Source organism: Arachis hypogaea, chromosome 15, assembly GCF_003086295.3.
Source record: "Arachis hypogaea cultivar Tifrunner chromosome 15, arahy.Tifrunner.gnm2.J5K5, whole genome shotgun sequence".
Lineage (NCBI taxonomy): Eukaryota > Viridiplantae > Streptophyta > Magnoliopsida > Fabales > Fabaceae > Arachis > Arachis hypogaea.
The window spans coordinates 70,469,812-70,539,641 of record NC_092050.1 but is presented as its reverse complement, the minus strand read 5'-3'; the positions used below and the strand labels follow the sequence as shown (position 1 = coordinate 70,539,641).

At 39.1% G+C, this 69,830-nt stretch overlaps 1 non-coding gene across 1 annotated transcript; it reads right to left on the bottom strand.

Moving 5' to 3' along the window:
* Window positions 1-26,568: 26,568 nt before the first annotated feature.
* On the bottom strand, window positions 26,569-26,676 carry LOC112752317 (small nucleolar RNA R71). The gene has a single exon (XR_003176760.1). It is a non-coding gene; the product is annotated as a small nucleolar RNA R71 (small nucleolar RNA).
* Window positions 26,677-69,830: the final 43,154 nt, after the last annotated feature.

Genomic DNA, 69,830 nt, shown 5'->3' with positions numbered 1-69,830 from the left:
GTCCTTTATGTTTCTATTTTCTTAAAAATTTTTAAAATTTGTTCTTGGTGTTCATCTTGATCTTCAAAGTGTTCTTGGTGTTCATCTTGACATTCAAAGTTTTCTTAATTGTTTTCTTTGTTTTGATCTAAAAATTCTAAGTTTGGTGTCATTTTATTGTTTTTCTCTTTCCTCATTAAATTCAAAAAAAATATCTTTTCTCTTTATTTTAAGTTAATTTTCGAAATTTACATAATAATTTCAGATTTTTATTTTAAAATTTCTATTTTATCTTAGTTTTAAAAATTTTAAAATTCAAATTTTTTTCAAAAAAATCATATCTTTTTCAAAATCTTATCTTATCTTATTTCAAATTTCAAATTTCAACTTCCAAAATTCAAAATTCAAATTTCAAAATTCAAATTTCAAATTTTAAAATTCAAAATTTAATTTTCAAATTTAAAAATAAAATCTTTTCAAAATTTAAATCTTTTTTAAATCCTTATCTTATATTGTTGACTTTTTCAAAAATTCAAAATTCAATTTTCAAATTTCAAATTTCAAATTTCAAATTTCAAATTTCAAAATTTAATTTTCAAATTTAAAATTTAAATTTCAAAACTTTTTAATTTAAATTCCTTATCTTCTCTTACCTAGCTTATCTTATCTTTTCTAATCTCAAATCTTAAAATTAAATCTTTTTCATATCTTTTCTTTTTTTATTTTATTTTATTTTCTTACAAGTATCTTTAATTTTAAGACATATCTTTCCTAACCAATTTCTCTCTCTTCTTTTTTTCGAAAATCCTCATCCACATCTTTTTCAAATCTTTTTAATTAATAAATTTAGTTTTCAATATTCTTTTATTTCTTTTTCTTCTAATTTTCAAAATTATAGTCAATTTTTCATTTATTTTATTTTATTTTAATTTTGGTTTTCAAAAAAAATATATTTTATTTGCAATCCGCATCATCTCCCTTTCTCCATCATGGACCTAAGTGAAAATGAACAGTCCAGAAGGACTCTGGGGTCATATACTAACCCCATTACTGCTGCATATGGGAGTAGCATATGTATACCTCCCATCAAAGCAAGCAGTTTTGAGCTAAATCCTCAGCTCATTGTCATGGTGCAGCAAAATTGCCAGTATTCCGATCTTTCACAGGAAGAACCTACTGAGTTTCTGGCGCAGTTCTTGCAAATTGCTGACACAGTGCGTGACAAGGAGATAGATCAGGACGTATACAGGCTGTTGCTGTTTTCGTTTGCTGTAAAAGATCAAGCTAAGATGTGGTTAAATAACCAACCCACAGCAAGCATAAGAACATGGAAACAGTTATCAGACAAATTCCTGAATCAATATTTTCTTCCAAAAAGGATGACACAGCTGGTGCACGAATTGTAAATCACACTTTTCACAACTCGTACCACTAACCAGCAAGTGCACTGGGTCGTCCAAGTAATACCTTACGTGAGTAAGGGTCGAATCCCACGGAGATTGTTGGCTTAAAGCAATCTATGGTTATCTTGTAATTCTTAGTCAGGATATCAATTATAATTATTAGTTTGGATTGCGAAAAATAAAAGAGCATGAATTAAATACTTGTTATGCAGTAATGGAGAATATGTTAGAGTTTTGGAGATGTTTTATCTTCTGAATCTCTGCTTTTCCCTTGTCTTCTTTTTCACGCACACAAGGTTCCTCCTATGGCAAGCTGTGTGTTGGTGGATCACCGTTGTCAATGGCTACCATCCGTCCTCTCAGTGAAAATGGTCCAGGTGCGCTGTCACCGTACGGTTAATCATCTGTCGGTTCTCACTCATGCTGGAATAGGATCTATTGATCCTTTTGCGTCTGTCACTACGCCTTACCTTTGTGAGTTTGAAGCTCGTCACAGTTATTCAATCCCTGAATCCTATTTAGAATACCACAGACAAGGTTTAGACTTTCCGGATTCTCAAGAATGCCGCCAATGGATTCTAGCTTATACCACGAAGATTCTGATTAAGGAATCCAAGAGATAATCATTCAATCGAAGGTAGAACGGAGGTGGTTGTCAGGCACGCGTTCATAGGTTGAGAATGGTGATGACTCTCACGGATCATCACATCCATCATATTGAAGTGCGAATGAGCATCTTAGATAGAAACAAGCGTGTTTGAATAGAAAACAGAAATAATTGCATTAATTCATCGGGACATAGCAGAGCTCCTCACCCCCAACAATGGAGTTTAGAGACTCATGCCGTCAAAGAGTACAAAGTTCAGATCTAAAAATGTCATGAGGTACAAAATGAATCTCTAAAAGTTGTTTAAATACTAAACTAGTAACCTAGGTTTACAGAAAATGAGTAAACTAAGATAGATAGTGCAGAAATCCACTTCTGGGGCCCACTTGGTGTGTGCTGGGGCTGAGACTTGAGCTTTACACGTGCCTAGGCTGTTTCCAGAGTTAAACGCCAGGTTGTGACCTGTTTCTGGCGTTTAACTCCAACTTGTAACCTGTTTCTGGCGTTTAACGCCAGAATGCAACATGGAACTGGCGTTGAACACCAGTTTACGTCGTTTATCCTTGAGCAAAGTATAGACTATTATATATTTTTGGAAAGCCATGGATGTCTACTTTCCAACGCAATTTAGAGCGCTCCATTTGGACTTCTGTAGCTCCAGAAAATCCATTTTGAGTGCAGGGAGGTCAGAATCCAACAACATCTGCAGTCCTTTTTCAGCCTGAATCAGATTTTTGCTCAGCTCCCTCAATTTTAGCCAGAAAATACCTAAAATCACAGAAAAACACACAAGCTCATAGTAAAGTCCAGAAATATAAATTTTGCCTAGAAACTAATAAAAATATAATAAAAACTAACTAAAACATACTAAAAACTACATGAAATTACCCTCAAAAAGCGTATAAAATATCCGCTCATCACAACACCAAACTTAAACTATTGCTTGTCCCCAAGCAACTAGACAAATAAAATAGGATGAAAAAATATCAAGAAGCAATAATATCTCAGAGTTTTAAATGAAGCTCAGATTCTAATCAAATGAGCAGACTGGTAGCTTTTTGCTTCCAAACAGTTTTGGCATTTCATTTTATCCTTTGAAATTTAGAATGATTGCCATCCATAGGAACTCAGAATTCATATAGTATTATTGATTCTCCTAGTTTAGTATGTTGATTCTTGAACACAGCTATTTTATGAGTCTTGGCCGTGGCCCTAAGCACTTTGTTTTCCAGTATTACCATCGGATACATAAATGCCACAGACACATAACTGGGTGAACCATTTTAGATTGTGACTTAGCTTTGCTAAAGTCCCCAATTAGAGGTGTCCAAAGTTCTTAAGCACACTCTGTTTTTGCTTTGGACCTCAAATTTAACCGCTCATTCTCAAGTTTTCACTTGACACCTTCACGCCACAAGCACATGGTTAGGGACAGCTTAGTTTAGCCACTTAGGCCAGGATTTTATTCCTTTTAGACCCTCCTATCCATTAATGCTCAAAGCCTTGGATCCTTTTTACCCTTGCCTTTTGGTTTTAAGGGCTACTGGCTTTTTCTACTACTCCTTCTTCTTTTTCTTTTTCTCTCTCTCTCTCTTTTTTTTTGCTGCTTTTTCTTGCTTCAAGAATCAATTTCATGATTTTTCAGATCATCAATAATGTTTCTCTTGTTCATCGTTCTTTCAGGAGCCAACAATTTTAATATTCAGAAAATTTAATATAAAAAACATGCACTGTTCAGGCATTCATTCAGAAGACAAAAAGCATTGCCACCACATATAGATAATTAGAATTTTCCTATTAAGAACTCCAAAAAAAATATTACCTCCTTATTCTAAAAAAATCTACTATTTTATTCATGTTTGATGATGATGAGAAAAATAACTTATAGCTTAATTGGAGATAAAATCAAAATAGAGATACTAATTACTACTACTCATATATAACTTCTAAGGTAAATTTCTAATAAGAACAATTATCACAGAGTTAAGGCTAAGATTAGAACTCAACAACCTTGAATTTGGGAGGTGGATGCCTCTTTAGTTTGTGGAGTATTTGGCCCTTCAAGAGATAGCTTCTGGTGCTTCAGTTCCTTCAGTTCACGCCCTTGCTCTTCTTGTTCTCTAAGCAGTTTGCAGAGCATGCTGTTTTGATTTTGCTGTTCTTCCTTCAGTTGATCCACAGCTTCTTGCAACTTGGTGACAGATGCTTCTAGGCGCTCCCAGTATTCAAATTTGAGGGATTTTCGGGAGGAACTCCTGTGCTCTCCTCTTGATGGGTTCGTCCTGCACTTGTTGTCCTTCCATAGACTTTTTGGTGATTGGTAGCTCAACTGGGATGTATTCATCTACTCCCACTTTTATCCCAGCATCTTTACATAACAGAGAGACCAAGCTTGGATAAGTCAATCTGGCATCTTTGGAGTTCTTATTTGCAATCTTGTAAAGCTCACAAGCAATCAGCTGATGAACTTCCACTTCTTTTTCCAGCATAATGCAATGAATCATCACTACTCTTCTGATGGTGATCTCAGAGCGGTTGCTAATAGGCAATATAGAGCGCCCAATGAAGTCCAGCCAGCCTCTGGTGACTGGTTTGAGATCTCCTCTTTTGAGTTGGTTCGGGGCACCCTTTATGTTGGTTGTCCATTTAGCTTCAGGGAGACATATGTCCTCTAGAATCTTGTCCAAGTTCAGGTTTGATCTCATCATTCTCCTATTAAAGGAGTCTGGGTCATCTTGCAGTTGAGGCAGCTTGAAGATCTCCCTTATTTTGTCAGGGTGGGTGTGAACAATCTTCCCTCTGACCAGAGTTCTATAGTCATAGAATGCGGTTCTCGCTATTCTCTGCCTGTCCGTCTGCCACAGATTTGTGTAGAATTCCTGAACCATGTTTCTTCCCACCTTTGTTTCAGGATTAGCTAGGACTTTCCAGCTCCTGTTTCAAATTTGCTCTTGGATCTTCGGATATTCCTCTTCTTTTAGATTGTATTTAACTTCCGGGATCATTGACCTTAGACCCATTATTTTGTAGTAATGGTCTAAATGTTCTTTGGTTAAGAACTTCCCTTGATTCCAAAGTGGTTTTGGAATATTCTCTTTCTTGCCTCTTGAGTTGGTTTGTTTTCCCTTAGGAGCAGTGATCTTAGTGGGTATTGGCTTAGTGATCATGAATAAATACAACAAACTTAGAGGTTTGCTTGTCCTCAAGCAAAAGAAAAGAAAGGAGAGGGATATGAGGAGAGCCAAGTCCAAATTGTGGAGATGGGGGGAGGCCGAACTAGGATTTAAAGGGGAGGGTGGGTGGGTTTTCAAAAATTTTGAAGAAGATATGATAAAAGATATGATTTGTAAAAGATAAGTATGATAGGAAAAGGATGCAATTTAAAATTGAAAAAATATGAAAGATAAATCTGAATTTTGTAAAAAGATGTGAAGATTTGAAAAAGATATTGGTAAGTTGAAAAGATTTTAGAAGGAAAAGAGATAGATTTGTTTTGAAAAGGATTTGAAAATAATTTGAAGAGGAATAAAAAAAGGGTTTATGAATTAAGATACATTTGATATCTTTTGAAAAAGGATTTGAAAAATTAGGATTTGTAACATGTTTGTGCAAAAAATCATGAATTGAAACATAAAAAATGGAAAAAAATTTGAATTGAAAACGAAATTGCCTACTCCCACAATCCTGGCGTTAAACGCCCAACTGCTGCATGTTTTGGGCGTTTAACACCCACTTGGTGCTTGGTCTGGGCATTTAACGCCCAGCTGTTGCTTCCAGCTGGCATTAAACGCCAGAAACTCCTTTGTTACTGGGCGTTTTTCTGAACGCCCAGGATGCTGTAAATCTGGCGTTAAACGCCCAGAAGCTGCTTCTTTTTGGCATTTAACGCCCAGATGGCTATCTCTACTGGTGTTAAACACCCAGTAGATACTCCTTTTGGGTGTTTAACGCCCAATTGTGCCTCTTACTGGCATTTTCTTACCAGTGAGCTCCTTTTTTCCTATTTTGTGCTCTGAATCCTTCTTTAGCCCTGTGAACTTATGCAATTGATTCTTTACCTTGTTAATGTTGAACTTATATGCTTTAAAAAATAAATAAAATGAAGAATAGAATAAAATAAAATAACAGAAAGAGTTTTGCTAATGGCTGGGTTGCCTCCCAGCAAGCGCTTCTTTATTGTCTTTAGCTGGACCTTGCTGAGCTTTTTAATCTAGCCTCAGCCTTGAGCATTCTTGCTTAACATTGCCTTCAAGATAATGTTTGATTCTCTGTCCATTAACAATGAACTTCTTATTAGAATCAATGTCTTGAAGCTCCACATAGCCATATGGTGACACACTTGTAATCACATATGGTCCCCTCCACCGGGATTTCAGTTTCCCGGGGAATAGCCTGAGCCTAGAGTTAAATAGCAGAACTTTCTGTCCTGGTTCAAAGACTCTAGATGACAGCTTTCTGTCATGCCATCTTTTTGCTTTCTCCTTGTAGAGTTTGGCATTTTCAAAAGTAGTGAGTCTGAATTCCTCTAGCTCATTCAGCTCGAGCAATCTTTTTTCTCCAGCTAATTTGGCATCAAAGTTTAGGAATCTGGTTGCCCAGTAGGCTTTGCATTCCAGTTCCACGGGCAGAGGACAAGCCTTATCATACAAAAGCTGGTATGGAGAGGTCCCTATAGGAGTCATGAATGCTGTTCTGTAGGCCCACAAAGCATCATCCAAGCTTCTTGCCCAATCCTTTCTACGGGTACTTACAGTCCATTCCAGGGTTCTTTTCAGTTTTCTGTTAGAGACTTCAGCTTGCCCATTTGTCTGTGGATGATATGGAGTTGCCACTTTGTGGCTAATTCCATACCGGACCATGGCAGGGTAAAGCTGTTTGTTGCAGAAGTGAGTGCTCCCATCACTGATTAGTACTCTAGGGACACCAAACCTGCTGAAGATATATTTCTGGAGGAACTTCAGCACTATCTTAGTATCATTAGTGGGTGTGGCAATGGCCTCTACCCATTTAGATACATAGTCGATTGCAACCAGAATATAAGTGTTTGAGTATGATGGTGGGAAAGGCCCAATGAAGTCAATGCCCCATACATCAAACAACTCAATCTCCAAGATCCCTTGTTGAGGCATGGCATAACCATGAGGCAGATTACCAGCTCGCTGGCAACTGTCACAGTTACGTACAAACTCTTGGGAATCTTTATAAAGGGTAGGCCAGTAGAAACCACATTGGAGGACCTTGGTGGCTGTTCGCTCACCTCCGAAATGACCTCCATATTGTGACCCATGGAAATGCCATAAGATCTTCTGTGCTTCTTCTCTAGGCACACACCTACGGATTATTCCGTCTGCACATCTTTTAAAGAGATAGGGTTCATCCACAAGTAGTACTTTGCATCAGTAATTAATTTTTTCTTTTGTTGCCTGCTGTACTCCATGGGTATGAACCTTGCAGCTTTATAGTTTGCTATGTCTGCAAACCATGGTGTTTCCTGAATGGCGAACAAATGCTCATCCGGAAAAGTTTTAGAGATCTCAATAGGGGGGAAGAACGCCCTTTCTACTGGTTCTATTCGGGACAGGTGATCAGCCACTTAGTTTTCTGTCCCTTTTCTGTCTCTTATTTCTATATCAAACTCTTGCAGAAGCAACACCCATCTTATGAGCCTGGGTTTTGAATCCTGCTTTGTAAGTAGATATTTAAGAGCAGCATGGTCAGTGTACACAATCACTTTTGATCCTACTAAGTATGATCTAAACTTGTCAATGGCATAAACCACTGCAAGCAATTCTTTTTCTGTGGTTGTGTAGTTTTTCTGGGCGTCATTTAAAACACGGCTAGCACAATAAATGACACGCAGAAGCTTGTCATGCCTCTGCCCCAATACTGCACCAATGGCATGATCACTGGCATCACATATCAATTTTAATGGTAATGTCCAGTCTGGTGCAGAAATAACTGGTGTTGTGACCAGCTTAGCTTTCAGAGTTTCAAACGGCTGCAGACACTCTGTGTCAAACACAAATGGCGTGTCAGCAGCTAGTAGATTGCTCAGAAGTTTTGCAATTTTTGAAAAATTCTTTATAAACCTCCTATAGAATCCTGCATGCCCCAGAAAGCTTCTGATTGCCTTAACATTGGCAGGTGGTGGTAATTTTTCAATTACTTCCAATTTAGCTTGATCCACCTCTATTCCCTTGTTTGAAATTTTATGCCCAGGGACAATCCCTTCAGTCACCAGAAAGTGACATTTTTCCCAGTTTAAAACCAGGTTAGTCTCTTGGCATCTTTTCAGAACTAGTGTCAGGTGATCAAGACAGGAGCTGAATGAGTCTCCATATACTGAGAAGTCATCCATGAAGACTTCCAGAAATTTTTCCACCATATCAGAAAAAATAGAGAGCATGCATCTCTGAAAGTTTACAGGTGCATTACATAGCCCAAATGGCATCCTTCTGTAGGCAAATACTCCAGATGGACATGTAAATGCAGTTTTCTCTTGATCCTGGGGATCTACTGCAATTTGGTTGTAACCTGAATAGCCATCCAAAAAGCAGTAAAAATCATGATCTGCTAGTCTCTCTAGCATCTGGTCTATGAATGGTAAAGGAAAATGATCCTTTCTGGTGGCTGTATTGAGCCTTTTGTAGTCAATACACATGCGCCACCCTGTAACTGTTCTTATAGGAACTAGTTCATTTTTTTCATTATGAACCACTGTCATGCCTCCCTTTTTGGGGACAACTTGAACAGGGCTCACCCAGGGGCTATCAGAAATAGGATAAATAATCCCAGCCTCCAGTAACTTGGTGACCTTTTTCTGCACTACTTCCTTCATGGCTGGATTTAACCGCCTCTGTGGTTGAACCACTGGCTTAGCATCATCCTCCAATAGGATCTTGTGCATGCATCTAGCTGGGCTTATGCCCTTAAGGTCACTTATAGACCACCCAAGAGCTGTCTTGTGTGTCCTTAGCACTTGAAGTAGTGCTTTCTCTTCCTGTGAATTCAAAGCAGAGCTTATGATCACTGGAAAAGTGTCACCTTCTCCCAGAAATGCATATTTCAGGGATGGTGGTAATGGTTTGAGCTCGGGTTTAGGAGGTTTTTCCTCTTCCTGAGGAATTTCCAGAGGCTCTTTCAATTCCTCTGAATCCCCCAGATCAGGCTGAACATCTTTAAAGATGTCTTCCAGCTCTGATTCGAGACTCGTAGCCATGTTGATCTCCTCTACTAAAGAGTCAATAAGATCAACTTTCATGCAGTCTTTTGGTGTGTCTAGATGCTGCATGGCTTTGACAACATTCAACTTAAACTCATCCTCATTGACTCTCAAGGTTACTTCTCCCTTTTGGACATCAATGAGAGTTCGTCCAGTTGCTAGAAAGGGTCTTCCTAGAATGAGAGTAGCACTCTTGTGCTCCTCTATTTCCAGCACTACAAAGTCAGTGGGGAAGGCGAATGGCCCAACCCTGACAATCATGTCTTCAATCACGCCTGATGGGTATTTAATAGAGCCATCAGCAAGTTGGAGACATATCCGGGTTGGTTTGACTTCTTCAGTTAAACCAAGCTTTCTGATAGTGGATGCAGGTATTAGATTGATACTTGCCCCAAGATCACATAGAGCTGTCTTGGTGCAATTACCCTCTAATGTGCATGGTATCATGAAGCTCCTGGGATCTTTAAGCTTTTTTGGGAAGCTTTTCAGAATGACTGCACTGCATTCTTCAATGAGGAGAACTCTTTCAGTTTCTCTCCAATCCTTCTTATGACTCAAGATCTCTTTCATGAACTTGGCATAAGAAGGTATTTGCTCAAGTGCCTCTGCAAACGGAATCTTTATTTCAAGAGTCCTGAGATAGTCTGCAAAGCGAGCAAATTGCTTATCCTGCTCCTCTTGGCAAAATTTTTGAGGATAAGGCATCTTGGCTTTGTATTCCTCAACCTTGGTTGCTGCAGGTTTATTTCCTACAGAGGTGGCTGGGAAAGCCTTTTTAGAGGGGTTGTTATCAGCACTTGTGTGTGTCTGATCCTTCACTGGCGTTTGAATGCCAGGGGTGGAAGCTGGATTGGTGTTGGACGCCAACTCCTTACCTGTTCTTGGCATTTGAACGCCAGAACTGAGCTTCCTTTGGGCGTTTAACGCCAACTCCTTGCTTGTTTGTGGCATTTGAACGCCAGAACTGAGCATAGGTTGGGCGTTTAACGCCAGCTCTCCATCCTTTTCTGGCGTTTGAGCACCAGAATCATTCCTCTCTGGGCTCTTACTGTCCTCAGAGGGATTTTGGATGATATTTTGCTCATCCTCTGTCAGTTGTTCTTTCCTTGGCTTTCTGCTGTTCTGAAGCGAGGTATTTAATGTTTTCCCACTTCTTAATTGAACTGCCTGGCACTCTTCTGTTATCTGCTTTGATAACTGCTGTTTTGTCTGATTCAATTGTGCCTCCATATTTTTATTAGCAGTTTTAGTGTCTTGTAGCATCTCCTTGAATTCTGCTAGCTATTTTGTTAGAAAGCACAATTGTTGATTGAGTTCAGCAACTTGTTCTGGAGGACCAAGTTCAGTAGACACTGCTTTGGCTTCTTCTTTTATGGAGGACTCACTGCTTATGTACAGATGCTGATTTCTGGCAACTATATCAATAAGCTCTTGAGCCTCTTCAATAGTTTTCCTCATGTGTATAGATCCACCAGCTGAGTGATCTAGGGACATCTGAGCTCCGTCTGTAAGCCCATAGTAGAAGATGTCTAACTGCACCCACTCTGAAAATATTTCAGAGGGGCATTTCCTTAGCATCCCTCTATACCTTTCCCAGGTATTATAAAGAGATTCATCATCCTCTTGTTTAAAGCCTTGGATATCCAGCCTGAGCTGTGTCATCCTTTTTGGAGGTAAATATTGATTCAGGAATTTATCTGATAATTGTTTTCATGTCCTTATGCTTGCTGTGGGTTGGTTATTTAACCACCTTTTAGCTTGATCTTTTACAGCAAATGGAAACAGTAACAGTCTGTATACATCCTGATCTACCTCCTTGTCACGTACTGTGTCAGTAATTTGCAAGAATTGTGCCAGAAACTCAGTAGGTTCTTCCTGTGGAAGACCGGAATACTGGCAGTTTTGCTGCACCATGACGATGAGCTGAGGATTTAGCTCAAAACTGCCTGCTTTGATGGAGGGTATACAGATATTACTCCCATATGCAACAGTAGTGGGGTTAGCATATGACCCCAGAGTCCTTCTGGACTGTTCATTTCCACTTAGATCCATGACGGAGAAAGGGAGATGATGTGAATTGCAAGTAAAATATATTTTTTAATTTTTTATTTTATTTAATTAAAAATATCCAAAAAATAAAATAAAGTAAAATAATTAGAAAATAAAGTATAGATTTCAAAAATTAAAAGGAAAAGAAAATAAAAAGAAATTTGAATGTTGAATTGACTAATTAATTGAAAAGATTTGAAAATTTTTTAATATGATTTTTGAATAAGATTTTGAATTTTGAAAAGATTTGATTTTTAAAATAAAAATCTGAGTTTTTAAAGGTGATTTCCGAAAAATCAATTAAAATAAAGGAAAAAGATATTTTTGAATTCAATGAGGAAAGAGAAAAACAATAAAAAGACACAAAACTTAAAATTTTTAGATCCAATGCTCCTTATTTTCGAAAATTTTGGAGGGAAAACACCAAGGAACACCAAACTTAAAATTTTTAGAAAACCAAAAATAACTTTTCGAAAACTAAAGAAAAATCAACAAGAAAATACCAAACTTAAAGTTTGGCACAAGATTTATTCAAAGAAAAATTATTTTTGAAAAACTTTTAAAAAATAAGATAGCCAATTACCAAGAACATAAACACAACGCTCTAGCCAATGGAGCTATAAATTTAACGTGTTTTAATAAGGTATTTAATAAATAAAGATTTTTTTTTGAAAACTGATATTTTGAAAGAAGCACAAGAAAAACAAGAAAAGACACATAACGAGAAAAACTAAAGATTAAACAAGAAAAATAAACAAGAATAACTTGAAGATTAAGAAAGAACAATGGACTCAAATTCGAAAATTAAAAAAATAAAAACATGCAATTGACACCAAACTTAAAATATGAAACTAAACTCAAACAGAAAAACTCAATTTTAGCTTATAAAAATTTTTGAAAACAATTAAGAAGAGAAAATACGGATAAATAAAAAAAATTCAACCAAAACCAATAATAGAAGACTCTAAACCAAAAAGAAAAATTTTTCCTAATCTAAGCAACAAAATAAACCGTCAGTTGTCCAAACTCAAACAATCCCCGGCAACAGCGCCAAAAACTTGGTGCACGAATTGTAAATCACACTTTTCACAACTCGTACCACTAACCAGCAAGTGCACTGGGTCGTCGAAGTAATACCTTACGTGAGTAAAGGTCGAATCCCACGGAGATTGTTGGCTTGAAGTAATCTATGGTTATCTTGTAATTCTTAGTCAGGATATCATTTATAATTATCAGTTTGGATTGCGAAAAATAAAAGAGCATGAATTAAATACTTGTTATGCAGTAATGGAGAATATGTTGGAGTTTTGGAGATGCTTTGTCTTCTGAATCTCTACTTTCCCCCTGTCTTCTTCTTCACGCACGCAAGGTTCCTCCTATGGCAAGCTGTGTATTGGTGGATCACCGTTGTCAATGGCTATCATCCGTCCTCTAAGTGAAAATGGTCCAGGTGCGCTGTCACCGCACGGCTAATCATCTGTCGGTTCTCACTCATGCTGGAATAAGATCCATTGATCCTTTTGCGTCTATCACTACGCCCAACCTTTGTGTGTTTGAAGCTCATCACATTCATTCAATCCCTGAATCCTACTCGGAATACCACAGACAAGGTTTAGACTTTCCGGATTCTCAAGAATGCTGCCAATGGATTCTAGCTTATACCACGAAGATTCTGATTAAGGAATCCAAGAGATAATCATTTAAGGCACGCATTCATAGGTTTAGAATGGTGATGACTATCACGGATCATCACATCCATCATATTGAAGTGCGAATGAACATCTTAGATAAAAACAAGCGTGTTTGAATAGAAAACAGAAATAATTGCATTAATTCATCGGGACACAGCAGAGCTCCTCACCCCCAAAAATGGAGTTTAGAGACTCATGCCGTCAAAGAGTACAAAGTTCAGATCTAAAAATGTCATGAGGTACAAAATGAATCTCTAAAAGTTGTTTAAATACTAAACTAGTAACCTAGGTTTACAGAAAATGAGTAAACTAAGATAGATAGTGCAGAAATCCACTTCTGCGGCCCACTTGGTGTGTGCTGGGGCTGAGACTTGAGCTTTGCACGTGCCTAGGCTGTTTCCAAAGTTAAACGCCGGGTTGTGACCTGTTTCTAGCATTTAACTCCAACTTGTAACCTGTTTCTGGCGTTTAACGCCAGAATGCAACATGGAACTGGCGTTGAATGCCAATTTACGTCATTTATCCTTGAGCAAAGTATGAACTATTATATATTGCTGAAAAGCCCTGGATTTCTACTTTCCAACGCAATTAAGAGCGTGCCATGTGGACTTCTGTAGCTCCAGAAAATCCATTTAGAGTGCAAGGAGGTCAGAATCCAACAGCATCTGCAGTCCTTTTTCAGCCTGAATAAGATTTTTGCTCAGCTCCCTCAATTTCAGCCAGAAAATACCTGAAATCACAGAAAAACACACAAGCTTATAGTAAACTCCAGAAATATAAATTTTGCCTAGAAACTAATAAAAATATAATAAAAACTAACAAAAACATACTAAAAACTACATGAAATTACCCTCAAAAAGCGTATAAAATATCCGTTCATCAACAGCTAAGGCTGGACATCCAAGGATTTAAACAAGAGGATGATGAATCCCTTTATAATGCCTGGGAGAGGAACAGAGGGATGCTAAGGAAATGCCCCTCTAAAATATTTTCAGAGTGGGTGCAGTTAGATATCTTCTACTATGGGCTTACAGAAAAAGCTCAGGTATCTCTAGACCACTCAGCTGGTGGATCTATACACATGAGAAAGACTATTGAAGAGGCTCAAGAGCTTATCGATATAGTTGCTAGAAATCAGCATCTGTACATAAGTAATGAGTCCTCCATGAAAGAAGAAGCCAAGGCAGTATCAACTGACTTTAGTCCTCAGGAACAAGTTGCTGAACTCAATCAGCAACTATCTTCTATAACAAGGCAGTTAGTAGAAGTTAAGGAGATGCTACAAGAAACCAAAATTGCTAACAAGGATATGGAATCACAATTGAATCAGAAAAATAGCAGTTATCAAAACAGATAACAGAGGAGTGCCAAGCAGTTCAATTAAGAAGTGGAAAAACATTAAATACCTCAACTCAAAGCAGCAGAAAGCCAAGAAAAGAATAGCTGACAGAGGATGAGCAACCTGCTACCCAAAATCTCTCTGAGGATAGTAAGAGCCCAGAGAGGAATAAGTCTGGCGTTCAAACGCCAGAAAAAGGGTGAGAATCTGGCGTTCAACGCCCAATCCATGTTCAATTCTGGTGTTCAAACGCCAGTGAGGGATCAGACACCTGCAAGTGCTGATAATAACTCCCTCAAGAAGGCTTCTCAACCTGCCTCTGTAGGAAATAAACCTGCAGCAACTAAGGTTGAAGAATATAAAGCCAAAATGCCTTATCCTCAGAAACTCCGCCAAGCGAAATAGGATAAACAATTTGCCCACTTTGCAGACTATCTCAGGACTCTTGAAATAAAGATTCTGTTTGCAGAGGCACTTGAGCAAATACCCTCTTATGCTAAGTTCATGAAAGAGATCTTAAGTCATAAGAAGGATTAGAGAGAAACAGAAAAAGTTTTTTTCACTGAAGAATGCAGTGCAGTCATCCTAACAAGCTTACCAGAAAAGCTTAATTATCCTGGAAGCTTTATGATACCATGCACATTAGAGGGTGCTTGTACCAAGACAGCTCTATGTGATCTTGGCGCAAGCATCAACCTAATCCCTGCATCCACTATCAGAAAGCTTGGCTTGACTGAAGAGGTCAAACCAACCCGGATCTGTCTTCAACTTGCTGATAGCTCCATTAAATACCCATCAGGCATAATTGAGGACATGATTGTCAAGGTTGGGCTATTTGCCTTTCCTACTGACTTTGTAGTGCTGGAAATGAAGGAGCACAAGAGTGCAACTCTCATTCTAGGAAGACCATTCCTAGCAACTGGACGAACCCTCATTGACGTCCAAAAAGGGGAGATAACCCTGAGAGTCAATGAGGATGATTTTAAGTTGAATGTTGTCAAAGTTATGCAACATCCAGACACATCAGAAGACTGCCTGAGCGTTAATATTATTGACTCCCTGGTGGAAGAGGTCAATATGACTGAGAGTCTCGAATCAGATCTAGAGGACATTTTTAAAGATGCTCAGCCTAATCTGGAGGGACCAGAGGAAATAAAAGAACCTCTGAAAACTCCTCAAGAAGAGGAGAAACCTCCTAAACCTAAGCTCAAACCACTACCACCATTCCTGAAATATGCATTTCTGGGAGAAGGTGACACTTTTCCTTAATCATAAGCTCTGCTTTAGAGCCACATGAAGAGAAAGCACTAATTCAGGTGCTAAGGACACACAAGACAGCTCTTGGGTGGTCCTTAAGTGATCTTAAGGGCATTAGCCCAGCCAGATGCATGCACAAGATACTATTGGAGGATAATGCTAAGCCAGTAGTTCAACCACAGAGGCGGCTAAATCCGGTCTTGAAGGAGGTGGTGCAGAAAGAGGTCACTAAGTTACTAGAGGCTGGGATTATTTATCCTATTTCTGATAGCCCCTGGGTGAGCCCTGTCCATGTTGTCCCTAAGAAGGGAGGTATGATAGTGGTTCATAATGAAAAAAATGAACTGGTTCCTACAAAAACAGTTACAGGGTGGCGTATGTGTATTGACTATAGAAGGCTCAATACAGCCACCAAGAAGGATCACTTCCCTTTACCATTCATAGACCAGATGCTAGAAAGACTAGCAGGTCATGAATACTACTGCTTTTTGGATAACTATTCAGGTTACAACCAAATTGCAGTAGATCCTCAAGACCGAGAGAAAACAGCATTCACGTGTCCATCTAGAGTATTTGCCTACAGAAGGATGCCTTTTGGTCTGTGCAATGCACCTACAACCTTTCAGAGGTGCATGCTCTCTATCTTCTCTGATATGGTAGAGAAATTCTTGGAAGTCTTCATGGATGACTTTTCAGTATTTCGAGACTCATTCAGCTCCTGCCTTAACCATTTAACACTTGTTCTGAAAAGATGCCAAGAGACCAACCTAGTTTTAAACTGGGAAAAATGTCACTTTATGGTGACTGAAGGGATTGTCCCTGGGCATAAAATTTCAAACAAGGGAATAGAGGTGGATCAAGCTAAAGTTGACGTAATTGAAAAATTACCACCACCTGTCAATGTTAAGGCAATCAAAAGCTTTCCGGGGCATGCAGGATTCTATAGGAGGTTTATAAAGGATTTTTCAAAAATTGCAAAACCTTTGAGCAACCTGCTAGCTACTGACACACCACTTATGTTTGACACGGAGTGTCTGCAGGCGTTTGAAACTCTGAAAGCTAAGCTGGTCACAGCACCAGTTATTTCTGCACCAGACTGGACATTACCATTCGAACTAATGTGTGATGCCAGTGACCATGCCATTGGTGCAGTATTGGGGCAGAGGCATGACAAACTTCTGCATGTCATTTATTATGCTAGCCGTGTTTTAAATGATGCCCAAAAAAATTACACAACCACAGAAAATGAATTGCTTGCAGTGCTTTATGCCATTGACAAGTTTAGATCATACTTAGTAAGATCAAAAGTGATTGTGTACACTGACCATGCTGCTCTTAAATATCTACTTACAAAGCAGGATTCAAAACCTAGGCTCATAAGATGGGTGTTGCTTCTGCAAGAGTTTGATATAGAAATAAGAGACAGAAAAGGGATAGAAAACCAAGTGGCTGATCATTTGTCCCGGATAGAACTAGTAGAAGGGGCGTCTTTTCCCTCTATTGAGATCTCTGAAACCTTTCTGAATGAGCATTTGTTTGCAATTCAGGAAACACCATGGTTTGCAGACATCGCAAACTATAAAGCTGCAAGATTCAGACCCAAAGAGTACAGCAGGCAACAAAAGAAAAAATTAATTACTGATGCAAAGTACTACTTGTGGGATGAACCCTATCTCTTTAAGAGATGTGCAGACAGAATAATCTATAGGTGTGTGCCTAGAGAAGAAGCACAGAAGATCTTATGGCATTGCCATGGGTCACAATATGGAGGCCATTTCGGAGGTGAGCGAACAGCCACCAAGGTCCTCCAATATGGCTTCTACTGGCCTACCCTCTATAGAGATTCCTGAGAGTTTGTACGTAACTGTGACAGTTGCCAGAGAGCTGGTAATCTGCCTCATAGTTACGCCATGCCTCAGCAAGGGATCTTAGAAATTGAGTTGTTTGATGTATGGGGTATTGACTTCATGGGGCCTTTCCCACCATCATACTCAAACACTTATATTATGGTGGCAATCGACTATGTATCTAAATGGGTAGAGGCCATTGCCACACCCACTAATGATACTAAGACAGTGCTGAAGTTCCTCCAGAAACATATCTTCAGCAGGTTTGGTGTCCCTAGAGCACTAATCAGTGATGTGGCACTCACTTCTGTAACAAACAGCTTTACTCTGCTATGGTCCGGTATGGAATTAGCCACAAGGTGGCAACCCCATATCATCCACAGACAAATGGGCAAGCTGAGGTCTCTAATAATGAACTAAAAAGAATCCTGGAATGGACTATAAGTACCCGTAGAAAGTATTGGGCGATAAGCTTGGATGATGCTCTGTGGGCTTACAGAACAGCATTCAAGACTCCTATAGGGACCTCTCCATACCAGCTTGTGTATGGTAAGGCCTGTCATCTACCCATGGAACTGGAGCATAAGGCCTACTGGGCAACCAGATTCCTAAACTTTGATGCCAAATTAGCTGGAGAAAAAAGATTGCTCCAGTTGAATGAGCTAGAGGAATTCAAACTCACTGCTTTCAAAAATGCCAAGCTTTACAAAGAGAAAGCAAAAAGGTGGCATGACAAAAAGCTGTCATCTAGAGTCTTTGAACTAGGACAGAAGGTTCTGCTGTTTAACTCTAGGCTCAGGCTATTCCCCGGGAAACTGAAATCCCGGTGGAGGGGACCATATGTGATTACAAGTGTGTCACCATATGGCTATGTGGAGCTTCAAGACATTGATTCTAATAAGAAGTTCATTGTTAATGGATAGAGAATCAAGCATTATCTTGAAGGCAATGTTGAGCAAGAGTGCTCAAGGCTGAGGCTAATTAAGAGCTCACTCTCTAGCTATTGACATTAAAGAAGCGCTTGTTGGGAGGCAACCCAATGTTATTTAATTATATCTATTTATTTTCCATTGCTATTTTATGTTTTCTTTAGGTTGATGATCATGTGAAGTCACAAAAACAACTAAAAAATCAAAAACAGAATGAAAAACAGCATTAAAAACAGCTCACCCTGCAGGAAGAGCTTACTGGCATTTAAACGCTAGTAAGAAGCATCAGACTGGCGTTTAACGCCAGAAAGAAGCATCAAGCTGGCGTTAAACGCTAGAAACAAGCACCACACTGGCGTTTAACGCCAGAACAGAGCATCAAGTTGGCGTTTAACGCCAAGAAATGGAGAAAAGCTGGCGTTTAATTCCAGAAACAAGCAGCAGTCTGGCGTTAAATGCCAGGATTGCACACTAAGGGCGTTTTTGCACGCCTCAATAGAGTAGGGATGATATGTCCTTGACCCCTCAGGATCTGTGGACCCCACAGGATCCCCACCTGCCACACCTTTTCATACACACTTCCCCCACCCTTGGTCGAATCCACCACACACCTCCTTCTCCCCATTTCCTCCTTTTGCTCGAGGACGAGCAAACATTTTAAGTTTGGTGTGGAAAAAGCATTGCTTTTTTATTTTTCCATAACCACTAATGCCTCAAGGGATGCACTTTCCTCCACAAAACTATTGGGAGCAGATTAACACCTCCCTAGGAGAATTAAGTTCCAACATGGGACAACTAAGGGTGGAGCACCAAGAGCATTCCATCCTCCTCCATGAAATTAGAGAAGATCAAAGAGCTATGATGGAAGAGCAACAAAGGCAAGGAAGAGACATAGAGGAGCTCAAGAGCACCATTGGTTCTTCAAGAGGAAGAAGACGCCACCCTTACTAAGGTGGACCCGTTCCTTAATATCCTTGTCTATTTATTTTTTCTATTTTCGTTCTCTATGCTTTATGTTTATTTATGTTGTGTCTTTCTTACATGATCATTAGTGTCTAGTGTCTATACCTTAAAGCTATGAATGTCCTATGAATCCATCACCTTTTTTAAATGAATAATGTTTTTAATCACAAAAGAACAAGAAGTACATAAATTTCGAATTCATCCTTGAAATTAGTTTAATTATTTTGATGTGGTGACAATACTTTCTGTTTTCTGAATGAATGCTTGAATAGTGCATATGTCTTTTGATATTGTTATTCATGAATGTTAAAATTGTTAGCTCTTAAAGAATGATGAAAAGGAGAAATGTTATCTGATGATCTGAAAAATCATAGAAATGATTCTTGAAGCAAGAAAAAGCAGTGAATACAAAAGCTTGCGAAAAAAAAGAGAAAAAGAAAAAGCAAGCAGAAAAAGCCAATAGCCCTTAAAACCAAAAGGCAAGGGTAATAAAAAGGATCCAAGCCTTTGAGCATTAATGGATAGGAGGACCCAAAAGGAATAAACTCCTGGCCTAAGCGGCTAGACCAAGCTGTCCCTAACCATGTGCTTGTGGCGTGAAGGTGTCAAGTGAAAACTTGAGACTAAGCGGTTAAAGTCAAGGTCCAAAGCAAAAAGAGTGTGTTTAAGAACCCTGGACACCTCTAATTGGGGAATCTAGCAAAGCTGAGTCACAATCTGAAAAGGTTCACCCAGTTATGTGTCTGTGGCACTTATGTATCCGGTGGTAATACTGGAAAACAAAGTGCTTAGGGCCACGGCCAAGACTCATAAAGTAGCAGTGTTCAAGAATCAACATACTGAACTAGGAGAATCAATAACACTATCTGAATTCTGAGTTCCTATAGATGCCAATCATTCTGAATTTCAAAGGATGAAGTGAGATGCCAAAACTATTCAGAGGCAAAAAGCAAATAGTCCCGCTCATCTGATTGGAGCTAAGTTTCATTGATGGTTTGGAATTTATAGCATATTCTCTTCTTTTTATCCTATTTGATATTCAATTACTTGGGGACAAGCAACAATTTAAGTTTGGTGTTTTGATGAGCGGATAATTTATACGCTTTTTGACATTATTTTTAGGTAGTTTTTAGTATGATTTAGTTAGTTTTTACTATGTTTTTATTAGTTTTTATGCAAAATTCTCATTTCTAGACTTTACTATGAGTTTGTGTGTTTTTCTATGATTTCAGGTATTTTCTAGCTGAAATTGAGGGACCTGAGCAAAAATCTGATTCAGAGGCTGAAAAAGGACTACAGATGCTGTTGGATTATGACCTCTCTGCACTCGAAATGGATTTTCTGGAGCTACAGAAGTCCAACTGGCGCGCTATCAATTGCGTTGGAAAGTAGACATCCAGAGATTTCCGGCAATATATAATAGTTCATACTTTGCTCAAAGATAAATGACGTAAACTGGCGTTTAACGTCAGTTCCATGTTCCATTCTGGCGTTAAACACTAGAAACAGGTTACAAGTTGGAGTTAAATGCCCAAAACAGGTTACAACCTAGGGTTTAACTCCAAAAACAGCCTAGGCACGTGTAAAGCTCAAGTCTCAGCCCTCGCACACACCAAGTGGGCCCCGGAAGTGGATTTCTGCACTATCTATCATAGTTTACTCATTTTCTGTAAACCTAGGTTACTAGTTTAGTATTTAAACAACTTTTAGAGATTTATTTTGGACCTCATGACATTTTCATGTTTTATATTGTATCTCTACAACATGATTCTCTAATCTCCATGATTGGGGGTGAGGAGCTCTGCTGTGTCTCGATGAATTAATGCAATTACTTCTGTTTTCTATTCAAACACGCTTGTCTCTATTCTAAGATATTCACTCGCACTTAACCATGATGAATATGATGATCCGTGACACTCATCACCATTCTCAACCCATGAACGCGTGCCTGACAACCACTTTCGTTCTACCTTAGATTGAGTGTGTATCTCTTTGATTTTTGGTTCACGTGTTTGATTGCATCTCCTGACAACAGAGCATTCGAATCCGTGAGATCAGAGTCTTTGTGGTATAGGCTAGAATTATTGGCGGCCATTCCTGAGATCCGGAAAGTCTAAACCTTGTCTGTGGTATTCCGAGTAGGATCTGGGATGGGATGACTGTGACGAGCTTCAAACTCACGAGTGCTGGGCGTAGTGACAGACGCAAAAGGATCAATGGACCCTATTCCAATATGAGTGAGAACCAACGATGATTAGCCGTATGGTGACAGCGCATTTGGACCATTTTCACTGAGAGGACGGATGGTAGCCATTGACAACGGTAATCCACCAACATACAGCTTGCCATGGAAGGAGTCTTGCGTGCGTGAAGAAGAAGACAGTAGGAAAGTGGAGATTCAGAAGACAGAGCATCTCCAAAACCTCAATCTATTCTCCATTACTACACAAGTAACCTTTATTTCATGTTATTTAGTTTTCATAAACAAAAGTAATTTTTATCATTAATCTCCTGACTGAGATTTACAAGATAACCATAGATTGCTTCAAGCCGACAATCTCTGTGGGATCGACCCTTACTCACGTAAGGAATTACTTGGACGACCCAGTGCACTTGCTGGTTAGTGGTACGAGTTGTGAAAAGTGTGATTCACAATTCGTGCACCAGTATTCTCAACGGTGGAGTTTCTACACCCCATAGATTAAGGTGTGGAGCTCTATTGTTCCTCACGAATCAATGTAAAGTACTATTGTTTTTCTATTCAATTCAAGCTTATTCTTATTCCAAGATATTCACTCGTACTTCAACCTGATGAATGTGATGATCCGTGACACTCATCACCATTCTCACCTATGAACGCGTACTTGACAACCACCTCCGTTCTATTTGCAATAGCTTGAGTGTATATCTCTTAGCCTCCTGGTTCACGACGCATGGTTGCCTCTCCTGACAACAGAGCCCTCCATTCCGTGAGATCAGAGTCTTCGTGGTATAAGCTAGAATCAATTGGCAGCATTCTTGAGATCCGAAAAGTCTAAACCTTGTCTGTGGTATTCCGAGTAGGATCTGGGATGGGATGACTGTGACGAGCTTCAAACTCGCGTCTGTTGGACGTAGTTACAGACGCAAAAGGATCAATGGATCCTTGATGAGCGGATAATTTATACGCTTTTTGGCATTATTTTTAGTATGTTTTTAGTAGAATCTAGTTACTTTTAGGGATGTTTTCATTAGTTTTTATGTTAAATTCACATTTCTGGACTTTACTATGAGTTTGTGTGTTTTTCTATGATTTCAGGTATTTTCTGGCTGAAATTGAGGGACTTGAGCAAAAATCAGATTCAGAGGTTGAAGAAGGACTGTTGATGCTGTTGGATTCTGACCTCCCTGCACTCAAAGTGAATTTTCTGGAGCTACAGAACTCGAAATGGCGCGCTTCCAATTGCGTTGGAAAGTAGACATCCAGAGCTTTCCAGCAATGATAATAGTCTATACTTTGCCCAAGTTTAGATGATGCAAACTAGCATTCAACGCCAGTTCTCTGCCCAATTCTGGCGTCTAGCGCCGGAAACAAGTTGCAAAGTGGAGTTCAACGCCCAAACTGGCACCAAAACTGGCGTTCAACTCCAGGAATGACCTCTACACGTGTAACACTCAAGCTCAGCCCAAGCACACACCAAGTGGGCCCCAGAAGTGGATTTATGCATCAATTACTTACTTCTGTAAACCCTAGTGGCTAGTTTATTATAAATAGGATCTTTTACTATTGTATTAGACATCTTTGGATGCCTGGTTCTTAGATCAGAGGGGCTAGCCATTCGGCCATGCCTGGACCTTTCACTTATGTATTTTTAACGGTAGAGCTTTTACACTCCATAGATTAAGGTGTGGAGCTCTGCTGTTCCTCAAAGATTAATGCAAAGTACTACTATTTTCTATTCAACTCATCTTATTTCGCTTCTAAGATATTCATTCGCACTTCAACCTGAATGTGATGAACGTGACAATCATCATCATTCCCTATGAACGCGTGCCTGACAACCACTTCCGTTCTACATTAGATTGAATGAGTATCTCTTAGATCTCTTAATCAGAATCTTCGTGGTGTAAGCTAGAATGATGGCGGCATTCAAGAGAATCCGGAAAGTCTAAACCTTGTCTGTGGTATTCCGAGTAGGATTCAATGATTGAATGACTGTGACGAGCTTCAAACTCGTGATTGCTGGGCGTAGTGACAGACGCAAAAGGATAGTAAATCCTATTCCAGCATGATCGAGAACCGACAGATGAATAGCCATGCCGTGACAGGGTGCGTTGACCATATTCACTGAGAGGATAGGATGTAACCATTGACAAGGGTGATGCCTCCAGACGATTAGCCGTGCCGTGACAGGGCATTTGGATCATTTTCCCGAGAGAAGACCGAAAGTAGCCATTGACAATGGTGATGCATTACATAAAGCCAGCCATGGAAAGGAGTAAGACTGATTGGATGAAGATAGCAGGAAAGCAGAGGTTCAGAGGAACGAAAGCATCTCTATTCGCTTATCTGAAATTCTCACCAATGATTTACATAAGTATTTCTATCACTATTTTATTAATTATTTTTGAAAACCCCATTACTATTTTATATCCGCCTGACTGAGATTTACAAGGTGACCATAGCTTGCTTCATACCAACAATCTCCGTGGGATTCGACCCTTACTCACGTATGGTATTACTTGGACGACCCAGTGCACTTGCTGGTTAGTTGTGCGAAGTTGTGAACCATGGTATTGGCATCATGTTTTTGGCGCCATTACCAGGGAAAGAAAGAGCGATGAATTTTACATAATCAAAGTGTAATCACAATTTCTGCGCACCAAGTTTTTGGCGCCGTTGCCGGGGATTGTTCGAGTTTGGACAACTAACGGTTCATCTTGTTGCTCAGATTAGGTAATTTTCTTTTTGTTTTGTTTTCAAAAATTTTTCAAAAATTTCTCCTTTGTTTTCGAAAAAATCTTAAAAAAAAAAAGTTTTCAAAAATATAATAAAAATGTTTTCAAAAATATATTTTTCTTCAGAATTTTTAAGAATGAATTCTAGTGTTTCATGAAGCATGTAAAGCCATGTCTAAATTCATTTGGACTGAGGCTTCTAATTTGTTATCAAGAGCAAGCTAGTTGTTGCTAATCCACCTGCTACTGTTCCTGATTTACATACTAAAGCTTGGCTGGCTATTAAGCCATGCCTGACCCTTTGATTGGAGCTTTAGACTAAAGAGCATAAAGATTCCTGGAATTCATATTAAAGATTTTGGAATCCTTATTTTTCTTTTTCAAAATGATTTTCGAAAAAAATTAAAAGAAAATACAAAAAATCATAAGATCATAAAAATGAAAAAAATATTTTTGTGTTTGAGTCTTGAGTCATGTTATAAGTTTGGTGTCAATTGCATGTTCATCTTGCATTTTTCGAACATTTTCATGCATTCATAGTGTTCTTCATGATCTTCAAGTTGTTCTTGGTAAGTCTTCTTGTTTGATCTTTGCATTTGCATGTTTTGTGTCTTTTCTTGTTTTTCATATGCATTCTTGAATTCTTAGTGTTTAAGCATTAAAGAATTCTAAGTTTGGTGTCTTGCATGTTTTCTTTGCATTAAAAATTTTTCAAAAATATGTTCTTGATGTTCATCTTGATCTTCATAGTGTTCTTGGTGTTCATCTTGACATTCATAGCATTCTTGCATGCATCACATGTTTTGATCTAAAATTCTCATGCATTGCATCATTTTCTTGTTTTTCTCTCTCATCATAAAAATTCAAAAATCAAAAAAATATCTTTCTCTCTTTTCTCTCATATTTTCGAAAATTAGATTTGACTTTTTCAAAAAAAATTTTAAAATCTAGTTGTTTTTATGAGTCAAATCAAATTTTCAATTTAAAAATCTAATCTTTTTCAAATCTTTTTCAAAAATCAAATCTTTTTCAATTTTCTTAGTTATTTTCGAAAATTATAAAAATGTTTCTCAAAAATCTTTTTCTTAATTTTATCTCATAATTTTCGAAAATAACATCATCAATTATTGTTTTGATTCAAAAATTTTAAGTTTGTTACTTGCTTGTTAAGAAAGATTCAAACTTTAAGTTCTAGAATCATATCTCATGATTTCTTGTGAATCAAGTCATTAATTGTGATTTAAAAAAAAAAATCAAACCTTTTTCAAAACCAATTTCAATCATATCTTTTCAAAAATATCTTCTTATCTTATCTTTTTCAAAAATATGATTTCAAAATATCTTTTCTAACTTCCTAACTTCATATCTTTTCAAAATTTGTTTCAACTAACTAACTAACTTTTTTTTGTTTCTTATCTTTTTCAAAACCACCTAACTAACTCTCTCTCTCTCTAATTTTCGAAAACATCTTCCCTCTTTTTCAAAATTTCTTTTTAATTAACTAATTATTTTAATTTTTTATTTGAATTTTCAAAAAAAAAAAGTACTAACCTTTTTCAAAAATTATTTTTCGAAAATTACTAACTCTTTTTCAAAAATTATTTTCGAAAATCCTCTCCCTCTCTCATCTTATTCTATTTATTTATTCATCTACTAACATCTCTTCCTCACTTCACTAACCAAATTCGAACCCCCTCTTCTATCTGTGTTCGAGTTTTTCTTCTTTTCTTCTTCTACTAACAATAAGGAACCTCTTTACTGTGACATAGAGGATTCCTCTTCTTTTTTTTTTTCTCTTCTCTTTCTTATGAGCAGGGACAAAGAAAAAAGCATTCTTGTTGAAGCTGATCCAGAACCTGAAAGGACTCTGAAGAGAAAACTAAGAGAAGCTAAATTACAACAATCCAGAGACAACCTTATTGAAAATTTCGAACAAGTAAAGGAGATGGCAGCCGAACCCAACAACAATAATGCAAGGAGAATGCTTGGTGACTTTACTGCACCTAATTCCAATTTACATGGAAGGAGCATCTCCATTCCTGCCATTGGAGCAAACAATTTTGAGCTGAAACCTCAATTAGTTTCTCTGATGCAGCAGAACTGCAAGTTTCATGGACTTCCATCTGAAGATCCTTTTCAGTTCTTAACTGAATTCTTGTAGATATGTGATACTGTAAAGACTAATGGAGTAGATCCTGAAGTCTACAGGCTCATGCTTTTCCCTTTTGCTGTAAGAGACAGAGCTAGAGTGTGGTTGGACTCTCAACCCAAAGATAGCCTGAACTCTTGGGATAAGCTGGTCACGGCTTTCTTAGCCAAGTTCTTTCCTCCTCAAAAGCTGAGCAAGCTTAGAGTGGATGTTCAAACTTTCAAACAAAAAGATGGTGAATCCCTCTATGAAGCTTGGGAAAGATACAAACAGTTGACCAAAAAGTGTCCCTCTGACATGCTTTCAGAATGGACCATCCTGGATATATTCTATGATGGTTTATCTGAGCTATCAAAGATGTCATTGGATACTTCTGCAGGTGGGTCCATTCACCTAAAGAAAACACCTGCAGAAGCTCAAGAACTCATTGACATGGTTGCTAACAACCAGTTCATGTACACTTCTGAGAGGAATCCTATGAGCAATGGGACGCCTATGAAGAAGGGAGTTCTTGAAATAGATACTCTGAATGCCATATTGGCTCAGAATAAAATATTGACTCAGCAAGTCAATATGATTTCTCAGAGTCTGAATGGAATGCAAGCTGCATCCAACAGTACTCAAGAGGCATCTTCTGAAGAAGAAGCTTATGATCCTGAGAACCCTGCAATAGCAGAGGTGAATTACTTAGGTGAACCTTATGGAAACACCTATAATCCATCATGGAGAAATCATCCAAATCTCTCATGGAAGGATCAAAGACCTCAACAAGGCTTTAATAATGGTGGAAGAAACAGGTTTAACAATAATAAACCTTTTCCATCATCCACTCAGCAACAGACAAAGAATTCTGAACAAAATAATTCTAATTTAGCAAACTTAGTCTCTGATCTATCTAAGGCCACTGTGAGTTTCATGAATGAAACAAGGTCTTCCATTAGAAATTTGGAAGCACAAGTGGGCTAGCTGAGTAAAAGGATCACTGAAATCCCTCATAGTACTCTCCCAAGCAATACAGAAGAGAATCCAAAAGGAGAGTGCAAGGCCATTGACATAAGCACCAAGGCCGAACCTGTAAGGGAAGGAGAGGACGTGAATCCCAAGGAGGAAGACCTCCTGGGACGTCCAGTGATCAATAAGGAGCTTCTCTCTGAGGAACCTAAGGAATCTGAGACTCATCTAGAGACCATAGAGATTCCATTGAACCTCCTTATGCCATTCATGAGCTCTGATGAGTATTCCTCTTCTGAAGAGAATGAGGATGTTACTGAAGAGCAAGCTGCCAAGTTCCTTGGTGCAATCATGAAGCTAAATGCCAAATTATTTGGTATTGAGACTTGGGAAGATGAACCTCCCTTGTTCACCAATGAACTAAGTGATCTGGATCAACTGACATTGCCTCAGAAGAGACAGGATCCTGGAAAGTTCATAATACCTTGTACCATAGGCACCATGATCTTCAAGGCTCTGTGTGACCTTGGTTCAGGGATAAACCTCATGCCCCTCTCTGTAATAGAGAAACTGGGAATCTATGGGGTGCAAGCTGCTAAAATCTCATTAGAGATGGCAGACAATTCAAGAAAACAGGCTTATGGACAAGTAGATGACGTGTTAGTAAAGGTTGAAGGCCTTTACATCCCTGCTGATTTCATAGTCATGGATACTGGAAAGGAAGAGGATGAATCCATCATCCTAGGAAGACCTTTCCTAGCCACAGCAAGAGCTGTGATTGATGTGGACAGAGGAGAATTGATCCTTCAATTAAATAAGGACAACCTTGTGTTTACAACTCAAGGATCTCTCTCTGCATCCATGGAGAGGAAGCATAAAGAGCTTCTCTCAAAGCAGAGTCAAACAAAGCCCCCACAGTCAAACTCTAAGTTTGGTGTTGGGAGGCCACAACCAAACTCTAAGTTTGGTGTTGAACTCCCATATCCAAACTCTAAGTTTGGTGTTGGAGAGTCTCAACAATGCTCTGAACATCTGTGAGGCTCCATGAGAGCCCACTGTCAAGCTATTGACATTAAAGAAGCGCTTATTGGGAGGCAACCCAATTTTTATTTATCTAACTATATTTTTCTTAGTTATATGTCTTTATAGGTTCATGATCATGAGGAGTCACAAAATAAACATAAAAATTGAAAATGGAATAAAAAACAGCAGAAGAAAAATCACACCCTGGAGGAAGCATCTGCCTGGCGTTCAACGCCAGAACAGAGCATGGTTCTGGTGCTAAACGCCCAAAATGGGCAGTATCCTGGCGCTGAACGCCCAGAACAAGCATGGTTCTGGCGTTCAACGCCAGAAATGGGCAACAAATTGGTGTTGAATGCCCAAAATGGGCACCAACCTGGCGCTGAACGCGCAGAGTTGTGTGCAAGGGCATTTTACATGCCTAATTTGGTGCAAGGTTGTAATTCCTTGAACACCTCAGGATCTGTGGACCCCACAGGATCATCTCAGGATCTGTGAATCTCACAGGATCCCCACCCACCTCACCCTCTCTCTCCATTCATGGTCATCCCTTCTGTTTTCCATTCACCATTCACATCCATACACACATCCCTCTATCTCCTCCATCTTTTCTTCTTCTTCATCTATTCTTTCTTCTCTTGCTCGAGGGCGAGCAATATTCTAAGTTTGGTGTGGTAAAAGCATAAGCTTTTTGTTTTTCCATTACTATTAATGGCACCTAAGGCCAGAGAAACCTCAAGAAAGAGGAAAGGGAAGACAAATGCTTCCACCTCTGAGCCATGGGAGATGGAAAGATTCATCTCACAAGCCCATCACTAAGAAAAGGATGGAGCAAACAAGAGAGCACATTCATGAATCTCAACAGGCACATGAAGAAGCTCATCATCAAGAAATCCCTGAGATACATCAAGGAATGAACTTGCCTCCACAGAATTTTTGGGAACAAATCAACACCTCCCTAGGAGAATTAAGTTCCAACATGGGACAATTAAGGGTGGAACATCAAGAACACTCCATCATCCTTCATGAAATTAGAGAATATCAAAAAGGAATGAGGGAGGAGCAACAAAGACAAGGAAGAGACATAGAAGAGACAAGGAAGAGACAAGGAAGAGACAAGGAAGGACATCATTGGTTCCTAAAGAAAGAAACGCACCCATCACTAAGGTGGACTCATTCCTTGTTCTTACTTTCTCTGTTTTTCGTTTTCTATGTTAAGTGCTTATCCATGTTTGTGTCTTCATTACATGATCATTAGTAGTTAGTAACTATGTCTTAAAGTTATGAATGTCCTATGAATCCATCACCTCTCTTAAATGAAAAATGTTTTAATTCAAAAGAACAAGAAGTACATGAGTTTCAAATTTATCCTTGAACTTAGCTTAATTATATTGATGTGGTGACAATGCTTCTTGTTCTCTGAATGTATGCTTGAACAGTGCATATGTCTTTTGAAGTTGTTGTTTAAGAATGTTAAATATGTTGGCTCTTGAAAGAATGATGACAAGGAGAAATGTTATTTGATAATCTGAAAAATCATAAAAATGATTCTTGAAGCAAGAAAAAGCAGCAAAGAACAAAGCTTGCAGGAAAAAAAATATAGGCGAAAAAAAATAGAAAGAAAAAGAAAGAGGCAAGAGCAAAAAGCCAATAACCCTTAAAACCAAAGGACAAGGGCAAATAAAAAGGATCCCAAGGCTTTGAGCATCAGTGGATAGGAGGGCCTAAAGGAATAAAATCCTGGTCTAAGCGGCTAAACCAAGCTGTCCCTAACCATGTGCTTGTGGCGTGTAGGTGTCAAGTAAAAACTTGAGACTGAGCGGTTAAAGTCAAGGTCCAAAGCAAAAAAAAGAGTGTGCTTAAGAACCCTGGATACCTCTAATTGGGGACTTTAGCAAAGCTGAGTCACAATCTGAAAAGGTTCACCCAATTATGTGTCTGTGGCATTTATGTATCCGGTGGTAATACTGGAAAACAAAGTGCTTAGGGCCACGGCCAAGACTCATAAAGAAGCTGTGTTCAAGAATCATCATACTGAACTAGGAGAATCAATAACACTATCTGAACTCTGAGTTCCTATAGGTGCCAATCATTCTGAACCTCAATGGATAAAGTGAGATGCCAAAACTATTCAAGAGGCAAAAAGCTACAAGTCCCGCTCATCTGATTGAAGCTATGTTTCATTGATAGTTTGGAATTTATAGTATATTCTCTTCTTTTTATCCTATTTGATTTTCAGTTGCTTGGGGACAAGCAACAATTTAAGTTTGGTGTTGTGATGAGCGGATAATTTATACACTTTTTGGCATTGTTTTTAGTATGTTTTTAGTAGAATCTAGTTACTTTTAGGGATCTTTCATTAGTTTTTATGTTAAATTCACATTTCTGGACTTTACTATGAGTTTGTGTGTTTTTCTATGATTTCAGGTATTTTCTGGCTGAAATTGAGGGACTTGAGCAAAAATCAGATTCAGAGGTTGAAGAAGGACTGCTGATGCTGTTGGATTCTGACCTCCCTACACTCAAAGTGGATTTTATGGAGCTACAGAACTCGAAATGGCACGCTTCCAAATGAGTTGGAAAGTAGACATCCAGGGCTTTCCAGCCATGTATAATAGTCCATTCTTTGCCCAAGTTTAGACGACGCAAACTGGCGTTCAACGACAGTTCTCTGCCCAATTCTGGCGTCCAGCGCCAGAAACAAGTTGCAAAGTGGAGTTCAACGCCCAAACTGGCACCAAAACTGGCGTTCAACTCCAGGAATGACCTCTACACGTGTAACACTCAAGCTCAGCCCAAGCACACACCAAGTGGGCCCCGGAAGTGGATTTATGCATCAATTACTTACTTCTGTAAACCCTAGTGGCTAGTTTATTATAAATAGGACCTTTTACTATTGTATTAGACATCTTTGGACGCCTGGTTCTTAGATCAGAGGGGCTGGCCATTCGGCCATGCCTGGACCTTTCACTTATGTATTTTTAATGGTAGAGCTTCTACACTCCATAGATTAAGGTGTGGAGCTCTGCTGTTCCTCAAAGATTAATGCAAAGTACTACTATTTTCTATTCAACTCATCTTATTTCGCTTCTAAGATATTCATTCGCACTTCAACCTAAATGTGATGAACGTGACAATCATCATCATTCCCTATGAACGCATGCCTGACAACCACTTCCATTCTACATTAGATTGAATGAGTATCTCTTAGATCTCTTAATCAGAATCTTCGTGGTGTAAGCTAGAATGATGGCGGCATTCAAGAGAATCCGGAAAGGCTAAACCTTTTCTGTGGTATTCCGAGTAGGATTCAATGAATGACTGTGACGAGCTTCAAACTCGCGATTGCTGGGCGTAGTGACAGACGCAAAAGGATAGTAAATCCTATTCCAGCATGATCGGGAACCGACAGATGAATAGCCGTGCCGTGACAGGGTGCGTTGACCATATTCACTGAGAGGATAGGATGTAACCATTGACAAGGGTGATGCCTCCAGACGATTAGCCGTGCCATGACAGGGCATTTGGATCATTTTCCCGAGAGAAGACCGAAAGTAGCCATTGACAATGGTGATGCATTACATAAAGCCAGCCATGGAAAGGAGTAAGACTGATTGGATGGAGATAGCAGGAAAGCAGAGGTTCAGAGGAACGAAAGCATCTCTATTCGCTTATCTGAAATTCTCACCAATGATTTACATAAGTATTTCTATCACTATTTTATTAATTATTTTCGAAAACCCCATTACTATTTTATATCCGCCTGACTGAGATTTACAAGGTGACCATAGCTTGCTTCATACCAACAATCTCCGTGGGATTCGACCCTTACTCACGTAAGGTATTACTTGGACGACCCAGTGCACTTGCTGGTTAGTTGTGCGAAGTTGTGAACCATGGTATTGGCATCATGTTTTTGGCGCCATTACCAGGGAAAGAAAGAGCGATGAATTTTACATAATCAAAGTGTAATCACAATTTCTGCGCACCAATCCTATTCCAACATGAGTGGGAATCGACAGATGATTAGCCCTGCGGTGACAGCGCATTTGGACCATTTTCACTGAGAAGACGGATGGTAGCCATTGACAACGGTGATCCCCTAACATACAGCTTGCCATGGAAAGGAGTATGAATGATTGGATGAAGGCAATAGGAAAGCAGAAATTCAGAAAGAACAAAGCATCTCCATACGCTTATCTGAAATTCCTACCAATGAATTGCATAAGTATCTCTATCCTATTTTATGTTTTATTTATCTTTTAATTATCAAATCTCCATAACCATTTGAATCCGCCTGACTGAGATTTACAAGATGACCATAGCTTTCTACAAGCCGACAATCTCCGTGGGATCGACCCTTACTCACGTAAGGTATTACTTGGACGACCCAGTGCACTTGCTGGTCAGCTGCACGGAGTTGTGTGAAAAGTGTGCGATCACTATTTCGTGTACCAGCAGACAAGACCATGAAGAAGCCATATGGCTTAGTGGAGGATGTCTTGGTTAAAGTTGAAAACCACTACATCCCTGCAAACTTCATTTTCTTGGACATAGGAAAGGATGAGGATGACTGTGTCATCCTTGGAAGACCTTTCATAGACACAGCCAATGCTATAAATGATGTGGCTAAAGCAGAACTAACCCTAAAGATAGGAGGACCACATCTTATTCAAGATGCCTCATCCCAATTCTCCCTTTAAAAGAGAGATAACAGTGCAACACTTAGTGTGTCAACCCTCTCTTTCTGTGCAAAGCTCTTCAGAGCCCCAAAGGTACTAAAAAAAAAGTACCTAAAGGCTGGAAGGACAAGAAAGTCCTAACTGAAGGCCTCTCACCTGGCATGAGAGTTGTCTTCACTAAGAATCCAGTCCTACCACATACAGTGAGTCGTGTCTTATCTCTAGAGCATGTGGAGCTCATTCATGAGAGGACAGGCAGAAAATTCACTGTAAGGGGCAAAAATCTGAGCCCTTACTCACCTCCTTAAGGAGCTGAAGGTCAAGCTAGTGACTTTAAAAGAGCGCTTGTTGGAAGGCAACCCAACTTTTACTCAACCATTTATTTTCTTTTTGTTTTCCTTTCAGTTGTCAGAGTCATGATCATGTGCATCAGTCAAGAGACAGATTTCACAGTAGTGAAAATAGAACACTCCAAGTGCAATGTTAAAGTTGAACACCAGCGAGGAAGCCCTCCTAGGCATTCAACACCCTAAGAGGGGAGCATTGTTAAAGTTGAAGGCCAGCCAGGGAGCAGCCCCCGGACGTTTAAACGCCAATGCAGAGAAGCAGGGAATCTAGAATTCCCTAGCATCTCAGGGCCAAGAGGTCCACAGAAGCTCCACCTACCCCCACCTTCTTCTACTCTACTTTGCTCGAGGGCGAGAAAAACTCTTAACTTTGGTGTTGCAAAAGCTTTGCTTTGTGATTTCTACCATTCTTAAGTATAAAAGAAGAGGATGGAGCAAACTAGAGAGTGATAAACCACTATTTTATGGTTTATCTTGTGCTAATTTGAGTGGTTTTCATCAATTCTTTGCTCACTTACTCATATAATTTGCATGGTTTTACAAATCCTTTCTAATTCTGTGATATAGTTGAAAACATGTTTTATGGGCCTTTAAACTGTCAATTTTAATTATCTTTTATTACCATTCAATGCTGTGATCTGTATGTTGAGTATTTTCAGGCTTTATAGGGCAAGAATGACTTAGAGGATGGAAAGAAAATATGCAAAAGTGAAAGGAACGCAAGAAAATAAAGTTTTGAGAAGTTGGAAGCGACGCGCACACGTGGATTTCGCGTATGCGTGCCTAGTGCAGAAGACGAGCGACACGTACGCGTGACTGACGCGTACGCGTGACAAAGAATTTCGCCAAATGACACGCACACGTGACCTACGCGTACGCGTGACATGCGCCACGTGCAGAAACTTACAGAGAGCGCTGGGGTGATTTCTGGGCTCCTTTATTGCCCAATTCCAATCCCGAGAACACAGAATAGAAGCTGCAGAATGGGGGATTCATCGAGACACTAATCATTATTCACAGTTTTAGGTTTTAGATGTAGTTTTCTAGAGAGGTTTTAGGATTTTAGGATTAGCTTGGCTTAATTTCAGATTTCTACTTAGTTTAATTTAGTTTTCTTCTACTCTTGTTAGTTCTAGAACTTTAGTTTATCTAATTCTCTTGTTGATTTATTTATTTGCCCAAATTTGATTTATGAATCCTAATGTTAGATTTAATTTTCTATGATTAATGCAATTTGAGGTATTTCAGATTTGTGATTGCTTTCTTCTTTTGTTATTATTGATGCTTACAATTGTTGGTTTTAGATTTTACATTCCCTATCGCTTTTCTATGTTTTTATGTTATGCCTTCCAAGTGTTCGATAAAATCCTTGGGAGGGTTTTAAGTTAGATTTTTATATTCGTGGTTTTGGTTGAGTAATTGGAGACTCTTGAGTTATCAAACTCCTTTGTTGATTGATAATTGAAATTTGTTGGTTGATTTGGATCCCTCTAAAGCTAGTCTTTCCTTAGGAGTTGACTAGGACTTGAGGAATCAAATTGATTAGTCCACTTGACTTTTCTTCATAGTTAGAGGTTAACTAAGTGGGAGCAATGAACAATTTTCATCACAACTGATAAGGATAACTAGGATAGGACTTTTGATTCTCATAACTTGCCAAGAGTTTTCTCAATTATTAATTTATTTTTTTATCATTTACATTCCTTGTTCAACCTTTCAAAAACCCCAAAAAGATACTTTTTTATAACCAATAATGACTACACCTCCCTACAATTCCTTGAGAGGCACCCTGAGGTTTAAATACTTCGGTTTATTTTTATTGGATTTGCTTTAGTGACAAAAAAATTTTTGTATGAAAGGATTCTTTGTTGGTTTAGAAACTATACTAGCAACGAGAATTTATTGTGAATTCTTTACTAGTGAAAATCCGTTCATTAGAGAGCATGCACATTAACTTGTGCAGCTGCCTCAACAGAGACAAGGGAGTGTCATAGAAGAGACCAAGCACTATATTGGATCCTCAAGGAGGACCACTGGCCACTATCACTCAGGTGGATTCGTTCTCTTTTACTCCTTTCCTGTTATTTTTCTATTTTCTATCTGTTTATCTGTTTTCTTTTCCTAGTTGCATGATCATTTGCATTGATTTCTTAAAAAGTTGTAAAATGTTCCATATATCTCTCACCTTGCTTAAATAAATTTTTTTTGAAAAGAACTGAGAGATGCATGAATTTCAAGTTTAAAATAAGATTATTTTAATTAGTTCGATGTGGTGTCATTTTCTTTTGTTTTCTGAATGTATGAAATAAATAATGCATATTTGAAGTTGAAATTTATGAATGTTGGCTCTTGAAAGAATAAGAAAAAAGGAAAAATATTATTGATAGTCTGAAAAATATGAAAATTGATTCTTGAAGCATGAAAAAGTAGCAAAATAAAAAGCATGTTGCAAAAGAAAAAAAAATTATTATGCATGCAAAAGAAAGAAAAATTGGCAAAAAAGAAAAAAATTAAAAAGCAGAAAAATCCATGGCTTTGAGCATCAGTGGTTAAAAAGCCAGTAACCCTTTAAACCAAAAGGCAAGGGTAAAAGGACCCAAGGCTTTGAGCATCAGTGGTTAGGAGGGCCCAAAGGATTAAAATCCTGGCCTAAGCGGCTAAACCAACTATCCCTAACCATGTGCTTGTGGCGTGAAGGTGTCAAGTGAAAAGCTTGAGACTGAGCGGTTAAAGTTTTGGTCCAATACAAAAAAAAGTGTGCTTAAGAACTCTGGACACTTCTATCTGGGGACTCTAGCAAAGATGAGTCACAATCTGAAAAGGTTCACCCAGGTAAAGTGTCTGTGGCATGAATGTATCTGGTGGTAATACTGGAAAATAGAGTGTTTAGGGTCACGACCAAGACTCAGAAAGCTGTGTTCAAGAATCAAAATAAGCTTAACTAAGAAAGTCAATAATATCATGAGGATTTTGAGTTCCTAAGGATGCCAACATCTCTGAGTTTCAATGGATAGTGAGATGCCAAAACTATTCAGAAGTAAAAAGCTACTAAGTCCCACTCATCTGATTGTAACTATGCTTTATTTGAAACTTAGAAATTTATTGTATCTTAATTTTCTTTTCTTTATCCTATTGTGTTTTTATTTGCTTGGGGACAAGCAACGGTTTAAGTTTGGTGTTGTGATGAGCGGATATTTTATACGCTTTTTGACATCACTTTCATATAGTTTTTAGTAGTTTTTGTTTAGTTTTTATTAAGTTTTTATAAGTTTTAGTGTTAAAATCACATTTTTGGATTCTACTATGAGTTTGTGTTTTTGGACAATTTCATGTATTTTCTTGCTAAAATTGAGGAGCTGGAGTAGAGGCTGATTGAGAGACAGAGAAAGCACTGCAGATGCTGTCCAGATCTGACCTGCCTGCATTGAGAAGAGATTTTCTGGAGCTACAGAAGTCCAAATTGATAGCTTTTAACGGCTATGGAAAGTTGACTTCCAGAGCTTTCCCTCAACATATAATAGTTTATACTTTACTTTGGATTAAAAGGCCCAAAACCGACGTCCAACGCAAGCTTCCTGCCCCTTTCCAGACGTCCAGTGCCCAAAAAGCAAAGCCCAACGTCCAAAGGCCCAGAAAGGACCCATGGCTGGCATTCCACGCCTAAGAGACCTCAATGCACATGGATCTCATCAAAGCTCAGCCCAAACACTCATCAAGTCGGCCCCAGAAGTATATTTTAGCACTAAATAGACTGTTTTTCCCTTACTTGTCATATGTTTAGTATTTAAGGGATTAACTTTATGTAATTCAAAGTTTTTGGACCACTTTTCATCACTCTCCGATTCAAGAGAGCTCTATACACGTTTTTATCTTTGTTTTTATTTTCAATATGAGTTTCTAAACCTCCTAGGTTGAGGGGAGGAGCCTTGCTGAGTCCTATGAATTAATTAAAGTATTATTCTTCTTCTTCGATCCATGTCTGATCTATCTCTAAGATGTATATCCCGATTTTCGTCGTGAATAACAGGACAATCTGACAAATTGGCTATGTTCATCACATTAAGATGAACGTGCCTGACAAACACCCGGGTCTACTTGGGTTCGTGTGAATACTTGGCTGGAAAGCACTAGCCAACAGCTATGGATTTACATTTCACAGACGGTTTATCCACGATTTTGTTGGGGACTTCTCGAGACACCGGTTCAGCCGATCTCCGGGGAGATTAAGGTCTCCGTGGTATAGGCTAGATCCAAGAAATAGCGTTCTCTGATCTGAAAGATTCTACTTGTCTGTGGAGTTTTGAGTAGAATCGCCAAGAGAATAAATTGCTATGTGCTTCATCCTCCATTGGATTGAATACGAAGGGCCCTGGCGTTTATTCTGTAGCAGAGGAGATCAAACACTATTGGGGTGGCTTTGATTACTTACAGCCTGCCATAGAAGAATATCATTCACTAGAAAAGAAGACGGTAGTACCAGAGTTACTTTAGAAAGACAAAGCAACTCCAACTCTCAATCTAATCCTATCATCTATTCCTATCCCTAAAAACACATGCTTTACACATTCAACATAAAACCTTCTGATTTCGCCTGACAAAGACTTGTAAGACAACCATAAGCTTGCTTCAAGCCACAATCCTCGTGGGATCAACCCTGACTCCCTCAGGTATTACTTGGACGACCCAGTGCACTTGCTGGTACTGCTGCTGTTGTACGTAATAGTGTGGGTTATGCGTACAAGCGCAACCAATCGACCTCACTCTTGTGAGTTTACTACTTGATGCGACCCGGTATACTTGCCAGTAGTTTGTGTGGATACGTTTTCCATCCATCAGGGGGTCTTGTGTGGGTATAGAAGGGTGCTGGAGTGTGTTGGAGTGTGGGTTGAAGTGGGAACAGAAATTGGGTATAGAAGGAGAGGGGGACGTAGGTAACTTATTGTGGTTGTTGGGAGGCATAGGGGTAGTATCTATAGGAAGTGGGGTGATGAAGGGAGGGGTCACGGGTGTGGGGGGTCTTGGTCAAGGGATTGGGGAATGGGAATGGGGGGTCACGGGTGGGGGATAGGAATATATTGGGAAGGGGGTGTCACGGATCTGGGGGTTGGGGAATATTGGGAAGGTAATAATTGCAGGGGGTGGGGACCAAATCAGGAGATTTGGTTTGGATATATGAGATTTCTTTTAGAACTGGGCAAATCATGTGAGCTGGCGCCAAACTTGGTGCAGCCCAAGTTTGGCGCCACCCTTGTGTTTTTTTTTTATGAAAACTCACGTCAAACGCCAGGGGAGCCAAGTTTGGCGCCCCCTGGGAGAGAGTATTGCACCATACACGCTTGATGGTGGCGCCAAACTCCAATTTCCCAAGTGTGGCACCACCCCTCCAGAACGCTACCTCCAATTTGTGCGCAGCCTGTAGCACCAAACTTGGATATCCCAAGTTTGGTGCCACCATTATAGAGTGCAATTGCCAAGTTGCGTGTTGTGTCCGGCGCCAAACTTGGAAAGCCCAAGTTTGCCGCCACCTAGTCCGCAGTAAACACTTCCAGGGTGGTCAAAATTTTTTCTAAGTGTACGGGTTCCTGTTCTTAATTTTCTACATGATCAAAACACACGAAAAACAAAGAAAAAATAGTAGAAACTCAAACAAAACAAAGTTAAATAAATAAGAAACAAAGCGAAAATCAAACTGAAGGATACGAAAACATCGGGTTGCCTCTCGACAAGCGCTTTTTTAACGTCACTAGCTTGACGGTTAGTTCTGATAATTCAGCAGATGAGCGGACCTTTGGCGATCAATCTCGCCTCCAAGATAGTTCTTCAATCTCTGGCCATTAACTATAAACTTTCTGTCAGAATTCTCGTTCTGAATCTCCACATGACCATACGGTGATGCTCTAGTAACCACAAACAGTCCTGACCAACGAGATTTCAGCTTTCTGGTAAAGAGTTTGAGCCTTGAATTGAACAGAAGCACCTTCTGAATTGGCTCAAAGACTCTGATGGTAATCTTCTTGTCGTGCCATATCTTAGTTCTCTCCTTATAGAGCTTGGCATTCTCATAGGCTGAATATCTGAATTCATCAAGCTCATTCAACTAAAGCATTCTCTTTATTCCTGCAGCTTGAGCATTAAAGTTCAGAAACTTGATTGCCCAAGAAGCTTTATGCTCTAGCTCCACTGGCATGTGACAGGATTTACCATAGACCAATTGATAAGGTGATATGCGAATAGGAGTCTTGTAAGCTGTCTGGTATGCCCAAAGAGCATCATTAAGCTTCATAGACCAGTTCTTCCTTGAGATACTGACGGTCTTCTCCAGAATCCTCTTGAGTTCTCTGTTAGAGACCTCAATCTATCCACTTGTCCGAGGGTGATAGGGGGTTGCCACTTTATGACAGACTCCATACCTCTGCAGAAGTGAGTCCAGCTGTCTGTTACAGAAGTGACTTCCACCATCACTAATGAGTGTCCTTGGGACACCAAACTGGCTGAAAATATATCTCTGAAGAAAGCTCATTCCCATTTTGGCATCATTGGTGGGCAGAGCCACAGCTTCTACCCACTTGGACACATAATCAACTCCCACCAATATATAATTGTTGGAATATGAGGGTGGAAAAGGTCCCATGAAGTCAATACCCCATACATCAAACAACTCAATCTCAAGAATCCCCTGCTGTGGCATCTCATGGTTGGCAGGAAGAGTCTTAGCTCTTTCACATTTGCCACAGTTTTTCACAAATGCTCTTGAGTCCCAGAAGAGAGTCGATCAGTAAAAACTGCAGTGAAGGACTTTTATAGTTGTCCTTTCACCACCAAAGTTACCTCCATAATCAGAGCCATGACAGTGCCAAAGAATCTGCTATATTTTCTCATCTGAGACACATCTCTGGATTATACCATCTGAGCATCTTCGAAAAAGATATGGTTCCTCCCAAAAGTAGTACTTTGCATCAGTCAGTAGCTTCTTCACTTGGTGTTTACTGTACTCTTTTGGAATGAAATTCATGGCTTTGTAGTTTGCAATGTGTGCAAACCATGGAGCCTACTGAATGGTGAACAGTTGCTCATCCGGTAATGTCTCAGTCACAGTTGTGCGGGGTTGCCCACCCTCCTCAGGTTCAATCCTGGAAATGTGGTCAACTACTTGATTTTTCTGACCTTTTTCTATCTTTGATCTCAATATCAAACTCCTGAAGGAGTAGCACCCATTTGATTAATCTTGGTTTAGAATCCTGTTTGGTTAGAAGGTACTTTAAAGCAGGATGATCAGTATAAACAATAACCTTAGAACCAATTAAATAGGACCTAAACTTATCAATAGCATACACAATAGCTAATAATTTTTTTTCTGTAGTTGTGTAATTCTTCTGAGTATCATTTAACACACGACTAGCATAGTAAATGACATGTATAAGCTTGCCATGCCTCTGTCCTAAAACAGCTCCTATAGCATAATCACTAGCATCACACATTAATTCAAATGGCAAATCCCAGTCAGGGGGAGCTATGATGGGAGCAGACGTAAGGTTTGCTTTTAGAGTTTCAAAATCATGCAGACATCCAGTGTCAAATACAAAAGGAACATCAGCAACTAAGAGGTTGCTCAATGGTTTAGCAATTTTAGAAAAATCCTTTGTAAATCTTCTGTAAAATCCTGCATGACCCAAGAAACTTCTGATTGCCTTAACATTAGTTGGTGGTGGTAATTTTTCAATTACCTCCACCTTGGCTCTATCAACCTTAATCCACTTGCTTGAAATCTGGTGTCCAAGAACAATACCTTCGGTGACCATAAAGTGATATTTTTCCTAATTTAAAACAACGTTTGATTCTTGACACCGTGTCAAGACTAGAGATAAATGCTTAAGGCAAGATTCAAAAGAATTACCAAAAACAGAAAAATCATCCATAAATACCTCAACAAACCTTTCAACCATATCAGAAAAAATTGAAAGCATACACCTCTGAAAAGTTGATAGGGCATTACAGAGTCCAAATGGCATTCTCCTATAAGCAAATACTCCAAAAGGACATGTGAATGCCGTGTTCTCTTGATCTTGAGGGTCCATTGTAATTTGGTTATATCTAGAATATCCATCTAGAAAGCAATAAAAAGCATGACCAGCTAACCTCTCAAGCATCTGATCAATGAAAGGTAGGGGGAAGTGATCCTTCCTTGTAGCAGTGTTGAGCCTTCTGTAGTCTATGCACATTCTCCATCCTGTGATGGTTCTTGTAGGAATTAGCTAATTTTTTTCATTCTTGATCACTGTCATCCCTCCTTTCTTGGGAACTACCTGCACAGGACTCACTCAAGGGCTGTCAGAAATAGGGTATATAATGCCGGCTTCCCAGGGTTTCATTACCTCTTTTTGGACCACCTCTTTTATAGTTGGATTGAGTCTCCTTTGTGGTTGCACAACCAGTTTACTATCATCTTCAAGAAGGATCTTGTGCATACACTTGGTTGGACTAATCCCCTTTAAATCACCAATGGTCCACCCAAGAGCTGTTTTATGGCTCCTGAGCACTATAATAGGTGCCTCTTCCTCACCAGGTTCCAAGGAAGAGCTAATAATCACTGCATATGAATTATTTTCACCTAAGAACACATATTTCAGAGAAGGAGGCAAAGGCTTTAGCTCAATCTTGGGGACTTCTTCCTCCACCTTAGGCGTGTTTACTAGGTTCTTCTGGGGTGGTGGATCATCAATTTCAAGTAGTTCATACTCAGGGAGAGGATCCAGAATATCATCAAGTGCCTCAGATCCAAATACCTCTTGAACAAGTGGTTCAATAACATCAACTCTCATACACCTTTCAGAATCATTAGGGTGTTTGAGGGCTTTAAATACATTAAAGACCACCTGTTATTCATTGACCCTCAGGGTTAATTCACCCTTTTGCACATCAATCAGAGCTCTACCTGTAGCTAAAAAGGGTCTTCCAAGAATAATAGAGGACTTTTTATCCTCTCCCATATCCAATATAACAAAATCAGTAGAAAAAATAAATGGCCCTACTTTCACAAGTAAATCCTCAATAACCCCCACAGGAAATTTAATAGAAAGATTAGCAAGTTGAAGAGAAATACGAGTGGGTTTTACCTCCTCAATTTGGAGCTTTTTCATCACTGAAAGTGGCATGAGATTGATGCTAGCTCCAAGATCACACAAGGCTCTCTGAATAGTGACATCTTCAATGGTGCAAGGAATTACAAAGTTCCCTGGATCTTGCATCTTCTCAAGAAAGTTATGTTGAATCATAGCACTACATTCCTTAGTTAACACCACTGTCTTTTGTTCCTTCCAATTCCTCTTGTTAGTCAACAGTTCTTTCATGAATTTAGCATAGAGAGGCATTTGCTCAAGAGCCTCAGCAAAAACAATGTTGATCTGTAGCTTCTTGAAGACTTTTAAAAATCTAGAAAATTGCTTGTCTTTGGAAGCTTTCTGAAGCCTCTGAGGATATGACATTTTAGGCTTGTACTCAGGAGCCTTTGGCAATGTAGGATGAGTGTCAAGAGAGACTGGGAATGGGTTATCTGCATGCCTATGAGGGACTTACTTCACCTTTTTTTTCTTCTCCTCTGGAGCTTTTTTTTCAACTAGCTCTTCATTGACCTTACTCTCAGAACCAGCTACTTTACCACTTCTCAATTGAATGACCTTGCAGTCTTCTCTTGGGTTTACCACTTTATCAACAGGAAATGTACTTGGAGGCCTCTCAGGTATTTGCTTGCTCAACTGGCCTACTTGCACCTCCAAGTTTCTGATGGAAGCTCTAGTTTTCTACATAAAATTATTTAATAGTGTTTCCCAATCAGTGTTCTTCTAGTGCTGAGAATTTGCCTGCAGAGGTGGTTGTTGTTGATAAGACTGAAACTGGTGGTTATTTTGATTGTTCTGCTGAAAATTGCCCTAAGAATTATTGTTAAAATTTTGTGATCTCTGAGGTTGCTCTCTCGACCCAAAATTTGGGCGATTTCTCCATCCCTGATTATAGGTCTTAGGGTATGGATCATTATTAGGGTTTCTATGAGCATTCCCCATGTAATTGACCTGTTCAGTTGATCATAATTCTCACCTTGCATAGATCTCCAAATGAGGTTTCTCAAGTTGTACAAGGGGCGTGGCATGCCACTGATGGGCGTGGCATGCCAGTTATAATATCCAGAAAGGAAATTTGAAGAGTTACTATGGGCGTGGCACGCCAACTATATGGACCAGGAAGGAGTTCTTGAGGAGTTACAAAGGGCGTGGCATGCCAAGGCTGGGCGTGGCATGCTAGTACTAGTTACCAGAGGAGGTTGCTCATAGTTCACTATGGGCGTGGCACGCCAATGCTGGGCGTGGCATGCCAGGCATGTTTTCCAGAAGAGAATCCTTCAAGCATCATTATGGGCGTGGCACGCCAACTATACTTTCCAGAAGAGAATCCTTCAAGCATCACTATGGGCTTGGCACGCCGCTGCTGGGCATGGCACGCCAACTATACTTTCTAGAAGAGTGTTCTACAAGATCAACAATGGGTGTGGCACGCTACTGCTGGGCGTGGCACGGCACTACTGGGCGTGGCACGCCCGTAATATTTTCCAGAAAGGGGTTTTTGAAGAGTTGTCAAGGGTTTGGCACGCCAGTATAATTGACTAGAGGAGAAGGGAAGGAGCAGCTTCAATGGGCATGCCACTTGGTACTATGGGCATGGCACGCCATGTTTGTAAGCTCAAACCATCATCATGGGCGTGCCTCTTGAGTCCTGGGCGTGGCACGCCAATTCACTTAACCAGAAAGGGAGATTGAAGACTCTAACAAGGGTGTGCCACTTAAGACTCTGGGCGTGGCATGCCAGGCCAATTGCCCAGAAGAGAAGGGTCAAGACTTCTTCGAGGGCGTGCCACTTGAGACTCTGGGCGTGGCACACCAAGCCAACCATCAATCGGCATGCCACTTAGTGTTTTGGGCATGGCACGCCAACCTTGCTCTCACCATGGGCGTGGCACGCCAGTCATGCCAGCTCACTGGATCAGAAAGGAACATTTATGCACCAACAAGGGCGTGGCACGCCAGACCTGAGCGTAGCACGCCGAGCAAACCGTCCAGAGAAAAAGATTGAAGATTTCAATGACGGTGTAGCACGCCAGGTCTAGGCGTGGCACGCCAGTTCAAATTGCGAGAGAAGGAGATGGAAGAGTACACCATGGGGCGTGCCACTTGGGACTTGGGTGTGGCACGCCAAGTCAGCTCGGATCATGAGCGCGCCACTTAAGTTTTGGGCATGGCACGTTAGGCCAATCACCATCATGGGCATGCCACTTGAGTTTTGGACATGGCACACCAAGCCAGCTTCACCCACGCCACTCACACGCTACCAATGAATGGTCATCCCCTTTAGTTTTCGATTGTAATTTTTCTTATTTTTTATTTTTGTAATTTTTCATTTCTAGAATAGGAATAGTATAAATATCCCATGAAGAGTATTGAAAAGGGGCTTGGAACTTTTACTTCACTTTACTTTTCTTCATCCTCTTCCATCTCTTGTACTCTCTAAGTATGAGTAGCTAAACTCCCTCAAATTGGGGGAGGGAGCTATGTTGTACTTGATGATTAATGTTAGTGAATTTCTTCTTCTCTTCATCTCTCTTTGATTTGCTAGAAGAAATTTCGTTCTTCATGCTTAGCACTCAATTATCTTGGAAAAGAGATTGAATGTAATTTGGATTTCATGGGAACCTTGGAAAAGAAAACATAAAATCATGCTTGAAATCCCTTCTCACATTGAGTAGATCTGGGTTTTGGGAATGGATATGGTGACATCAAATCTGCCCAAATACTTGGATCTATGAGGATGTGTGGTAAAATCAGGGACCAAGTTTATCTCTCTTCATGAGCAATTAGACCAAGAAATTGGCTGATTATCAAGATTTGAGAGATTGAATTACCAGAGAATTGGGATTCAATCAATCATGATTGTCAAGAGGTCAATGAATTGCATGATTGAAGATGAGATGATCTGAAATTAATATGGAGAAAGCAACATCTCCTAACCCCAATGAAATTTCCCCATTCTTATCTTCCCTATTCTTTATAGCTTTGTTTAATTTCTGTCAATCAACCCATTCCCCTTTATAATTCAGTCATTTACATTTCTTTCATTTACAGTCTAGCAATTTATCTTTATGTACTTTACATTCCAGCACTTTACTGCTTTCTTTAGTCTCCAAGTAATCTATAATTCTGTCATTTAGATTTCTGCATTTAATGCTTATTCTTGATTAGCTTAACTAAATTACTCTACTAACTAAAGTTGCTCAGTCGATCAATCCTCGTGGGATCGACCTCACTCTCAATGATTTTTTTACTTGACGATAATTCGGTATACTTGCTGAAGGAATTTTTGTAGTGATACAGTAAATTTCAACCATCAAGTTTATAGTGCTGTTGCCGGGGATTGATTCTAAGTTGACAATGATTAAGTTGATAGGTACTTAGATTAAGCATTTTCTTTACTTTGTTAAGCACTTTAATTTCAGTTCCTTATTTTTTTATTTCTTCTAGCACTTGAATTTTCAATTGTCCATTGTATATATCTCCATTTTAACAGAGGCACATTAACTGTTTGATGCTTTGCATCAACCAATTTTGACTTACCTACCCTTCTACCAAGAGGGTGTTCATCTTTGCTTTGGATTGTATTGTGTTGTGTATGACAAGGAGGAGAGAAGCTGTAACGTCTTACGATTCTAAACCTGAGAGAACATTTCTAAGATTGAAAAGAGAGGTAGTGGCAAGAGGAAAAAGGGTAGTTGGTAAAGAAGAATAACAGAATCCAAACCAAAACATGGAGGGTGAAGCACACAATCATCAAGAGGAGGTTGTTGGCAACCATGCTCCCCCACAAGAATGAAGAGTACTAGACTCTTTTATCAACCCCAATCCTGGGAATTGTGGGAGCAGCATCTTGAGACCCAGCATTCATGCCAACAATTTTGAGCTCAAACCACAGCTAATCACTCTTGTTTAGAATAATTGCTCATTTGGAGAAAATGCTCAAGAAGATCTAAATTAACATCTGACCACCTTCCTAAGAATCTGTGACACAGTGAAGGCTAACAGCGTTCACCCTGACACTTATAGACTACTTTTGTTCCCCTTCTCTCTTAGGGCAAAGCATCCAAGTGGCTTGAATCCTTCCCGAAGGAGAGTTTGACAACTTGGGAAGAAGTGGTGAATAAGTTCTTGGCAAAATTCTACCCTCCCCAAAGAATTATCAAGTTGATGATTGAGGTACAAACTTTTAGGCAGCAAGATGGAGAGACTCACTATGAAGCTTGGGAGAGATATAAAGAGCTAACAAGGAGATTCATGAGTGGAAATTAGATTTCACACAAACTCACCGGCAAGTGTACCGGGTCGCATCAAGTAGTAATAATTCACAAGAATGAGGTCGATCCCACAGGGATTGATGGATCAAGAAACTTTAGTGAAGTGATTGGTCTAGTGAAGCTAACAGTGTTGAATTGGATAGAATTGAACCAACATAATGTAAATGGCAAGGGATTTAAAGTGCAGAAAGTACTTTTGATAGAAACTTAAAGAACAAGAAAAGTAAATTACAGAAGATCTAACTTGCAGGAAGTAAATTAACAGAATCTTAAAGAACAAGAAATGTAAATTACAGCAAATGTAAAGGGGAATTAGGTGAAGGGGATTTAAAGAAAGCAGTAAATCAAACAATTAAAGAGATCTTGAGAACAAGTAATCAGAAGATTTAAAGTGCAGGGAAATTAAATTCAGATCACAGTAAGCTCAAACAAAGAATTGCAGAAAGTAAAATTGCAGAAGAGAAGATTCAGAAACTGGAATTTCAAAAACCAAATTGAATTCAATACTTGAAATGCAGAAAAATTAAAGTGTTTCAAAGAGAACTTTCCATTCTACTCCTACTCCTACTCCTATTGCTCTCTAGCAGAGCCAGCCTTCCTTTCTTGAAATGAAACTGATGCCTTTATATAGGCTTTACAAAAAGAAAATGAAATTGAAATTGAAAACAAATTACAATTCAAATGAAATTCCTAATCTAATTGTTTCTTGTGCCTTTGAGTCATGTCCATGGGCTTTTTAATTTTGGATTTGAAGAAGAGTGGATCCGGATGGCTTGGTTCAAGTGGCATGGATCAGGGTGCATTTGGTTCCCACCCAGTGAAGCGTTCCGTTTGGAGCAGTGAACTCCACGTTCACTTGCCTTGCGCCAATTTTGGTGCGCGCTTGGCCTCTCCACTAGCGTTCAATTTCTGAACGCTACGCTCACATTGTGAGCGCTACACTTGATTTCTTTGATGCGCTCCTTTTCCCTTGGTGCTCTCTTTGAAAATGTTCACTTTAGTGAACGTGGCATTCACTTTTTTGAATGCTAGCTTCCTTTGGTTGCTTCCTTTGTGTGCTTTACTCGTGCGCCTTTCTTTCCTTGGCAAAAGTCACGAAAATGTTCACTTCAGTGAACGTGACGTTAACTTTTTGAATGCTACCCTTTTTGCTAAGTCTTCCATGGTTGGTTTTTGGGCCTTAAAGATTTCTATCACTTGTACTTCAATTTCATGCCAAATATAAATTTTTATACATCGTTGGAAAGCTCTGAATGTCAGCTTTCCAACACAACTAGAAGCACATCAATTGGACATCTGTAGCTCAAGTTATGGTCCTTTGAAGAAGGCATGGTCACGCTTTTTTGGAGGCCAAAAACGTTCAATTTAGTGAACGTGGCGTTCACTTAGTGAACGCTGCATTGGAGGCCAAAGTTAACACCAGATTTTGAGGCCTAAACTTAATGTTCACCCAATACTATTATATATCATTAGAAAGCTTTAGATGTCTACTTTCCAATGCATTTGAGAGCGCATCATTCCAAGCTCTACGGCTCAAGTTATCCTCCTTGAAAGGTGAAGAGGTTAGCTGGCCTTACTGCAGGTTGATACTATGTTCATCTTTGCACTTTTAGGATAAGTTTTCTCCATCAGATTTAGTGTCCACAATGCAGTGCCATATATGCTTGGAAAGATCTAGATTCCTACTTTCCAATGCCACTAGAATCACCTCATTTGGAGTTTTGTAGCTCGAGTTATTCTTGTTGGAGTGTAAAGAGGTCAAGGTTGCAAATCCTCTTTGCTCTTCCTTGAGTCTGTTTCCACTCTTTTGCCACCTTGGGGTTGTGATTCTTCTTTTAATGCTTTTATTGCTCCTTCTCCTTTATTTATTCACCTATCATCAACGAAACAAATACATCAAAGCCTTGGCATAATCATCAAATCTTGCATCATTCATATTATCAACTAAATCTTGCAAGAAATCAAATGAAAATGCATAAAATTACCAATGTTTTATTGAATCAAGACAAGCATAAAATTCTCACTCAAACGTTTGTACAAAGGGATTTCTGTTGGTTTAGAGACTATATCTACAACGCGACTGTTTTTATAAAATTCTTTACCACCATAAAATCCCAACGTCAGCTTGCGTAGTATTTTTCTGCAACGATAGCGCTCGTACACTCATGCGCACACATCACCCACGCGTGCACGTCATCAATGTTTTTGGCACTTATCACGCGTACGCGTCGACCAAGCGTCCGTGTGGCCTTCAGCGTTGGCATCAAAGGTGTAGCGTTAGCATCAAAGGCGCTCTTTCACGTGTACGCCTCATCCATGCGTACGCGGGACCTTTCAAAAATATCACTTTTACGTATATGCGTCACCCACGCGCACGCGTCACCGGCTAAAATATCAATCTCACACGTACGCGTCACCCACGCGTACGCGTCACCAGCGAAATTTTCCAACTTCTATCGCAGGCGCCTTTGGTAAAAACGTAGCGCCAAAGGTGCTTTCCTGGGGCTGTGAAGTGCTTTTGGAAAAAGCATAGCACCAAAGGCGCTCTCCCCTGTTTCATATCTTCTCTGCTTCACCCTTTAAGCTCCTTTTTTCTTTCATGCTTGTTTTGTGCTTTTTTGCTTCTTTTTCCACCATTTTCTACAAAATTTATCAAATCAAAAGTTTAAAGCAATATAAAACTTAAGCATAATAAATACTCAACAATTGGGCATTATAAACTAATTTTTTATATGAAAAAGCATAGAAAAACATAACATGATGCGTAGTCATCAGATACCATGACTAATCCAAGGGGGAATTCAAGGCCATCACATTAAGAAGTATGAACTTGGTAAAGGAGACATCTTCAAGCCACAACCTACAAAGGGAAGAGGCCAACAAGAACTCAGAAATCAAAGAGGAAGAAGAGATACATTTTCCTACCCCAGCAAAGGAAGTCTTGAAGCCCTTTGTACCAAAAGTACCCTACTCAGAGGCTAAAAAAATGATGGGAAGGATAGCCAGTTTTCTAGGTTCTTGGAGATCTTCAAGAGGCTCCAAATCAAAATCCCTTTTGCTTAAGCATTAGAGTAAATGCCACTCTATGCTAAATTTCTAAAGGAGCTCATGACCAAGAAAAGGAACTGGGGAGAAAAGGAAACTGTAGTGCTCACAGAAGAATGTAGTGCCATCATACAAAAAAAGCTTCCCCAAAAGATGAAAGATCTTGGAAGCTTTCAAATCCCATGCATCATAGGAGACATTACCATTGAGAAAGCATTGTGTGATTTGGGTGCTAGCATCAACCTTATGTCCTTGGCCATGATGAAGAGAATGAGAATTGAAGAGGCCAAGCCACCAAGGATGGCACTTCAACTAGCAGACAGAACATTCAAGTTCCCCTATGGAGTAGTGGAGGACTTGTTAGTTAAGGTGGGTGACTTCATCTTCCCAGTAAATTTTATAGTGCTTGACATGGAAAAAGAGGCAAATGCGTCAATCATACTAGGGAGGCCATTTTTGGCAATAGCTGGAGCTATAATTGATGTACAAAAGGGAGAATTGGTCCTCAGGCTTCATGAAGAAAAGATGGTGTTCAATGTTTTTACTGCTATGAGCTATCCCAAAGAGTCCATTGGAGAGTGTATGATGGTAGACATAATGGAGATACTGGTCCAAGGAGTTCTAGAAGAAGACAAACTTGAAGATGAAATGAAGTAAGAGCAACTAGCATCATGCAGTGAATTACCACAAGAAAGCATAGACATCACAATCATGTTAGACAAGGCAAGCAAGGAGAAAGAAGAAGCACCCAAGCTAGAACTAAAGACCCTACCTCCAAATTTGAAGTATGCTTACTTGGGGAACAATGACACTTATCCAATAATCGTCAATTCAACCTTGAGCAAGGAACAAGAGGAGGAGCTCATTAAGGTGCTGAAACAACACAAGGATGCTAGTGGGTGGACACTTTCAAATTTGAAGGGGATAAACCCTTCAATGTGCATAAATAAAATCCTTCTTGAGGAGGATGCCAAGCCCTCAATCCAACCATAAAGAAGATTGAACCCAACAATGAAGGAAGTGGTCCCAAAGGAGGTGATCAAGCTATGGAAAGCAGGGGTGATTTACCCCATTTCGGATAGTCCTTGGGTGAGCCCTGTTCAAGTTGTTTCCAAGAAAGGGGGAATCAAAGTTGTGCCAAATGAAAGGAATGAGCTAATACTAACAAGAACAGTCACCAGATGGCATATGTGTATAGACTTCAGATTTGCCATATTAGCATTAGCAGCACAATTTTGATCCATGGTGGACTCTGTAGCTTCCCTTTCAAGAGTTTCACTCAGATTTTCACTAGCCTTGTAAAGTCTAGCTTGTTGCAAGCACTACCTCAAAGTCCTTTTAGGTTTAGGATCAAAATCTATAAGAGGTTTCTTGTCCCTGTTCCTACTCATAAATAGACAGAAGACAAGAAAAGTGGGATTATCTACGTCAGAGTGTAGAGAATTCCCAGTGAGGTGACCTATGTAAAGAAATAAAATAAAACACTAAACAATCAAACAAAGGGATTTTCAAAAATTATATAAACTAATAAAGCTAGGACATTCAAAATTTATAAAGAAAATTAAACAGGAAAATTAAAATAAAATTAACTAGGTAACACCAAACTTAATTTCAGAAAGTAAGGAAAAATACTAGCACTAGAATTCAAAAATTATAACGCATAGTTAAATAAAATTAAAACTAAAGTGCCTAATCTAAACAATCAATCAACTAACAGTTTTCAATCACAGTCAATCCCTGGCAACGGCGCCAAAAACTTGGTGCAGAATTTATAACCCACAAACTAACTGACAAGTGCACCGGGTCGTACCAAGTAGTACCTCAAGTGAATGAGGGTCGATCCCGCGAGGATTGATGGACTAAGCAACAATGGTTAAGTGATTTACTTAGTTAGACAAACAGAAATGAGTGTTGAGAGTTCAAATACATTAAACAGTAATTTAGAGAATCAAAAAACAAGCAGTAAATTGAGGTGCAATATATATGGAGAAAACAGTTAAGGTTTCAGAGATATCTATCTTCCGGATTGACTTTTCTTAGTAACTATTTCAATCATGGAAGATTCAATTCATGAAAAACTATATGTGACTAAACCTTAATTCCTTAGACCTTTTTAGTCTCCTCTAACTTTCATCTACTGCCAATTTCTTAGTCACTTGATTCCAATTAGAGGGTGAAGTTCAATTCTAGTTTATATGCCACAGAAACCCTAATTATCCAAATATAAGAGGATTATATGTCACGTATCCGATTAAGTCTAGATAATTAGAAATTTAAGAGAAATTGTTTTCAAGTTGTTGTTCAAGTAAAGAGCTTTTCCAAGTTATACAAGAACTCAATTAGAACAAGGGTTATACTTCTGTTCCACCCGAATTCATAAGATAAAGAACGAAAATAATTCTTGAAATAGAAATCAGTACATGAATTAAAATAGAAAAATAATAGTATTAATCCATACAATTGACAGAGCTCCTAACCTTAACAGTGGAGGTTTAGTTGCTCATGGTTCAGGGAGAAAACTAGGATTCAGAAAAACTGTAAATTACGGAATGAGGTAGAAGAGAAAAGAGAAGAGCCCGAAGGGCTGATTCTTTTCCATTTTATATCTAATCCTAATTAATGTAAAATATATTTACTAAAACTAAATAATATCTTTTCCTATTTTAAAATAAAATAAAGTTTAATCAAAATTAATTAAATATATCTTGTGCAAGCCTTCTACAGCGAATGGTGACCACTTGATTTGCTAAAGGTGGCGCCAAACGTGGAGAATCCAAGTTTGGTGCCGTTGAGGCTACATGAAATCTTCAAGGTTCTCCTTTGCTGGCGCCAAACTTGAGGTGTCTCAAGTTTGGCTTCAAATGAACCGTATGCATTCTTCAAATCTTCTTAGTTGGTGCCAAACTTGAAGTATCTAAAGTTTGGTTTCAACTCACCCATATGCATTCCTTGGATTCTTGAGTGTGGCGTCGTGAAGGCCAAAAGCAATGGGGATTGTGAAGCACTCTTGGCGCCAAACTTGGAGAATCCAAGTTTGGCATCACCTCCTTATTCTGCAGTGTCTTCGTTTCTTCACGCAAACTCTGTCAAATTCATCTGAAATGCTACCTGAAATAAACAGAATTACACATAACTCAAAGTATCATTCATAGTAGCTAAAAGATAATTAATTCTTGATTAAACTCAACAATTTGAATACAAATTCATTAGGAAAAGATAGCCTAAGGAAGAAGCTGGCGTTAGTGGCAAAGTTAGCCCACTAACCCAAGTGCCAACGTTGCCAATGAAGAGGTGCTGGCATTAGTGGCCAAGTTAGCCCACTAATGCCAGTGCTAACATGCTCGAAGAAGAAGAAGAAGTGGCGTTAGTGGCCAAGTTAGCCCACTAACGCCAGTGCCAACGTTGGCCAAGGAAAAAGACAACGTTAGTGACCAAAGTTAGCTCACCAGTGCTACTACATAAGGAGGAAGGTGCCAACGTTAGTGTGCTAATGCCACCAATGTTAGCACACTAACGTCTTCGATCATTGAACGACGTTGGGCTGGAAGATTTGGCTAGTGTGCGTACACACGGAGCAGTGTGCGTACGCACAAGAGGAAAATTGGCCAGTGTGCGCATGCATGAAGCAGTGTGTGTACGCACAATAAAAAGAGCGTTAATAGCCACGTTAGTATGTTAATGCCAGTAGCAACGCCAGAATGGGTTTGAAAGCTACGTTAATGGCAACGTTAGTGCGTTAAAGCCAGTGTTAACGCCAGTTTGGAAGAGAATTGTGGCATTAGCAGGGCTATTAATGCTAGTACTAATGCCAGTTCTAGGGTCACTCATGCAAGTATGAGAGCGTTAGTGAACTAATGCCAGCATTAACTTCAGAAAGGCCACTCCTAACTTGCTTCAACTAAGGCCAAAAGCCCACATCCATGTACTTGAAAACTCATTTTGAAGATTGTATTTATAGGATGAGTTTTGAACTTAAAAAAAAGGAGGACGAGCTCTTACACAGAGGACTTACTATAGAGCTTAGCTTAGGACTCTTAGTTTTATATACTTTTACATTCTGCAACTTTACATTAGCTTGTATTAAGCTTTGGTTTACTTTCATACAATTTCAATTTCCGGCAATTGTTCTTAAAGCGATGATTAACTAAATCCCAATCATTAGGGGAAGGAGTTCTATTGTAATTCAAATGAATTAATGAATTTCTTCTTATTGTCAATTCGCTTGTTGTAGCTAAGGGAAAACTTCTGTGCTTAATAGATCTATTCACTACCGGAAGGGGGTTTAGATCTACTTGAATCTTCATGTGAGCCTTGGAAGAGGGATCATGGAATTTAATTTAAAGCTCTTTCCCTCACAACTCTCTTGATCAATAAATTCCTGGTTTGAATTGAGATCCCAAGAACTTATGTGGCTTGTGGATTAGAGAATTGAACTTAACCTCTTCTCATGAACAATTAGATCAAGGAATTGGCAATTGATTGTGTTAAGAGAAATTGAATTGCCAAGGAATTGGGATTCAATTACTACAATCTACTATAGATCTACTTCATATGATTGAGAATAAAGTTGAGACCCATTGATTCATGATGGATTATGGTATCTCCAATCCCTAATGAATCATACCCATTATCTTTCTTTCACTCAATTTCTTTGAATTTCTTGTTTTCTTTGATTCCCAGTGCCCAGAACCCATTTACATTTATTGTAATTTACTTTTCATAGCCATTTACATTCTTGATTTTACTTTCTTGCCATTTAAGTTTCAGCTTTTTTAGTTTTTTGTCAATTAAGTTTCTGCCATTTACCTTTCATAATTTAGTTTCTGCTCTTTATTCTTCAGTAATTTACATTCAGTATAGTCATTTCCTTTGTCAATTACATTCTATTCGTTCAATTGCATTAAAATCATCAAATATTAGCTTGACAAGATAAATCACCTAACTAATGTTGCTTAATCCATCAATCCCTGTGGGATTGACCTCACTCAAAAGTGAGTTATTACTTGGCGATTCGGTACACTTGCCGAAGGAATTTGTGTTGTGCAAATTTTTGCTTATCAAGTTTTTGGCACCGTTGCCGGGGATTGATTCAGGTTAACAATGATTAAGTGGGTGATAGTCTATATTAAGCATTTTTCTTTTGTTTTGTTTAAGCATACTAACTGTTTGACACTTTGTGTCAGCTAACATTAACACACACTCTAGCAATAGAGTGTTCACTTTCCATTTGGTTTGTCTTTGTGTTGTGTATGCCAGGAGGGAGAAAGACAAGATCAAATTCCTTTGATTCTGAGCTAGAGAGAACTTTTTTAAGCTTGAGAAGAGAAGCCAGAGGGAAAAGAGTTGTTGGTGAAGAGGATCCTGAAGAGGACTTGGATCAAGTCATGGAGGATGAGGTGCATGAGGAAGGAGTGGCTAACAACAATGCCCAACCTGCAAAGAGGGTGCTAGCCTGCAATACCATTCCTAATCCTAGGAATTATCGGAGTAGTATACTCACTCCTAATGTACATGCCAACAATTTTGAGCTTAAACCTCAGCTCATTACTTTGGTTCAGAATAATTGTCAGTATGGAGGAGGTGCCTTGGAAGATCCTAATCAACACCTATCCATTTTCCAAAGGATATGTGACACTGTCAAAACTAATAGAGTACACCCAGACATCTATAAGCTACTGCTATTTCCCTTCTCTCTAAGGGACAAAGCAACTTAGTGATTAGAGACCTTCCCAAAAGAGAGCGTCACAAATTGGGATGACTTGGTTAACAAATTCCTGGAAAGCAAGAAAGGCATTGGAATACTCTTCAGGAGGGTCACTTCAAATGATGAAAACTCCAGAAGAGGCACATGATCTCATAGATATGGTAGCTAACAACCAGTACTTCTACTCCTCGGAGAGACAAGCAACTCCAAAGAGAGGTGTATATGAGCTTGAGGGTGTGGATGCTATCCTTGCTCAGAACAAGCTAATGCACCAACAAATCTAGTAGCAGATGGAAATGATGGCAAAAAAGATGGATGGACTTCAATTGGCAGTAATAAGCACAACAAGCCAAGCTCCAAATGCATGGAGCCAAAATGAACAAAGCTTTGAGGTGTACAACAATGATCAGCAGCCAGAGCAAGTCCAATATATGCACAACACAAGCTCTTCCCACAATGATTTCTATGGGGACACATACAACTCCTCATGGAGGAACCACCCCAACTTAAGGTGGGGAGACAATCAGAACCAATGGCAGAAGAACTCCAATCCCAATAACTTTCGCAACACAAGCAACCAAAACCATCACCCCACTAATAACAATCCACACAGAAAACCACAAAATAACTTTTCCACACCCACATTCTACCCACAAAACAACCCCTTAAATAACCAAAACAACTTCCACCAACCACCAACATCTCACATACAAGCCTAACCACATCAAGAGTCTCAAAAAATCTCTAATCCAGAGATGAAGATGGAAAAGCTCATGAAAAACCAAGAGATGGAAAGTAAGAACTATGAAGCATTGATGAGAAACCTTGAAAGACAAATATGGCAACTATCCAAGCAATCTGCTGAGAGGCCAATTAATGTCTTCCCAAGTGACACCATCCCTAATGCAAAGGAGGAATGCAAAGCCATACAGCTTAGGAGTGGCAAAACATTAGGAAAGGACAACAAGGATGCCAGCAGGGAAGAGACAGAGATTGAGGAAAATGATAAGGTGGATCCCAAGAAGGACAATGAACCACAAGCTCCAAGGAAAGGCAAGCAAATCTCAGAGTCACAAGCACAAGAGAAGAAGAAAGAAGTAAAGCCATATGTTCCTCAATTACCTTACCCTCAGAGATTGCACAAAGAGATGAAGGATCAACAATTCCCTAAGTTCTTGGAGATTTTCAAGAAATTGGAGATCAACATTCCTCTAGCTGAAGCCTTGGAACAAATGCCACTTTATACAAAGTTTCTCAAGAAACTCATCACCAAGAAAAGGAGCTGGAAAGGGAAGGAAACTATGATCCTTACCCAGGAATGCAGTGCTGTAATCCAAAAAGGGTTGCCACCCAAACTCAAGGATCCAGGGAGTTTCCTCATATCATGTACCATTGGGAATATGACAATAGAGAGAGCTCTCTGTGACCTAGGTGCTAGTATAAATCTTATGCCCCTTTTCATTATGAAAAAGTTGCTCATAGAGGAAGTGGAGCCCACAAGGATGTCGTTACGGCTTGTTGATAGATCCCTTAAGACACCTAATGGAGTGGTAGAAAATCTGTTGGTGAAAGTTGGAGAGTTCATTTTTCCTGTCGACTTTGTGATCCTAGTTATAGAAAAGGAAGAAAATAACTCAATTATCCTGGGAAGACCTCTTCTAGCTACAGCAAGAGCAATCATTGATGTAGAGAAAGGTGAAATAGTTCTCAGGGTACATAATGAGCAAATGATCATCAATGTATTCAAAGCAATGTAATACCCCTTGAGAAAGAGACCCATATGAGGATGGAGAAGATAGAAACTTTGGTGGAAGAAGTGCTTGAAACAAGCCATCTTAAAAAACAAGAAGAAGAAACTCAAGAGAGATTCAAGCTGAAGAGGCAAACAGGGAGCAAGTAGTTAGGAGCTCACTTGAAGGAAGGAAAGAGGAGGTGCCAAATCAGGAATTGAAAACTTTACCTTCTCGTCTCAAATATGCATTCTTTGGTAGGGAGGAAACCCTCCTAGTAATAATCAACTCTTCCTTGAGCACACAAGATGAAGAAAAGCTACTTAAGGTGTTAAAAACTCAAAAAAGTGCTATAAGGTGGACAATTGATGACATCAAGGGCATAAGCCCCGCAATTTTCATGCATAAAATCCTGTTAGAAGAGGACTCATGGCCAGTGGTGCAACCTCAAAGGAGGCTCAATCCAACCTTGAAAAAAGTGGTTCAAAAGGAGGTGATGAAGTTATGGAATGCTGGGATCATATACCTCAATTCTGACAGCTCCTGGGTGAGTCCAGTCCAGGTGGTACCAAAGAAGGAAGGCATGACTATCATCTTCAATGAAAAAAATGAACTCATCCCTACCAGGACAGTAATTGGGTAGAGGATGTGCATTGATTATAGAAGATTGAATAAAGCCACAAGGAAGGATCATTTTCCTCTTCCATTCATTGATCAGATGCTGGAAAGGTTGGCTGTTCATGCTTATTATTGCTTCTTGGACGGGTATTTCGGGTACAATCAGATAGTGGTAGATCCCAAGGACCAAGAGAAGACCTCTTTCACTTGTCCCTTTGGAGTTTCTGCCTACAGAAGGATGCCCTTTGGGCTATGCAACACTCCAACCACCTTTCAAAGTTGTATGCTTTCCATATTTTCTAACATGGTAGAGAAATTCTTAGAGGTTTTTATGGATGATTTTTCTATTTTTGGTGACTCTTTTGACGCTTGTTTGCATCATTTAACCCTTGTCTTGAGAAGATGCTAAGAAATAAACATAGTTTTGAATTGAGAAAAATGTCATTTTATAGTACTAGAAGGTATTGTTCTTGGGCATAAAATTTCAAGCAAGGATATAGAAGTTGGCAAAGCTAAAATAGAGATCATAGAAAAGCTTCCTATACCAATCAATGTGAAAGTAGTAAGAAGTTTTCTTGGGCATGCTAGATTTTACGGGAGATTCATCAAAGATTTCTCAAAGATAGCCAAACCACTAAGCAACTTGCTGGTGGTTGACAATCCCTTTATTTTTATTGATGAATGCAAATATGATTTTGAAACCTTGAAAACTAAACTCACTACGGCACCAATCATCACACCCACAGACTGGGGACTCCCCTTTGAACTTATGTGTGATGCAAGTGACTTTGCAATTGGTGCTGTGTTGGGACAAAGGAAGGATAAATTGCATCATGTCATATACTATGCAAGTAAAGTGTTAAACGAGGCACAAAAAAACTACCCATGATGTCAGGAAATCACAGCTGCACAGACTACCGGAAAGTATACCGGGTCGCATCAAGTTGTAAAACTCACAAGAGTGAGGTCGATCCCACAGGGATTGATGGATCAAGCAATTTTAGTTGGGTTATGAGTCTATTCAAGCTAATGTTGAAAGGAGTTTGGTGAAATTTAATGAGCAGAAAGTAAATTCACAATAAAAGTAGAGCAAGTACTGGAAATGTAAATGCTAGAGAGTAAAGGACTAGAGAATTAAATGCTGAAAAGTAAATGGACAGAAGCTTAAAGTGCAAGAAACTTAAATTGAATCTTAAATTACAAGAAATATAAATGACTTGAATCTTAAATTGCAAGAAAATAAAGGCACAAATGTAAATAGCAATAGAAATTAAATTGCATGAAACGTAAATGGGGACTTGGGTGATGAGAATCAAGAAGGCAGTAACAATTGCAATTTAAGTAAATTCAAGGCAATCTAAATTGAAAAAAAATCAAAGAGAAAGATTCATTCGGGATTGGAGATATCATAATCCATCATGAATTAAATGGGTCTCAACTTCATTCTCAATCATATGCGTAGATCTATGGCGGATTGTAATTGATTGAATCCCAATTCCTTGGCAACCCAATCTCTTTAGTCACAATCAATCTTGCCAATTCCTTGATCTAATTGTCATGAGAAGAGGTTAAGTGCATTCTCTTACCCATGAGCCACACAAATTCTCAAGACCTCAATTCCTCCCGAATAGTGTTGGTCAAGAGAATTGTGAAGAATAGAGCTCCAATTCTAATGCCCATGATTCCCCTTCTGAGGCTCACACAAGCATTCAATTGACTCAAACTCCCTTCCAGAGTGAGTGAATCTCAATAAGCACATTAGGATTACAATAGAGCTCCCCCCCCTAATGAAATGGGAGTTTAGTTCATCATTGCTCAATTAAAACAAAAAGAAAAGAAAGTACGTAAAAGAAAGAAAAGTACAAAAGAAAATGATCTCACGGTTTCCCAATTAGGGTCCCTGCTTCCCAACCTTCTTTCTACTTCAAAATCTATCCTATTTTTACATTTTCCCAACCAATCTTCAAGTCTTTGGATGTGGGCTTTGGACTTTGTTGAAGCAAGTGAGGAGTGGCTTTTAGTGACGCTGGCATGGGTGTTAATCAACTAACGTTCACAATCTAGCATGGGTGCCATTGGAAATGTGCTCAACATAGGCATTAGTCACTAACGTTGGTGTGCACTAACGGTGGTTAACGTTCCCTTTAAAACCATTGAGGAACGTTTGTGGCAACGTTAGTGCACCAACGTTGCCACCGATGTTTGCCTGGTCACACATATGCGTCACTGACCAGTTTCCCATGCATTTTTCTTCGAAACCATCGAAGACATTGGTGGCAACATTTATGGCAACGTTTGCACACCAACGCTTTCTTAGTCACACGCAAGCGTTGCCCACACGTATGCGTCAAACTGGAGTTTTGCCATTTTGCGCGTGTGCGTCGCCCATGCGTGCGCGACACTTGCTATTTTTCCACTTTCATGCGTATGCATCATCCATATGTACGCATCACATCAAAATTTTCCAACTCCAAATTGAGATTTTATCGAAGACGTTGGTGTGCAACGTTTGTGGTAACGTTGGTACACCAACGTTGGCACCCTTTTAGCTTGTAACGTTGCTAGCAATGTTGGTGAGCCAACTTTGGCCACCAACGTTGCACATCAAGCCTTAGAATGTTTCCAGCAATGTTGGTGAGCCAACTTTGGCCACCAACGTTGCCTTCTCTGCGTCTTCTTTGCTCTTCCTCTACTTCTCCTTACCTATCATCAACCAAACAAATGCATCAAAGTCTTGCCATAATCACAAGATTTTGCATCATTCATAGCATTCAAGTAAATCTTGCATAAATCTCATGAAAATGCACATAATTAATAATGTTTGATTGAATCAAGATATGCAAACTTTTCTCATCCAAAGCTTACTTCTTAAGCACACTCTTTTACTTTGGACCACGACTTTAACTGCCCAGTCTCAAGCTTTTCGCTTGACACCTTCACGCCACAAGCACATGGTTAAGGATAGCTTAGATTGAGCCGCTTAGGCCAAGATTTTATTCCTTTGGGCCCTCCTAATCACTGATGCTCAAAGCCTTGGGTCCTTTCACCCTTACCTTTTGATTTAAAGGGTTATTGGCTTTTTCTACTTCTTTTGCTTTTTCTGTATACTCTTTTTTTTTTTGCTAATTTTTCTTGCTTCAAGAATCAATTTTTTATATTTTTCAAATTATCAATAATATTTTTCCTTCTTCTTCATTATTTCAAAAGCCAGCATCATAAAATTCAACTTCAAATATGTACTATTTATTCTTTCATTCAGAAAACTAAAGCAATGTAACCTAATCAAATTAATGTAATTATTCTTTATTGGAAAGATCAAGAAAATCTATGCATCTTTATTTCTTCTAAAAAAATCTACTATTTTATTCATGTTCAATAATGATAAGAGGAATAATTTATAGCTAATTGGAAAAATTAAAATTAATTAATTACTACTAATACTTATGTAATCCTAAAACTTAAAAGACATAAAATTAAAATAAAAACTTAATTACTACTAGTGATCATGCAAATCTAAATTAAGATGGAAATACGTGAGACAGAAAAATAAGAATTAGAATAGCCACAGATTTAAAACTCAACAACCTTCAGCTTGTGGGATGTTATTTTCTTCAGCCTGTAGGGTGCAAGGCTCTTTAACTTGAAAGGCGTATGGTTCTTGAGTTGGAGGGGAGCTGTGCTCTTCAGGGGAAAGCTTCTGACGCTTCAGCTCCTCAAGGTCACGCCATTGCTTTTCTTGATCTTTGATCAGTTTGCAAATCATGCTAGTTTGATCTTGTTGCTCCTCTCTAAGTTGATCCAGCGTGCTTTATAAGTGAATTACAGATACCTTCAGATGGTCCTGGTACTCCATTGGAGGGATCTCTTGGGGATGCCTCTGGTGCCTTCTTCTTTAGGTTATCATCTTCTAGTTGGGAGCTCTCCATCACCTACTTGGTGATTAGTTTCTCCACTGGAATAAGGTTATCCTTTTAGATCAAAACCTTAGCCTCCTTGCATAGGCGGAAGATGAGATTTGGATAAGCCATCATGGCTTTAGTGGAATCTCTGTGTGCTAGCTTGTAAATCTCAAGGGGAATTATTTGGTAGACTTCCACCTCATTCCCTGTCATGATGTAGTGGATCATTATTGCTCTTGCAATATTGACTTCAGATCTGTTACTTGTGGGGAGAATAGAGCACCCAATGAAGTCTAGCCATCCTTTGGCAACAGGGTTGAGGTCGTCCCTGGTCAGCTGGCATGGCTCTCCTTGTGTATTCTTAATCCATTGAGTTCCGAGCAAGCATATGTCTTTTAGGACTTGGTCCAGCTTTTGATTAGCTACAACTCTTCTGTTGTATGACTCACGGTGATCCTTCATTGGGGGTAGTTCGAATATCTCTCTCACCCTATCCTGGTGAAATTATATGATCCTCCCTTGACCATGGTGTGAAAAGTGTAGAAGGCTGTTCTGTCCTTCTTTTGCTTATCTGTCATCCACAGATTTGCATAGAACTACTGGAACATGCTGTATTCAATATTAAACTCAGGATCACTTAGAATCTCCCAGCCTCTCCTTTGATTCTGCTTCTCGATCTGTGGATATTCTTCTTCTCCAAGGTTGAATCCCACTTCAGGGATTACTGCCCTTTTGCTCATTATCTTACGATAATGCTCCCCATGCTGCTTGGTGAAGAAGTAAACCGGTTTGAGAAAAATTGTTGAGTTATTTTCTTTCTTGTTCTTTGGGGCGGTCTTGCTAATTCTTGGAGCCATGAGATTGAATTTTTGAAATAATAGGGCTGCTGTCACACCAAACTTAAAAATTTGCTCGTCCTCGAGCAAAAGGTAAGAAAGGAAGTGAACTTCAACAGAGAGTAGAAGAGGGAAAGAGAGGGGAGAGGGCAAATGAGAGGTGATGAGTGATGGGGGGCACAGCCAACATGTATATAGGGAGGGAGGGAGGGAAATTTTCGAAAAAAGACTAAAAGATAAAAGATAAAAGATAAAAGATAAAAGATAAAAGATAAAGATTAAAAGATAGAGATAAAAGATAAGAAATAAAAGATAGAGATAAAGATTAAAAGATAAAAGAAAGATTTTTGAAAAAAAATAAAATAAGTTGTTAATTTTAAAAGATAAGAAAAGATTTTTAAAAGGATAGAAAAGACATTAAAGACAAGATATTGAACATAAAAAGGATTTGAATGTTTAATAAAAGATATGAATAAGATAAGAAAAGATTTTGAAACTAGTTTGAGAGCATATTGTAAAAGTTATACCATTTTGAAAAGGATCTGAAAAATAAATTTGAGAAAATGTTTAATTTGAAAAATAAAAATAAAATAAAATATTTGAAAAAGATTTAATTTAAAAATTAAAGACTTTTTGAAATTAGAATGGATGAAGATGAGTTGAATCAAAAAATTAAAAATTACCTCCATGCTGTCAAGCTGGCGTTAAACGCCAGAGTGGTCCTCCCTGTGGGGCGTTAAATGCCTAGCCAGGGCTTCTTGGCTGGCGTTTAACGCCATGCTGATGCTTCCTCATGGGCATTTGAACGCCTATCACCCTACTCTTTTTGGCGTTTAAACGCCAGAAAGCTCCTTACTCCAAGGTATTCTGTTTGCTGTTCTGCATCATTATGTCTCTATTTAAGCACTGTACAAGATCACTAACACTAAAAACAACTTAAAACAAATTAAAAGGAAAATTAATCAAAATAAAAATAACTAGAAAAATTAATAAAGTATGAGTATTTATTGGGTTGCCTCCCAACAAGCGCTTCTTTAATGTCTTTAGCTGGACTTCACTGTACTTAACTTAGTAGCAGTGTTGAGCCTCCTGGCTCTATATCTCCTTCAAGGTAATACTTAACCATCTATCCATTGACAGTAAACCTGGTTTCTTTACCTTGAAGTTCTATGTGTCCGTAAGGTGATACCTTAGTAACCAGAAAAGGTCCTCTCCAACGGGATTTGAATTTCCCAGGGAACAGTTTGAGTCTTAAGTTGAAGAGTAGGACCTTCTATCCTGGTTCAAAGACTCTGGTAGCTAGCTTCCTGTCATTCCACCTCTTTGCCTTTTTATTATAGATTTTTGCATTTTCAAATGCATCTAACCGGAATTCATCTAACTCACTTAGTTGGAGCAGCTGTTTCTCCCCTACTGCTTTAGCATCAAGGTTGAGGAACCTAGTAGCCCAATAAGCTTTGTGTTCTAGTTCCACTGGCAAGTGACAGGACTTCCCATATACTAATTGATATGGTGAAGTTCTAATGGGGGTTTTGAAAGCTATTCTGTATGCCCACAGAGCATCATCAAGCTTTCTAGCCCAATCCTTTCTAGAGGCACTTACTATCCTATCTAGGATTTGCTTCAATACTCTATTTGAGACTTCAGCTTTCCCATTAGTTTGGAGATGATACGGTGTTGCTACTTTATGGCAAACTCCATATCAGCCAAGACAGAATCTAGCTGTCTGTTGCAGAAATGAGTTCCTCCATCACTGATTAGTGTTCTGGGGATACCAAACCTGTTGAAAATATTCTTCTAAAGGAACTTCATTACTACTTTAGTGTCATTAGTGGGTGTTGCTATTGCTTCAACCCATTTAGACACGTAATCTACTGCCACAAGGATGTAGGTGTTTAAGTATGAGGGTGGGAATGGTCCCATGAAATCTATGCCCCATACGTCAATCAACTCAATCTCTAAGATTCCTTGTTGAGGCATTCTGTGACCATGAGGAAGGTTGCCAGCCCGCTGGCAACTATCACAGTTATGGATGAACTTCCTAGAATCTTTGAAGAGAGTCGGCCAGTAAAAGCCACTTTGGAGTACTTTAGTGGCTGTCCGCTCACCTCCAAAGTGTCGTCCATAGTCAGAGCTATGGTAGTGCCATAGAATTCTTTGTGCCTCTTCTTCAGACAAACAGCATCGGATTATTCCATTCGAGAATCTCTAAAAGAGATATGGTTCATCCCAAAGGTAGTATTTTGCATCATGCACGAGTTTTCAGGCCTGCTGCCTGGAAAACTCTTTGGGAATGAACCGTATAGCCTTGTAGTTTGCAATGTCTGCAAACCAAGGTACTATCTGGATGGCATAGAGATGCTCATCTGGAAAAGATTTAGATATGTCAGTCGAAGGAGAAGAAGCCCCTGCTACTAGCTCAATCTGGGACAAGTGGTCAGCTACCTGATTCTCTATCCCTTTTCTGTCTCTAATTTCTATATCAAACTCTTGCAGAATTAATACCCGTCTTGTTAGCCTGGGTTTAGAATCTTGCTTAGTGAGCAGATATTTTAGAGCAGCATGGTCAGTATAAATAATGACCTTAGATCCTACTTAGTAGGATCTAAGCTTGTGAATGGCATAAACCACTGCAAGTAGCTCCTTTTCTGTAGTAGTGTAATTTTTTTGTGTATCATTTAATACACGACTAGCATAGTAAATGACATGCAGAAGCTCGTCATGTCTCTGTCCTAGGACTGCGGCAATTGCATAATCACTTGCATCACACATTAGCTCAAATGGCAGGTCCCAGTTGGGTGCAGAGATAATAGGAGTGCTGACAAGCTTGGCCTTCAGAGTTTCAAAGGCATGTAGGCATTCTTGGTCAAAGACGAATGGAACATTAATGGCCAAGAGATTGTACAGGGGTTTAGCAATTTTAGAAAAATCCTTTATGAACCGCCTGTAGAATCCCGCATGTCCTAGAAAGTTCCGATAGCCTTAACACTAGTAGGTGGAGGCAAGCGTTCGATCACTTCCACCTTAGCTTGATCCACTTCTATCCCTTTGTTTGAGATCCGATGCCCAAGAACAATTCCTTTGACGAACGGTTTTTCTATTGGTAAAAAAATATGATCGCGTTGTAATTATAGCTTCTAAACCAACAGAAAATCCTTTCGTACAAACATTTTGGTTGTCACAAGTAACAAACCCCTTTAAAATTGATAACCAAAGTATTCAAACCTCGAGTCGTCTTCTCAAGGAACTGCAGGGAGGTATGTTCTTATTATTGGTTATGATTTTTGTAAATTGGGGGTTTTGAAAGTAAGGAACAAGTAATTTAAATGACAAGTAAATTAAATAAATAACTAATAAATAAACTCTTGGCAAGGTATGAAAATTCGGAAGTCCTATCCTAGTTACTCCTATGAGAATGGAAGTTAATCCCACTTAGTTAACCCTTATGAAAGCAAGGGAAAGTCAAGTGAACTAATTAGTTAGATTCCCAAGTCCTAGCCAACTCCTAAGGAAAGACTAGAGTTAGTGGAATACCAGTCAATTTAGCCGACATAACAACCAATAACGGATAGTTGATAACTCAAGAGCTTCCAATTAATCAATTAAAGCCAAGAATATAAAAAGCTAAATAAGAATCATAAATCTGAAATACCTCAAATTATTAATTAAGAAAATCAATCTAAACATAAAGAGTTCATAAGCCAATTTGGCTAAAAAGAGAATTAACAAGAAAAATAGAGTAAACTAGTAAGCTAGAACAAATAAAAGTAGAATAGAAGTTAAATTAAAGGAACATTGAACCTGTGATGAAGAAAAAATAATCCTAAATCCTAAAACTAAATCCTAAGAGAGAAGAGAGAACCTCTCTCTCTAAAAACTGCATCTAAAACTAAAAATTATGAATTATGAGCTGATGATTATGAATGGATGCATTCCCCCACTTTATAGCCTCTAATCTGTGTTTTTCGGGCCGAAAACTGGGTCAAAAATAGCCCAGAAATTGCCCACAGTGTATTCTAGTACATACAGGTCGTGGGAAAGTGACGCGGAAGCGTCGTCCACGCGTTTGCGTGGATTGCATTTCTGCCAGGTCACGTGTCCGCGTGATTCACGCATTTGCATCACCTGGCATCAGGGAAGCTATGGAAAATTACATATTTTTGCAAAGCCCCGGACATTAGCTTTCCAACGCAACTGGAACCATCTCATTTGGACCTCTGTAGCTCAAGTTATGACCGTTTGAGGGTGAAGAGGTCAGGCTGGACAGCTTAGCAATTTCTTCAACTTCTTGTATTCCTTCCACTTTTGCATGCTTCCTCTCTATCCTCCAAGCCATTCCTGCCCTATAATCTCTGAAATCATTTAACACACATATCAAGGCATCGAATGGTAATAACAGAAGATTAAACATATTAAAATTAAGACCAAAGAAGCATGTTTTCAATCATAGCACAAAATCAGGAAGGAAAAAGTAAAACCATGCAAATAGTATGAATAAGTGGGTAAAGAGTTGATAAAATCCACTCAATTAAGCACAAGATAAACCATAAAATAGTGGTTTATCAGCCTTCAATCACCATGAAGTGGCATTTCTCTCAGTTTAGAACTAGGTTTGTTTCTTGGCATCTCTTTGGGACCAGGGTCAGATGATCAAGATATGAGTCAAATGAGTCTCCATAGACAGAGAAGTCATCCACGAATACTTGAAGGAACTTCTTTACGATGTTAGAAAAGATGGATAACATACATCTCTGAAAGGTGGCAGGTGCATTGCACAGGCCAAATGGCATTCGTCTATAGGCGAATACGCCTGAAGGATATGTGAAAGCCGTCTTCTCTTGATCTTGTGGATCTACTGCTATTTGATTGTACCCAGAATATCCATCCAGGAAACAATAAAAAGCATGATCTGCTAGTCTTTCTAGCATTTGGTCAATGAAGGGTAAAGGAAAGTGATCTTTCCTGGCGGCGTCATTGAGTTTTCTGTAATCAATGCACATACACCACCCTGTAACTGTCCTTTTTGGGATCAGTTCATTCTTTTCATTGTGAACCATTGTCATTCCTCCCTTCTTAGGAACAATCTGGACAGGGCTCACCCATGGGCTGTCAGAAATGGGATAAATAATCCCAGCCTCATAGAGTTTAGTGACTTCCTTCTGCACTACCTCCTTCATGGCTGGATTCAATCACCTTTGTGGTTGTATGATGACTTGCATCATCTACCCTTTTTTCTTGCATAAAAAGGACCATAAAAGAGCATAATCTCATTTGATCATTGCAATTCATGCATTATTTGATGAATATTATGGTACATTGCTTTGAAATGAGTTTGTGCTGAATTCCAGGTGAAAAAGACATCAAAAAATGGGAGAAAACAACAAAACAAGCTGGGCGTGTGAAACTGGCATGCCACTTGGAACAAACGCCACAAAATTGCATGGGCGTGGCACGCCAGGAGCTGGGCGTGGCACGCCAGTATAGTTTTCCAGAGAGCAATAATTAAGGCCACTGAATGGGGCATGGCATGCTAGGTTGGGCGTGACACGCCTAACCCCTCATATACTATGGGCGTGCCACTTGAGCCATAGGCGTGGCATGCTTATTCATCACTCCAGAAGGGATCATCACCTGGGCGTGCCACTTGGTATCGAAGGCGTGGTACGCCAGCTTCAAAAGTCACTTGGGCGTGCCACTTGATGAGCCAGAAGTGGCACGCCAAGCTTAAGAAAGCCACAAATGAATGGGCGTGCATGATAAACGACTATGTTATGGTTTATCTTGTACTCAATTGAGTGGATTTTATCAATCTTTCACCCACTTATTCATACAATTCGCATGTTTTATATTTTTCTTCCTGATTTTGTGCTATGATTGAAAACATGCTTCTTTGGCCTTTAAATTGCTAATTATTAATCCTCTCTTATTACCATTAGATGCCTTGATATGTGTGTTAAGTGTTTTCAGAGATTATAGGGCAGGAATGGCTTGCAGAATGGAAAGGAAACATGCAAGAGCGGAAGCAATACAAGAAGTTGAATGAACTGCAAAGCTGTCAGCCTGACCTCTTCGCATTCAAACAGTCATAACTTGAGCTACAGAGGTCCAAACGACGCGGTTCCAGTTACGTTGGAAAGATAACATCCGGGGCTTCGATTTGATATGTAATATGCCATAGTTGCTCTGATGCTAGGCGATGCGAATGCGTGCTCCACGCGGACACGTCGCAGTGACAAAAAATCAGCGTGTTTGAATTCACAACCAGCGAATTCTGGGCTATTTCTGACCTAGTTCTCGGCTCAGAAAATACAGATTAGAGGCTATAAAGTGGGGAAATACATCCATTTATAATCATGCTTTCATATTCACAATATTAGGATTTAGATGTAGTTTTTAGAGAGAGAGGTTCTCTCATCTCTCTTAGGATTTAGGATTAGGATTCCTCTTAAAGGATTTAGGATTATTTCTTCTTCATCACAGGTTCAACGTTCCTTTAATTTATGTTTCTCTTTTGTTTTTATTTACTCTAATACTTTTATTTGTATTTGATTTATGTTTCCCAATTGGCTTATGAACTTTTCATGTTAAGATTTGAATGTTCTATTTATTATAATTTGAGGTATTTCAGATTCAAGATTTCTTTCTTTTATTTATGTTACTGTTGCTTCCCATCTGAAGGCATTTTTATTCAAGTAGATTTTTCTCTCTTTTAGCTTTGGTCAAGTGATTGGTAACACTTGAGTTATCAAACTCAGCAAGTGATTGAAATTGGCAGATTCTGATTGAACTAGGATTGCTCTAAAGCTAGTCTCTCCACAGGAGTTGACTAGGACTTGAGAATCAAACTAATCAGTCCACTTAACCTTCCTTTGTTTAGTAAAGGCTGACCAAGTGGGATTAAAACCCAATTCTCTTCACACCTGATAAGGATAACTAGGATAGGAATTCCAATTCTTATACCTTGCCAAGAGATTTTATTATTGTTAATTTATTTTCCTTGCTAAAAGTTTATTTTACAGTTATTCATTTATTTTACTTGCCATTTAAATTACTTGTTCTTCATCTTCAAAACCCCAATTTACAATCTCCATAACCAGTAATAAGAACATACTTCCATGCAGTTCCTTGAGAAGATGACCCGAAGTTTAAATACTTTGGTTATCAATTTATTTAGGGGTTTGTTACTTGTGACAACCAAAACATTTGTACGAAGGGATTTCTGTTGGTTTAGA